This window comes from Cuculus canorus, chromosome 1 (genome assembly GCF_017976375.1).
Source record: "Cuculus canorus isolate bCucCan1 chromosome 1, bCucCan1.pri, whole genome shotgun sequence".
NCBI lineage: Eukaryota > Metazoa > Chordata > Aves > Cuculiformes > Cuculidae > Cuculus > Cuculus canorus.
Window position 1 is genome coordinate 175,519,767 of NC_071401.1, and position 72,089 is coordinate 175,591,855.

General features: G+C 39.8%; 1 long non-coding RNA gene across 2 annotated transcripts; it reads right to left on the reverse strand.

Moving 5' to 3' along the window:
- Nucleotides 1-27,967: 27,967 nt before the first annotated feature.
- Nucleotides 27,968-60,067, reverse strand: LOC128854067 (uncharacterized). 2 transcript variants are annotated; one of them, XR_008452962.1, is made up of 3 exons: nucleotides 49,915-60,067; nucleotides 36,439-36,585; nucleotides 27,968-30,953 (listed from the first exon to the last, which is right to left on the reverse strand). It is a non-coding gene; the product is annotated as an uncharacterized LOC128854067 (long non-coding RNA). The 2 variants fall into 2 exon arrangements; XR_008452961.1 differs by having other exon boundaries at nucleotides 36,439-36,588.
- Nucleotides 60,068-72,089: the final 12,022 nt, after the last annotated feature.

Sequence of the window (72,089 nt, forward strand, 5' to 3'; positions counted from 1 at the left end):
GGTATGAACATCCTTCAAGACCCAGAATATGCTCATGAAAGAAATACAGAAGGAATTACAATACTATAAAGCATTTTATAATTCCATTTATGCCCTTTTAAAAAAAAAAATAGAGTTCTGAATTACTGCTAATTCAAACCACTCCTTAACAGGGAAGCGTTATTATTTTGAGAAAGGAACATTCAGTCATAAAACAAATAAAACATCTGCAGTAGGACTAACTAAGAAAGTTGAGAGTGTATTAAGCCACTCCTTGAAGAATGATAGTGTGTTTTAAATTATTTATCAGAGCCCTCTTTCCCTATCTTTCCACTCCCCTCCTGTGTCATCCTCCTTGCTCACCCTCTCAAGCAGCTGTGCAGAACACACTCATCACTCCTGGAGGGATGCTGGCAGATGGGATTGAGAATGGTCCCAAGAGGCAGCTCACAAAGATTCTCAGGACATGGAATTGCATTACTTTTGACCCAAAACCCTCAAGACTGGCTTTCCACAGGCAGCAGCTTGTCTACGCCTGCCTACACAGTTCCTCCCATAAGGAGCTGCAGAAGGTAATGTACTTCTTCAATCCCAAATTGTCCCAAGCTGGGAAAGAGACCTCCTTTGGAATGATTGAACTGTACCAAATCCTTCCTGGGAGCTACAGTTTCTCTCAAGTCCCTGTTTGCGTTGGCAGCTGCCTGCTGTGTATGCTTTTCTCTCCAAAGTGCTGCATATACTGCATACACAGCACTGAGACTGTACCTGGAAATTTAGTTCAAATGAATGTAAAATTTGCATGGCCATACTGACAAGGCAGGTGGGAAACTTCTGTCAAAAGATAAATATATATATAATATACAACCTGTATAGTCGGCTAGACTTCCTTTATAATTAAAGGAGGGGAATATATACTTCTCAGGTATGAGCTAACACAATGTGTTTCAGTCATCTACATTAAAATGAAGCATGTAATTTCTTATAAGTCCCTTTTTTCACTTTACTTACCATAGAAGGAGCCCAGGTGACTAAGCCAGATGTTAAAAAGTTATCTGAGATTAATCCCATTCATTTTGTCTTGCTGAAAAGTTAACAAGTCTTCGTATGCAATGAGCATGATGGTTACTCATGTATAATTCTAACAAGAAAAGATTTGCTTAAAAAGAACAGAAGGAGACATTTCCTTAGCACTCATTCATCCATTATTACTAATAACAATGACTAGCCTGGCAGCCATACATTTGTCTGAAGCATTATTTCTTAGGCAAATGTGTAATTCATTTCTGGAAAGGCAAAATTAACCCTGAGGGAAAATACATAGCTCATATACTCATTTGTATCCAGTGACAGGCCTCCAAAAGACAGGGCTGCATAAGCGCAGCGTGTTAAATGAACAACAGAGGTCACTTTGAACTTGTTACTCTGGGTTGAAAGGACCACTGGTATTACATAGGTCACTTCAAGCAAATGCCAGTGGAGCCAGTCTATGCTGCAGTGTTTCCTTATACGTCACAGGCAAAGTATTTTAGGAAGGTTTCTGGCAATTTTAGCATTTTATTACTGGAAACCATTTTGCCCTCTTTGGATCGTGGAGTCAGCTGCTTCAGGCATCATCCATCAAACTATATTGGTTTTCAGCAAAAGCTATAAAACTCACAGTGACATTTTTTGTGCTTTAGTGTCCAACACTCCAGACTCTTTCAGGCTAGCGAGTGAATGGTGAGTCCCAATGACATACTCTGTCTTCATATGATCCAGCTTTCCTTTGCAGCCCTGAAAGGGCAGATAAAAATTTAATGTCATATTAGACCTCCCTACCTTAAAATCTCAGAGACCACAGCCTGTGGGATAGCAAACCTATGTAATAAAGGGGTTGTGAAAAAGCAAATGGGGAAAGGAACAAAAAGGAAAACTTTCTGGTGCTATTTTTAAACTTTGCATGTTTCTGTACATGGTCAAAGGTCTGAGTGTTACTCTGGACTGCAAGGAGACAGAGCGCAAAAATTTGCTGTTCTGGCAGAATGACCTAAGACATAGAAGTTCTTTGCTCACACACATCCATTTTTCTTTCCACAAATATAGAGCAGAACAGTGTGCCCACCTGCTACATTCTACTCCACAAGGAGAAAGAAACATTCTCTAAAAGTCCCTTTTCTTGTTTCTTAAAGTATTCACCCGGCCCATAGCTCACACTCAACAGCAAGGGCAAACGAGCTGCGTCACTTCTCCACACCAAAAGACAAGCTATGGTGCTAAGGCTTAACACAAGGAAAATGTCTTCATAGGGAGTGGTATGAAATTACAAGACTCCTGCACATGCACAGGCAGTTGACCGCTTTTAGGTCTGACTGGTGAAATAGAAAGGACATGGGTGAAATCCAGGTGCTACTGAGGAGATACTGCCCTCACCAAGCTCCAAAAAGCTATGCTTTTCCCTAAGGGTTGGAATTCATTTGGTGACACTGCCCTTAAGGTATCTTCTTCCCCACATCCTTATGTTATTGTGATTGTATCCACCCTATGCATTGCATTGGCAAGAGCAAAACCCAAAAGTGCAGAGATTCTGGAAAGCACATTCACTTTTGTTTGTAGCTTTTCCAAAAACACCAGTTTGCCAAACCAACGTGTTAAGGTGGACTTCGGAGCCCTCTAGTGGCTTGGGAGGGGGAAATTGTAACAGAGGAATGGCATGCCTTTCAAAAAGGCAGGAACATTTCTTCCACTTTCAAACCAAAAGCAAAGCATAAGCAGAGTTCCTCCATCACTCCCAGTAGTATGAAGAGTAGCAGCCTGTGTCCCTGCTTTGCTCTTCCATTCAACTTTTCTTCTTTAAGGTAGGTCTAAACTGAACATTGCGCATTGCCATCATTTTTCTAGAGCCAAAGGCTAGTTGTGGTCCCAACATAAATCCTTACCTCCTCTTGCCAAGGTGAAAGGCATTCTCAGGCTGCCACAGATATGGCAAATTTGTGAACTGTGAAACCAGTGAACCAAAAATAGGACACAAAAATCGTTTCCATCTTATTCTTCTCAAGTGCAGTGACTTTTTTTACAGGACACTTATTTACAGCACAGCTTTTCTAGTTCCTATCATATTGTATAACCCCGGTGCCTGGGAAATAGGTCATTGGGCACTTTGAACCTCTTACTGCCATTCATGAAGTTGTCTCAACATGTGAATGGAGCCATAGGGCTGTATTACATCCAGGGAAGCAGAACTCCTGATCACTTCCTTGGAGGGAATGATCACAGCCTTGGAGGGATGATGCAGCAGGCCAGAATAGTGTCCCCTCAGAAGTCACATGGCCTGAAGGCTGTCTCAGGCTTTGCAAAAGAGGCTGCAGCTGAATCCCAAAGCCATATTCAGCAGCACATTAGGAGGTCACATAAATGTTTTCTATTAAAAGTGTTGTGCTGTTTTGCAAGAAATTTGCATAGCTGATGGTTCATCCAAGTAACCTGGAAGCCAGAACAAGTATTTCTGAAAACTCTTTAAATACCTCAACTGCTGTAAAACAGTAGGAAGAAGACTTAAAATACTTAGTGACTCTGAGGTAGTTCCCATAGAGGCATTTTCAGTATTGCTAACCCAGAACATTTGAAATTCCAGTTGAATGTCTTCCGCTGCATAATCATAAGATATTTGTTAAAAAACTGACAGTATAGGAAAGGCAATATGGGTTTCCTTTTGCCTAACTTCTGGTCTTCAGCCTTCTGTATAGCACTTTCTGTATATCTTCTTTAGATCCCAGCTAGAAACCTGTTTTTTATATAAAATCAGAGATTTCCACAGAACTCTTAGATCCACAGAGAAATGCAGATTCTAGGCAGGACTCACATTAAAATCACAATTGACAGCAGAGCAATTTACTGCTGCTGTCTTGTTTATAAACATCTAGTGTGGCTAATCTCAGGTCTTTTTTTAATCAGTGAAAATTTCATGCCATATTACTGTTCAGTTTCAGAAGAGATTTCAGAGCATTTGCAGGCTGAGATATAAAAGAGAGGTCATGTCAATGCTGCAGCTTATTTTACGGGCTACACCTGGGCTGCTTTCAGCCAGTGTGCCAGGACCTGAAGGACAAGTACTTAAGGAGACATCAAAATCCCAGTTGTAATCACTGCAAAGGGGAAAGGTTGGGTATGAACACAGAAAAGTCTTCAGCTGACCAATGCTATTCCTGTTCAGTGATCATTACAGACTCTTGAGACTCCAAGATTTGGTAGACATGACCCTATTTAAAGTCAGTGCCCTCTTTCTTCTCTAGTGAAAGCCTTATTTCATGACTTGGTGATGCTGCAGAGGATGCTGACTTGAGCAATCTGCAAATGACAACAGGCAGTACATCTATATAATACAACAGCATGTCAAGCAAAGATACACCACCCCTTGAAGAAGTCTAGCTGTAAGGGATCAGTGGTTTTTTGTGTTAAATAGCCTAGAGGAGGACAATGCTCTCATCAGTCGGCAATACTGCCTCTGGTAACTCTTACATATGCCGATCTCCCGCTGGAATAAAACTGCATTATGCTGATCTCCCACTGGAATAAAACAACTGTTTCTTTAAGTCTATCTCCTGTTCAAAGGTTCTTTTTTTTTACTTCTCTTTGTTGATTTCACTGCAATTACCACCTTTACATAGATAGTAAACCTAAGAGCTTGTCTAGACTTGAAAGTTAAGGCAGATTTACGCCAAGTGTGACTCCACCACCACAACAGCTTTTTTCTGAATAATTTCCTTGTATAGACAAGTCCACTACTATTGTAGAGTACAGGGAGCAACCTCCAAGTCTCTCTTGAACATCAGCTCAGACCACAACTAAACCAACTCAGCTCACCCCTTGTGGGCACCTGGGGAAAGCATCTCTGAGTGCCCCAGCCTCCTTTCTTGGATGAGACATGGCTGAGAAAAAGGAGAAGTGGCCAGACCACTGAAAATGCCTGAAATTTTGGGTGAAGGTCTTAGGGCTGCAGTTCTCCAGTGCCTTCAGCCCCAGCACTGGCAGCTCCACCTCAGCACTGTACCTCCCACCACAACCCACTCCTCACCTAAGCAAAACCTGAACCAAACAGAAGATGTAGTCTCACATATCATGTATTTGAATTGCAATTTGAATGCAATTTTCCTCCCATGTACTGACATACTGAATTAACAATTCATCTGTAAGTCCATTTTTCCCTGTCCTCTGATAGAACATTGTTTCTAAATGACCAAGATGGAATAAAATGTACCATGAATAGCCCAAAAGGATGAAATTAACGGAGAGTGGCTTAAATGTGCAACATTTTCTCTTCCTCTAACACTCACAGGGGAAAGAAATGAATCTGTGGGATATCTGTGGGATATTAGGAAATGTTACACTAATTAACATTTCAACCTGCCTGTGACATTTTCTTTTGAAGTCATCCATTAAATCACAATGTGTCTGGTCAGTACATGTAGCAATGCATAGTTATTGTCACAGTGCTCCAAGTATCTCATCCTGAGTATGCTCCAAGTAAAATTACTCCATCTGCTTGCATCATACTCTGTTTCAGATTTTTTCTAAGACCCTAGTTGCCTTAGTTTTGCAAAAACATGCTCTGATAATCATTCTAATTGGAGACCTACAAATGCTATGGCTTCATTTTGCTCTTCTCAAAGCTGATCACGACATTTAAAACTAGAACTATATAAGTGCTAAAAATGAAAGGAAAACTTAGCAAGTAGGAGAAATTATTATTAAATAATTATTATATTTTTAATAATGTCCAATCTGGTAATCCTGGTAATGTCCAAAGGTAATCCTGAGCATGTATCTTCACATTGCCTCTATAAAGTAAAAAGATGGAAACCTGAAGCACAAAGACTGAGCGACTTGTCCAAAACCACCAAAATACATCTTGTACAGTGTTGAAAGGCTGTCTTACATCTCAGGTCCTCGGGGCCCAGCCTCCTGGTTCATGTATGCCCACTGCACTGAAGAGGGGCAGTAGCTGCAGTCAGGCTGAACAGCAGTGTGCTCCACAGCAGCCATCATGCTCCCCTCGTCACCCAGACCAGGGACCTCTGTATCACTTCTCTATCCATGCATCCGTATTTCTTTTGAGCCATCAGGCAACTCCAGCAAGCACACCTGCACCCAGGAACTGGGAAGACCAGCCTGAGTATTGCCCGAGAAACAGATCAGTATCTCTCACAACACAGAGCTATTTGCACATGCGTAACACATGGATTTACATTGTGAATTTAGAATATAGGGAACCTGGACCTTCCAACTTTCTTAAAGCAGTCCTGGAGCAAGAGTCTGGTCTGGGCTTCTCAACTGCTACGTTAATATCTCTAGTGTTGGAATATCTGTTTTTTCCAATGTTTCTTGAATAAGTGGTTGTTCTCAGTATGGAAATACTTTCACTACATTGAACGTGGGTCAATGCAAACGCAAGAACTCTGAATGTAAGTTGTGTTTCTCTTGTGGTTACCTTTTCTTTACTCAGTGAAATGTCTGTTTTCTTTCACTTCTCTTCTAGCTAACTAATTTGGCTTATTGTTCCCTTATTCTGCATCATTTCCACAAAAAGGCAACTAATAGCTTCACCTCTCGGTGAGGGGGGCATTTTTTCTCCATTTGGTCATCTGTCAATCAGTCTAAGACTTAGGCTTGTTCTCCAAACGATCATAAATAAATCATGAGTATGATATGTGAAAAGAAAAATAATTTGGTCTGTGTTTAAAAAGTGCTTATCAGTATACCTCACACAGCTCAGGTGTTTCAGTTCAGGTTTCTCTTTCTTCTCATTTTTTCCTGACAGCTGTCTAGGAACTATGTGACTCACAACTCAGGAACAGAATCTTTTGAAGGCTTAAGAGAAATAGGAAATGCCTTATTGTGGGCATATGGTTTTTAAACCATTTCCCCAGAGTTAAGAAAATAACTCAAAATACAGACAGATGCACACACAAGCATAATTCAAATTTTTTGAACAAACAAGTTTTTATGGTTTTTGCCAGGAACGTAGACTGCAGCAGAGAGAATATAAACTTGAATGCATGACTAAAAATATACATACAGATGGAAGTGTATTAGAATTCATGTTGCTTATTTCAGAACAGATGGAGACTATGTTGTATTACAACTAATATTTTGGGAAAATACTAAGCTGTGCAACTCTCAAATTAAACTGTAAGTAAAACAAAGCAGGCAGTATTTTTTGTGTCAGCAAGCAGATGCTTTTAGAGGTGATATATTGAAATTAAAAAAACATAAATGGGGGGGGAAGCAGCTGAAACACGTAAGTAGTTCTGTCACTTTCTCACAGCTGCTTAAGCTTTGGCAAAACAAGCACCTTAACTACCAGTTCTGTCCTTGTAATTAATAAGACAGTCTAATCTTTTTTCTTTCAAAACCACTGTTCCCCGGCCCAGAGATTTCCTATTAACATTACAGGGTGATTTTTTTAGGGCACTCAGACTGATATGGATACATTAAGATGGAAAAAAAGTCACAAATAATTATTTGGCTGAATGTCAGGAAAAGCTTCCTGATAATGAACTCTTTGTTGATTATAAAATAATTCATCATAGGAAGAAGTGAGAAGTGAGCATCTCTTGTGACTGATTTATCATGAGGCTAAGAAACAAATTATGTGATAAGTTACTGCTTCCTCTAATTTCTGTGACTGTTGCAATTTCAAACTGAGCTTCAGTGTGGAGTGCCCTAGAAGTATTTGAACTCTCTAAAGATTTTGTAGCAATTTCTGAAAGAAACAAAGCTATAGCAGAATGAAGAACACCAATTTGTTTTGGCTTAAATCAATATGCCAGGGCCAACAATTTAAGCTGGATAAGTTCTGGTATTTGCCAATCAGGGATAAAAGGGTCTCATGGAGGAATTGGGAGTAAGTAGTTCAAGTTGCTTGTCCATTTGGCTTCTTGGGAAGAGTAACAGATTTTTCAAACTACCTAAGGCAACTCTACACAATGGGAAAATCAGACAAAATTAGTGGAATATTTTCCAAGGCTTCTCTCACTTCTCTCAAGTAAAGGAACTGATATAGTTTGTGGTTTTTTTCCACCATCTCTCCCTTCAGCCAGGTGACTATCTGCATTATTACATCTTTTTTCTCCTGCCACTAACAGTGCTTAGCTCTGAGTTACTACAAGGTTGGGAGACACAATCAAATATCTACCAGCTCAGATGACTTTTGCTTTCTCTCCTCCTGCTTTTCTCCCTCTTTAAGAGAGACAGATATGTAGTCAAAATTTTTGTGGTGATTCCAGAGGTTTGGTGTCAGAACGTAAGTAGCTGGTAGGGGATGTGCTGTGTCAAAACTTACAGTATACAGTATTGATAGCTCTCTGACTTTTTTCAGTGAGATAAGATAGTTAATGATGGCTAAGTTATATCATAAAAAGTATACTTTTCACTTAAAATCTTTTGGCTGGCATACACTAGCTTCACATTGAATATGTTTCCAGTCTTTTAAGATCAGTGCTATACAGACTTCAAAGATTATGCAATTTTCTGCTTTTATTCTCCATTTAAATTTTTACCTTTGCATCCTGATAAACTAAAAATGGTGGTAAGTTTGGCTGCTGTTGTACTTAGTGGCAACTTTCTATTCTCCCTCTGGGTAATGCAGGACAGCCCAGTCCATGCAGGTTCACTCAGCTACCAAACCAACCAACAGGCATTTGGTACCACGAAGGTGATCCCTGGCTCTAGTTGTGGTTGCATATCTGTTCCCTGCAGTTAATGGGTACAGCAGCTCTGTTTGACGGTTCTGTCTTCACTAAATCATGGCTGTTACCACAATAACTTCTGGGGATGCTGAGCTTTCACCCACCAAAATGAGTGCTGATTCCTTAGAACTACAAAGTGTCTTATTCCTCCATCTTTTGCAGTTTCAGTGGCATGGACAGCTGTCCTGAGATATCTTCACCATCCACGGTTCGACGAAGGTTCACTGATTAATCAAATACTCTGTAAAATATTTTTTTAAATATAACTGTGCAACACAACAGATAATTCAGAAGCAAATGGAGAATGCTAGTGGCAAAATAGAGGAACATAACGCAAAGGTACAGCAGTAAAAGAAGCCTTTCAATGTTAACTAATCAACATATCAAATAAAAGCTAAGAGATTCTCTTAAACCTTAAACACTGAAAACTTTACTTTACAAATAAGTTTTGTTAAAACAAATGTGCCTTGGTTATTTAAAATGTTGCCATTACTGGTATTGGTAGCTTTTTCTATAGGCCTGATTTGAAGTGTCAGTATTGATAGGCCAGCCTACTTATACACCAGAAATATCTTTAAAATTTAATAAACTTCAACCTAAGCAAGAAGCTCAACAAATAGAAAAATTAATTCTATGTCTCAAATGAAATATTTTCTTTTTATTCTACTTTCTATACAACTTTTTTCTATCAGGTGATATACAGCTGAAACAAAATTTACAAAGGCCAGACTTTCACTCGTTACCTTTCAATTTCCATCCTTTGTGTCTTTGCAAATCTTGGAATCATTTAACAAACAGTATAGTAGGCCACGACTAAAAGTTCAATGCAAAAATTAAACATGATTATTTGAATTTCTAAGAAAACCTCTAAGTCTTCCTCTCCACTGGCTTGAAAATAAAACAAGTCCAAGACAGTAGAGTCAAGTCAGTCCATGAGAGTCCATTCTCTCAGTCTGATAAGGTAGGACCCAGTCCTATTTCATCAATCTGCCTGCTTCTATGTCTAAACTCAGGTAAATGCTTTGCCAAGTGGAACTCTCAGAGCACAGCTAGGACAGATTTCCATATCCGTGTTCCAAAGCTGAGCAATACAAACACAAACATCTCCAGAGGAAACAAAAATGAAAATACCATTGACCCATTCTCATTTTAATAAGGAACTTGATGACTTCCGCAAGTATTACTGCATACACATTTCTACAAATTTACTATATAAAGAAGCTGATATATTTATTCCCGTTTGCTGGCAGAGATATGCGTGCCACATATATATAGCTGAATTTGCAACCACTTCTTGCTGTCATCAGCTCTTCTAGCTGTGCTTTGTCAGGATCTTCCCAAATGGATTTTAGACACAACTTACTTACTGTCTTATTAGCACTGTCTTTCATAAATTAAGATATTTCTGACGGTGCTACATCAGTGCCACAAGCAAAGACTTTGTTTTCCATCCATAACCGTGTTCCTTCTACTCCTTCCAGGAAGAAATCATGCCTGTTTTCAAACCATCCTACTCACCCCTTAAAATATTTTAGGTAGTGTACTTATCCCACTTTTTTTTCCCTGCAGAAACTTTCCAGTTCTCAAAAAATTATTTGGTCTGAAAAATGGCAAAGGGAAGCATACCACAGTTACCCTTCTGCTAATGCAAGATCTGCCAGCCAGTGCTGTCAGCTCAGCAACTAAGTATACTATAGTACACCTGAGTCAAAGTTGTATCCTCTTTGCCTATATTATTATCAAATGAAATTAAATTGTTGGCAATATGACTGAAAGATTATTGTCCTTCGGGATGGCTCAAGGTCCTCAGAAATGATCCTCATTCTACTGGTGACACTGACACTTGCTGTTCCATCCTTTCTTGATATCGTTTAATTGCCCCTTTCAAAAACACCTTAAAACTAGTGAGGAGATCAGTTTTGCATAAAACCTGTGCAGTAAATGAACCGCACATATGAACTGAGTTTGTGCCAGAACTGAAATTTTCCTATAATGTTATAGGGCCTCTTTCCCAAAACAACTTCCAACTTCTCTCTTTCCCATCCTGCTCCTTAGCAAGTGCATTATAGAAGTAGTTTCATACACTAGATAACAGGCATTCAGCATCCCTTTCAATTCAAAGACTGTTTGTGAGGCTGGTCTCCTGTTTCAGCCAGCGATGCAGTCAGGGTGAGAAAATTAAGCTCTGAAGCCAATGGAAATGGCTGTTTGCCCTTTTGGGTACAAAGAAATAAAACGAATGTTTCTCCCTAGTTTACCTTTCCCTGTGGAATTTCACATATGAGATTTTCTAAAAGCCAAGTTTTCCCGAAGTAAGATGATATTCTTCTTTCTTGTCATTTTTTCCTTCTTTATTTAACTCCGAAATGACTGACTGATCAAAGCTTCTTGAAGTCCATAGTGGCCTGTGTGGCTGAGCATGCTGCGAGCATAGTTATTAGAACTCTGGAGACTTTAGATTAACTGATGGCAAAGGCTTCACACAGTGACAGGCTGGCTGCTCTGGGATTCTGGGCTCCATGAAGCAGTAGTTTGTCTCTTTCCAACAACAATTAAATAGCACCCAGATGATCACTATCTCCAGCAATATTCCATATACTTATCATATTTAAAAGAATAAAGGAAATAGGTGTTATTATAGAAGGGGGAATATTCTTAGCTATAGTCTTAAGCTAGTGTGAAACAAAATGCAGACATTATATACAAGTGTCGCCCATGCCCTGAAATGACTTTTGACCATTTTCTCAGCTCCTGCAACTTCCTCTTATGCCCCAACCCAGCCTTCTTCCCAGGACATTTTAATCTTCTTCAAACCAATCTGTTGGAGCCCTTGGCTGGGATGAGGTTCCTGTCCCACAGCAGCTCAGTCGGCAGGTGATGAGCTGTTTCTCAGCAACACTCCCAGGCTTTGCAGAGGAGAGGTATTTCCACTTCATAATGTTGCCTCCAGCAGTCTGTGGATCAGCAAGTTGCAGGGCAACTGCCACTACCCTGGCAGCACATCTGTGCTGCCCAAAGAGGTTTGCAAAATCAGGAGAACCAGAAAGCTTTGTGGAACAGGATGAACAAATATCTGCCAGGAGCTCTTGAGGTTTCATTGATCCTCCCTTGATGTGCCTGTTCACTGCAGGCTTATTGTCATTTACACAATGTTCTTTGAAGTGCCATCCAGGTTCAACTTTTCAAGATTCCTTGATACTTGTATAAAAACAGATAGCTTTGTCCTCACAGCCTCACAAAAGACCAGTGCAATACTAAAAGCAAAAAGGTCTAAGGTGGTGAGCAGCAACTGAATCCACACAGCAGTTCTTCTGTGGAGTCCAATAGCTGCCCACACCTTCACCCAGCCTCTGCTCCTGGAGAACTAATTACAAAGGCTAGGAATTAAAGATGACTGAGCAGAGGCTAATGGACTGTCTTCTGCTAATAGACTACTAAAATCAACAAACAGGAAAAATTAGCTTGGTTTTGTGTTCTGGAGGCACATTTCCACTGAAATTCTGAAATACAATGCAAAATAAGGGGTTTTGTGTACCACTAGGTGGCAAACTAACAGTGTGATACTCATCAGACTTCCTATCGTGGAAATCTCTGATTAGGCATATTGTAAAGAATGCAGGCTGTCTGTATGCAAATAAACAGAGGCTTGGTGTGGTGCATGCTGACAGAGAACAAAGAATGCTTCAGCTTTCATGTTTCAAATTCATTTGTGATGTCTAAGGGCTGGACAATACAGATCTTGTTGGAATCACAAAAGATTTCCAGGGCAAATGTTTCACACGGCCTTTGCTTTCCCTTTTGATTGCCCACAGCCACACACCCACAGCTCCCTCGCCTGGGGCTGAGCAGAGATGAGTTTCAGATAATGCTGAACTGGCTTCATCTGAAAATAAGTCACCGAATCACAGAGTGACTTGAAGTCGGAAGGGACCCACAAGGATCATCGAGTCCAACTTCTGTCCCCGCATAGACAATCCCAAAATTTACACCATGTGTCTGAGGGCATTGTCCAAATGCTTCTTGAATATTGTTAGGCTTGGCGCTGTGACTACTTCCCCAGGGAGCCTGTTCCAGTGCTCCACCACCCTCTGAGTGAAGAACATTTTCATAATACCCAAACCAAACCTCCCCTGGTACATCTTCCTGCCATTCCCTCGGGTTCTACCACTGATCACTAGAGAGAAGAGATCAGCACCTGCTCCCCCTCCTTCCCTTGTGAGGAAGCAGTAAACTGTTATGTCCCCCCTCAGCCTCCTCTTCTCCAGGCTGAACAGACCAAGTGACTTCAGCTGGTCTTCATACAACTTCCCTTCTAGAGGGAAGAAGTGGGGGAGTTTGAACAACTCTGTCACAAGTGGAAGTGCTCAAGGAATGCAATCAGGTTCATTTCAGTGTATATATACATTTTGTAGGAGCCTCGCCATCAATATAAGCGCAAAACTCTTCAGGGGGTTTAGCAGCCAGCACAGAACTCAATTAGAATAAACTTTCATCCTTTAAATAATATTATGAAGGTACAAACATTTATTTTAAATCTAACAGCCCTGGGAGCAGTGAAACCATGAAGAAAATCCGAGGGAAAAGTCATTAATTAATATTTCATTTCCTCTCCACCATCCACCAGTGATGACCTGTAATTGAAGCTGCTGGAGAGTCATTTGAATTGGCTTTTTTATCACTGAAAAGATTTTTTACAATAAATCCAGGAAGATTCAGATCCAGATTATTCTCCAAAATCCAGATTATTCTCTGTCCCCCTGGCCAAAACCATGGTGTGGCAGGGTTGGAGGGGAGGCTGCCTCACATGCCTTTGGGAAGAGGGGCAGCTAAGCAGACAAAGTATGGCAAGTTTCACAGCCATGGCTCTTAAAGCTGCTACTTCTGCCACCTCCTGTGGAGGTCTGCAGGGGCAGAGAGATTAGAAAAAGTCCACTAGAGAGAGAGGAAAGGCACCAAAAAGTCTCTTAAGAGCTCCCAGTCATTTCCCCCATTGCTAAAATGAACAGAGCTAAGAGTGTAATTGCAAACATTTGGTTTTCCAGCTGAGAAAATCTCTAAGTCACAGCATAAGCACTGGAAATACAGAATGCTCCATAACCTTACTAAAATGTATAAAAAATTGGGAAGAGAAGATGTATTCACTCAAGCCAAAATGCAACTCCATGGTGACTCAAGAACGAAACAGAAGTGGATATTGGGAAAAAGGCAAGACATTTGACTTTTTTGTATATATTTAGTTCCTTGCATTTATTTTATACCAGGAGGAGTGGACAGTGATGGAAGCAGGTATTTCCTTGGACACAAATGAGTGTCTGCGAACTATGAACAGAGAAGCTTTGCTCTCTTGTGTACCAGAAAGAGTCAAAACTCAGTGAAAACGCACTCCTCCTGTCACAGCTCCCAGTCTGTTTTTCCTCACCCAGCAGGCCCAAATGCTTCCTGAGCTATCTTAGGGCCATAGCTATGAATAAATCCCTTCTGGGTTCTCTGCCTGATGCCAATTCACAGACACAACAGTTAATACCCAACTCCTATTTTAGTTACACGATCTCACAGGAACCCCAATGCCTACATACCCCAGTATCTGTCTGGGCTTCTATACAGTGCTGGTTTAGGGACTAATTTCCATTATTTCAGCTGTGTCCTAAGACACATTGAATCAATCCTTCTGTAAATCAGGGCTTCAGGAGGCTTCCTGTCCAGCTTGGAGAAATGACACGTACCTGAGCACTTGGAAATTGCCCTATGACTCTCTTCATAACAGCAAAATTATAAAATGTTGTATTAATGTTGGTATTATTACTATAATCATCATCATCATTATCGTTGTTATTATTATTGTTGGTTTTTATTAGTATTAGTATTAGTATTAGTATTAGTATTAGTATTAGTATTGGTATTGGTATTGGTATTAATATTATTGGAAGTGCTTATTTCTCTTTGCTTTTTCTTCACATCTGGAGGATCAAGTCAGAAGCAATAGGCATATACACAAGTTTTTGGGTACGCACTTCTTTTTTGATGTGTTACAGTGTTTGGACTAAGAAAAACTGCTCAGAAGTAAGCCACATTTGTTTGTGATGCTTTTTTTGTTTTCTCTTTAGTCTGTGTATTTAAGTCTTAATTCGTTGTGACTAGGTCTTACACTGAAGAATAAATGCTTTTTTATTAACTAGGCCCTCTATTTTTTTAATAAGTACCTAAAGAGTTGAACTAGACGTGCATAGAAGGCTGTTGGGGGCAGATTCAGCTGCCTATTTTACCAAAATCTGAGCTCAAGAATGCTGAGAGGGCTGAAGGTACACGGGGTGATGGGTGCATGGGGTTAGAGACACAATACTGTGGTCCACCTCCACTTCCAGGCAGCAGAAGTAGTGGTTGCAGCAAACTTTGCTCCATCCATTTTGCACCAATTCTCAGCCTTCCAGTTTGTTCCTGTCCTTTTATTTTCAGTAACAGAAACACTTTAGGTCCTGCCATGCTTCTGTGTCTCACCTTTGAGGCAGAAGAATCATTGTTTTATGTATTTTCCAGAAAGAACTTGAGCTCACTTAAATTGTCATAAACACTCAAATAGCAGACTACATTAACTGAGCTTCAGCTGCATTTCTGAAAACAATGTGTTATATAACAGCTTTAAAAGACAGGTCTGTAATTAGCAGAGGGTTTTTCCTGGTAACTATGTTAACCTTTAGTTGAATGTTACTCAACCCATCATGATGGCTTTTTACGGTTCCCTACTAAAGAATGCCTCCATAGGATTGTGAACCTGTCTTAGTCTGCAGAAAATACCTTACCCTTGCATAAACCCTACAAGTGCCTTCCTTTGGTTTAGTGCCACCCTGCGCTGTGCCTGGTAAGGTTTTGCTAACAATGACCTAGCTGGCTGGAGGGAATCCAGCCCTGTTAGTGCCATTTCCAGTTGTTCTTTCCCTTTGTAATGAATGAAGAATGAAAAATGCAGCTATTCACTGGAAGAGTTTTGTCAGATAGTAATGACCTAAGTACTGATGTAACACAGTTTGTCACACGGTATGTTCTGTACTCCATTATTTTCTCTAGGGTTGGTTTATTTTTGTGTTTTCCAAGTACAGAACTATATATAAGGTTCAACAGATCTCTAGAAATGTACAGAGAAAACGAGGGCCATGACTATAATTGAAAACAATTCAGCTGGATAAGTATACAACCACTCTTCATAAAAATGCAATGAAGAGACTACCTGCACAAATATGAAGGAGTTTGCAAGAGGTGGCCTGGCACCACAGATTCTTCCTTTGCTCAATTTTTCTGATTAAACCATTCCATATAACTGTAGTCTATGAAGCAGTAAAAGTAGTGTTATAAACTTAGTTCAAGTACTAGCAAAATTGTATGAATGCAGTCATGACAACAGCATAAGACCTCGGAACAAACTGAGTGGATAAAATGTAAGAAAAAATATTTTTATTAAAAATAAAATTATGAGAAATAAAACTTTTTCCAGTTTTGCCTATTTTTATTTCAGAACTCTTAAAATTATGATCCTGATGCAGATCTGTGAAAAACAGCTGGAATAGTCCTGTAAATTGCTGAGAGTGGAAGTGATAGTAAGGGACACATGTCACAAAGATTTAGAGTCTTTTTCTGATCTTGGCCGCAGTTCCAGGTAAAAGGGCAAACGTCTTTCTTGTCCCCAGCCTACTTTTTGTTCAAACCAAAATGTTCTTGGGGCAGCAGGTTAGTCTGCTGTAGACCTCTGAGTTAAGGTCGTGGCAGGACTTCCATGTGCCACCATACCTCTATGACAGCTGTGTCAAGGTAAAGAGTTTCTGTACAATGTTCATACCAGTATCATTATGCTGTTGTTTTCTCTGTTCTTTACAATTGCACACATTTGTGAAGTCTCCCACTCTGAGTGTGTAACATGGTCAAGCTTTAAGCACAGGTGGCCCAGTCCAGGCACCCAGAGCTGAGTATACAGCTTTAAATGCTGCCACGAAGGGAGGATGGGCAGCTGGCCACCAAACTGAGGCTTCCTCAGAAAACTAGGACACACAGGCTATGCAAAGTGATGCACCTGATCACTTACCGGCTTCATTTCTCAGCACAATCAAAAGACGTTTGTCACACAGTCACTTAATTGGTCCATGAATACAAACACCACTTTCAATGAATGGATTTCAGTAGCAATAGTTTTTTTTTCTCTGCTAATTTTTGTTCTTCTGGATTCATTCTTTGGTGGACCTTCAACTTTTTCTACAGCTAATCAGATACATTCATTATATTTCCCTCTTTCAGGAATATTCTTCATCTATTTTCTACCCTGCAGTGTGAAGGCCTCCTGGATGAGTTTGCATTATAAATCATTCCTATTTTCCTAATTCAATGCTTAGCATCATTCAAAGTGGCAGAAATATGGTAATGAAGAGAGTAATATCTCCATTCCCCGTAGAAAGGTATGCTGAAGTTAAAAAAGAATGTGATAACTTTTGAGTAGAAATTACATCACCTACTATCAGACCTTGAAGTTAGGCGTCTAAATTCACGTTATACTTACTAGGGAGAACTGGGCAGTCTTGGAAGGTGACTTGACTCTTCTATATTGACCCTCTATGCTAAAATCAGATTAACTGCATCCTGTAAGTATTCATTCATGATTTAATGATTGTGAAAGAGTCTGAATGAGTAGCTCCCCTTACAGCCATCTTCATCATGGGCATTCAAAGATAATGAACAAGGATTTCATGCTGAATGTCCTAATTTTCAGAAATTTCAGGAACCAACCTGTAGAATGTAGGAAGATGTACAATCCAATGCAAAAATCTCAGATTATTCAGCAGCTTTTCAAAATAATTTTGTTATTAGCAAATTGCAAACTCATAGTCTTCTGCTTCAAACTTGTGGCCAGCTCAACAACTGAAGGTTTTGGTATAGCAGCTCTCATTCCTCCTGTGTCACACTCCTTGAGATGGAAAGGACCTCATGCTGCCTTACATTCTGAGACAAAAAAAGTCTATTCAGTGTTGGTGGATAGGGGAAGAGTAATTGATATTATCTACCTGGAGTCGTGCAAAGCATTCAACATGTTCCCATATGACATTCTGGTCTCTAAATTGGGGAGACATGGATTTGACGGGGGGACCATTCAAAGGATGAGATTAACCAGGTGGTCGCAGTCACAGTTGTGGTCAACAGCCCAGTGTCCCAGTGGCGATCAGTGACTAATGTTGCTCCTCAGGGGCCAGTATTAGAAGCAGTGTTGTTTAACATATTTATTGGAGACATGGACAATGGGATTGAGGACACCCTCAGAAAGATTGCCAATGACACCAAGCTCTGTAGCGTAGCCAACATGCTGGAGGGAAGGGGTGCCATCCAGAGGAACCTTGACAGGCCTGAGAGGTGATCCTGTCTGAGCTAATCTCATGATGTTCAACAAGGTCAAGTGCAAGGTCCTGCATTTGAGTTGAGGCAACCTCAAGCACAAGTACAGGCTGGACAGAAAATCAACTGAGAGCAACTCTGAGGAGGACTTGTAGGTGCTGCTGGATGAGCAACTCGACATGAGCCAACAATATGTGCTTGTAGCCCAGAAAGCCAACCATATCCTGAGCTGCATCAAAAGAATTGTGGCTAGCAGGTCAAAGGCAGTTATTCTCCCCCACTACTCCCCCTCTAGCGAGACCTCACTTGGAGTACTGCATTCATTTCTCATCACAGGGAAGACCTGGGTCTGTTGAAGAGGGGGCACAAAGATGATCAGAGGGCTGGAGCACCTCCCATATCAGGACAGACTGAGTTGGGCTTGTTCAGCCTACAAAAGAGAAGGTTCTATGGAGACCTCATGGAAGTCTAGTACACAAAGGGGGCTACAGGAAAGATAGGAAGGGACTTTCTATCAGGGAGCGTAGTGACAGGCTGAGGGGTAATGGTTTTAAGCTGAAAGAGTATAAATAGATTAGACATTAGAAATATTTTTTTTTTTTTAATGTGAGGGTGGTGAGGCACTAGAATAGATTGCCCAAAGAAGTCATGGATGTGTGCTGGAGGTGTTCAGAGCCAGGCTGGATGAGGTTTTGAGCAACCTGATCTAGTGGAAGGTGTACCATCCCATGGTAGGGGGATCGGAACTAGATGATCTTTAAGGTCCCTTCAAACCCAAAACATTCTGTGATTCTATGGGTTTGTGCCATGATGACTATCAGGTATCGGAGTGAAATCTGAGGGGTGTTTCCCATGCTGTGGTATGCCTGGGGCATGGGATGGCATGTTCCATCTGAAGCATTTCTTATGCCCTACCTTTCTGCAAACTGACTGTTTTGTCCACCAGACTGGATATGAACAAAGGCATTCTCTGTGGTTAATTTTGGCTCCAAAGGAAACTCCTTCCAAAGCCAACAGAAGGAGATAGACTTCTAGAGAGGAGTCAAGTTCTACTAAGTCAAAATGTCTAAAATACAGTCCCTTCTGGTCTTTAAATTGGGCTTTCCCAGAACATGGATGAAGGGTAAGGATATTGGCTTCATGAGGCTGAAGGTGGTTTCTCAGCTCTGTGGGAATAAGTCTTTGAAACAGGAGTTGTCTTTGCTTAATTTATCAACATTGTTTCTACCAAATGAGAGCCCCAGACCTTTACATTCCTAAACTCAGATGCTGCCTAAGGCAAAAGAACAGTGGAGTGAGCCATCACTCACAGCTGTGAGCAGAACCAGTATGAATAGTAACTTCTTCCCTACATCTTCCACCACTAAAGAAATGGTGTCCACTATGGTGAAGCACAGGGGGCCTCTTCTTGCATTTCCAGAAGGCCAAACCATTTTGGAAGTGTTCTGGTGAACATTGTGTATTTCTCACCACTGTAGTTAAAAAGACAATAAACCAGCTGGAGATTAAATAAATTAGCTAAAGTACCTTCATTTCTCATGAATGCTTTCTCAGAAGAACAAACTTGCATCAACAGCACTTGGATTAAAAGCTGGAAACTTTGAAAGAAATACAAATCAGTCTGTGGTGCAGTTGAGCTTCCACAGTGCATCTGGCTGCCCAATTTATCTATTTAATGTTCTTACAGAATTTGATATAGCAGTGCAACTTTAGCTTCTGTCTTTCTGTGAAAATGATAAATCTTCACCCAAAGCTGTATTATAGAAAGCCTTAAAAGACAGTGGTGTTTGTAGAATTTCTACACAATACTTTAGGATACACATTTTTATGTCAACAAGGCTGGGAACATGGCGTTGAGGTATCTTTTGTTTTCCATATCTACAAAAGCTTTACTGTGACAGTAAACGGCATTGAACTTCAGATTTTATATGTAACACGATGCATAAACAACATCACGGCTAGAAAATGGTGACCATGGGATAAATTTGGCCTTGACAGTACAACAAGAAAGTTCATTCCAGTTAATCCTGGCTGATAACAGTAAATCTTCACATAAGGTTCATATGAGGCCTTTTCTTGTCTTTCACTTCATCTTTTCTATAGGCAAGATAATATCATGTTCTAACTTTCCTAACACTTCCTGGAGTAAATGGGGTTCTAACATAAATTCCTAGGTCCCTTTCATGATTAATTTTTGTTTTTCTTTATACTTCAAAACAGTGTGGAAGGAGAGAGTTCCACAGCACCACAGCTTCACCTCAAGCTGTTTACATAAAAAAAACCTTTCAGTCGGTTTATCACTTAGGAAATTTGCATCAAGATCATAAAATAAATGTCATTATCACATGTAATAACCTTAAGGACACAAACTTCATCTTCTCCAATGATGTGTTGTACTTCTGGCCAAAAAGATTAAAAACCCTTTCCTATAGGTCCTGGTTGTGTAAGCCATACCAGGGAGCACTGAAAGTTTATAGCCTTGTTTAAAATGCAGCATCACCATTCTCTCTGGCTTTCCTTCAAAATCTAATAACCATTTGATATGACTACAACAGAAACAGTAAAATTATTCTTTAAAATTCTTCCAAACCTTCTAACAGATCAGCATTAGGTTGTAAATTTGCTTGTGTTGCCAAAATACTGAACTTCACAGCTAAAATATATGCTTTGAAATAGAGCATGGGAACTCTTACTACCTGAGGAAAGAAACACTTATTTGATTGTGAGTGGATTTTTAAACACAGATACTGACATCTACTTTAATACATCACATGACCCTTATATATCTGTGGTGGCTCTCCATCTTTTTGATTGTTGCTACACTGTCCATGTGCAAACACACCGGACTCTGGATTTGAGCAGATGCCAATTCGGATGGGCTCTGTGTCGTCTCCTTGTCTGGCTTCAAGGTCAGAGCCCTCAACTTGTTCTAGCAGCTCCTTGTTTCAGTGCCAAAGCTGCCTCTCTGCCTTGGAGCAAGGAGAAGCCAAAACCACAACTATCTCTGTCTGCTCACATGAAAGCAGTAGCTTCATCTATACCAGGGCTTCCAAAGAGAGATTTATATGGAAAATGTGTTCATCAAAAACTATCTGTAAAAAAGCAAAGTGACTCCTCTCCACCAGGCTATTTCTTATTCACCGTTATTATTTTCAATGCTCACTAATAATAATTAAAATTTGGTGTGCCTAGTTAGATATTTAGTGTTAGTATCTTTGTCAACAGCACAGTTTTTCAACAAAGTCAAAACTTACCACTGAAAATATCAATGAAAAAAGTTTACAGTCTTTTATATATTTTTTAAGATTTTTTCACTATCAAGAAAGAAAAAGAATTTTTTTTTTCAAAAGAGTAAAAATGTAATTGTGATGATCTTCAATAATGGAACAATGAAAATCCAGAAAGTACAGCAAAAAATGAGTAGGTATCAACTTTGAATGTCGTTAGATACCACTGACTAAGAAATTAGTTAAAGCAGTTATTTTCCTGTTTTATACTGAGCCTTATTTACAACCCAAGCCTCGCTAGAAAATACAAAATTTCTCCCAGTTTTGTTCACTTTTGCTACTAGTCGTATGTTTATGTGTGGTCACCATTGACATACAATATGGCAGGTGTTGCATCAATCCTGATAGGCTAAAGAAGTGTGAAAGAGTCATTAGGACCTCAAAGACAGCAGAACAAGAACTGAGGCCATGGGAAGAAGGGCTACAGTGCTTCTGCGTAGACTCCCCGTGCTGTAAACATCACCAGTGCAGCTGCCAAATTGTAGCTGCCCACACAAGCACCTAAATAGATCCTTATCTTTCCATTCTAGCATGAACAATTACTTGTTTTCTCTCTATCTGTATTTTTATCTCCACCATAGGATTCATTCAGCTCTTTTACAAAGACAATCCTTGGACAGGATTCAGATTTAAGCTTCTCTTGTTTTTTCTCCAGACAAAGCATTTTCATAATTATGCAGCCACTACACAAGATTCCTTTTTTTTGTAAATCTTTGCTCAAGTTAAATCTGTTTGTATTGTAGAATTACACAGCACCTTCACTTCAGACAAACTCTGAGATTATAACGCCCTAGCACCCAAAAGTGAGAGCAGGGCGCTGCCATCATTTATGGAGAATCAGACCATAATCACACTTCAGGTCTTGAATGAGTATGCCAGTGGAATTAGATAAAAAGCTTTAGATAAATAATCAACATCAGCCTGGATCTGCTGAGTAAGATGTGCAGTCCCAGGTAAAAGAAAGTAAGTGGAGATTAACCATTTCTAGTTAGGATCATCTGAAGTTTGCACATTTTCACTGCCCACCTCCATATAGTGGAAATTGAGTTCAGTCCATCACCCATTCCTGTTTGAATTTACATACAGAACGGACTAGTAAGTATCTGCATTGAATTTACTTGACCTTGTTGCATTTTTTGTTTGGGGATGGAAACTCTCAGAAACCTGAGGGTAATAAGGTGTACCAAAAGGCCTAAAATGCACCGTTGTAACGATGATGTGTCCCAGCAATAAGCCCTTTCCCTGATCGCGTACTCCATTGTGTGCACAATAATGACAGCGGCAGGAAAGGAAAACATCAGAAGGGCCCTAAAACCACCTCTATGCCCCTATGCGATCCCCTCGCATGAGGCTGCTGTTCTGGTGCTCAGCATGTAACACTAGCATAACAACCAATGCATCAGTGAAGTGTAGCACTCAACAAATGAAGTTTTTTAAACACCTCTTTCTTTTTATTTATTTATTTTTTTTTTTGGGTAGGAAACCAGATCTGTCTTATAAATACACGAAAAGAAAAAAGTTGGCACTTTGCTGCTTTTTTTGGGGGGGGGTGGTTTTTTTAAAGCAACAGGTTTTCTAATGGTTCTCCATTAGCATAAACTACTTTTTTGTGTCATTTGTTTGTTAAGTGGCATAAGAATGTCTCAGAAGGTATTGAAGTTCAAAAGACATGGAAAGATTAGAAAAAGTAACAGTTGCTTAACCCACATTTTCAGTCCATATAAACTCCATTACTATAATTTTAGTCATTTAAATAGAAAAAAAACCCCAAAAATAACAGCTTCCTTATTTGCTTATATTGTTTTACTGTTAAAGATGACCTGATATCAAAGCTAACTTAGACATAGAATTAAGACTAAGGGACTCTTCAAGACATGATAGACCACTGTGCTACTACATGATGTGCTTTCCTATTATAATATAAAAGAAATGGTGAGTAAATTTTGAAACTGGGAGAGTAAAGTTGTTTTCCATGTGGAATAAAATAATATGTATTTCAAGTCCTTTTGTTGAGAATTACAATAGAATTCAAAATGAAGGATCTTTTGTCAGTTAGGAAGCTAGAAAAGTCAGAGTAGGAAAAGGGAAACAAAGACAGAAGTTAATATGTTCTTTTTTATGTGTAACAGACATTCTTTACTGTTTTGGGGCAGCAATTAGCCAAATTAAATTGAGTGTTTAATAAGATTTTTAAGAAGTCAGGAAGGCTGGAAAGAGATAAGTCTGGAAAAAATATTCCTGTTTAATGTGGTTATTCATGCCATCTATAAAGGATGTGACTTGTGGTGATCAAGTTCCGTAATCACTTTGGCGTGATATTTTTGGTGTCATTCGAATGAAAGATGTCTGTTGTTTTGACTTCAAGGTCCCTCTCACAGTGGAAGAGTGCTTAATGCATTAAAATTAGTTTGAAGAGGGAAATTGACCCAGTTCTCATTTTTTCTACAGATTCCTTTGGGGCTTGGGCATTCTCCCAAGATATTGAGGAAGCTCCACTTCAGGAAAGGGGAGAAAAATCTGATTACACTTGAAATAAATACTGTGATTGATGATTTTCCTTAGTACTGTGTTAACTCCTGTAGGTCCTGCTGACAGTTTGGTAGACCATTCCATGCTGCCATTACAAGGCATGGATTTTAAACATAAAGTTTTACATTTCAATCATGGAGAAGTAAGAAGTTGCTGTATATCATCCAGGATGAGATCAGAGGTACTACAGAAGCAGCTGATATATGTTTGCCAGAAGATGTGGATAAAAATCTGATTGGGAAAAATGCTGAGTTAAGTAAATACAAATGAGAATTTATTCATCTATTTCTCACCACATTAATGGTTTGATCCACCATTTCAGAAGAAGTACCACCATTATTCTGGAAATTTTCTGACACCTCTTCCCCCAGTGGGATTTTAGAGCTAAGGTCATAGTCCTAGAAAAAAAACATGGTGCTTACCTTATTGGATCTTTCAAAAAGCAGTAAGTGTCTCCTAGGCCAGAACAACAATTCTTCTTCCTGTTTTTTGCTTGTGGGTTCACCAGGTGCGTTTCACAATATGTCATGAAAATGATTTGAGGAAGAAGATTTGGCTATTTTATGGGGACAAGGTTCTGCTCTGCTTTTAATCATCTCTCCAAATGCTTTGTAGGATACAGCAGGCAAAATGGATTTCATATAGAAAATGCTGATTCACTTCAAATCAGACAGAAAATACACACCTTTTTGCTTTCAGCCAGTGAGTTACCATGGGTATCCCTGAAGAGCTTTGTGCTTCATACGGTACTACAATATTACACCACTGACCAAAATGCAAACAGTAAATAATAACAGAAGAAAGAGTAGGTGTTGTAGCATGCCATCCAGCAAGAAAGCGCTATTGATCACACCAGCTCCCCGCCCCTCAATAAAACCCAGACAGACCCAAAATCCATATTTTGCTCCTAAATGATAAGTTTAGTACATCACTACTGAAAACAGGAAAATAATTTTCACTGTGTAGTGAATCAAATCTTATTTTGGCCATGTGCTAATTCCTAATGGGTTGGACTTCTACATGAAATATAAAACACAAAAGCTCACGGAAGCAGGAACAAGAATGCTATGTCCCATCTCTCCTCCATTCATGTTTCTGATTGGCAACTTAAGCATTTTCTCATTTTCTAGAACTGAAGGCTACTGTGTCTTGAAATTTCTTGCTGACTTTCTCCTCACGCATGAATGCTTTCTCGTTGCTTGACTTGCTTATCAAAGAGTTTTCACTGTGGTAGTTTAAAATCTTACTTCTTCAGTCTGTCATCAGCATTGTCAGGACAGGAGAGATTAATTTGGCAGCAATCTTAATAAACAAGATAGAAGAGGCATCAAAAAAAAGCACAGAGTTTGTGAAGCAAGAAAGAATATTGCAAAAATCAGTTGTAAGAACTGGTATTCAAGGAGCTTGTTGACACTGATAATAAGACATTAAGGCTATGAGGGAATCAAGTCAGCAGAGACCATTGTTTCTATAATTTAAACCAATGACCCAGCAGGCTAGAACCACCAATGAACAAGCTTTGTTAGCATGTGGTTCTACTCTTCCTAGTGACTCCAAGTGCTCTGGCATCGTGGTGATCAGTGCAAAGGCTGTATGGCTACTATGCTCTTGTGTGGTCCTCAGCTTTACCTTTCTCCAAACAGGGAACCAGGCAGAGGACAAGGTAGGGCCAAGATGATCTCTTTTCATTGGTTCAGCAGTGCCTGAATGAAGACAACTAGGCAGTGCCTCTCAGTAAGCATCTGCAGCCATTTCTTCCTCCAAATGTTACGTGATGATGCTTCCAGTAAAATTAAGGGTATAGCAACTCAACCAATTCAAGATGCAGGACGTAGCTATCTGATTTCATACTTCCCATCTGTATTACCACCAGCGCAGGCACACCTTTCTTGCCCAACTGTGTGTACTAAGTTCTACCGCCTTGCAATTAACTCATATGAATTCTCTGAAACCAGAGTTGCTTCTGAGTCATCTTACACTCCAATTAGGCTCAAATGAGAGAATAGACAAGCAGAGATGGACTGACTCATTACTTAGATTTAAGGAATGTTCACATTAGAGTGACAAACGAAATGTTTAACCCTAGTAAAGGTTCCTTACATTCCTCACTCACCAACCATGTGAACAGGAAAATAATTCAAATGCTAATTCTCAGTCCATGTGAGTCATGATTTCTTACAATATTTTGCCTTTGCTCATACTTGTCCCTTTGGCACACCAGAGCAGAAATAGCTGTTTGGAAAGGAAAGGGAAGGGAAGAAGGGCAGTTGAAAATACTTGATGGAAAAGAGGGCTTGTTATTAAAATTTAAATGGAAAAGCTCAGCTTCATGGTTAAATTATCTAAATCTAACACATAAGCCTTACTGTCAAAAATAAAAGGTAAGGGGACTCCAGCTATCTTTTCTTTAGTAATTGTGCTCTTGAAAACCCTAACTTCAGTTAACAAAAAAAACAACTTCCTACTTTAACCACCCTGACTGAACCAAATACAGTTATTGCCAACTCTGATACTTTTATTTACACTAAATGGCCTTAAGTAGTCACACCTATCTCAGTGAGCCTTCAAGAAGAAAACTTTGTGTTAGCTAAGGTTTCTAAAACTGTCCATTCATAGAATATTCTTGTGTGAAACTAAGTCATTAGGCTGGATCATGCATCAACAAGACATCAATTCATCTCTGTTTTCACAGGTGTTTTCAACTTGTGTCATACCTGCTGTTTAAACATTGCTTCAGAGCTCCAGCTCAAAATGAAGTCCACCAATGCAAATCAAGATCTTCATCTGGATGGCATTCATTTTCAGAATGCCATCTGTGCTAAAAAGCACAGATTTAAAACTAAAATCTCCACTGAACTCCCAAGAAGAAAGTGTATTTTTGCCATTTACCTCTTACTCAGCATTTTTTTGCAGGACATCTTGAATTTACTGATAAAGTGCCCAACCTTAGCAAAGAAATTCATCCAGAGGCAAATCTATACTTCTCTGTTTTTGTGTTTCAGAATGTCTACTTTCATTTTACCACCCAACTATTAGAAAGAAAATCCATCATGCTACCATTTTTGCTGGTAAAAGAATATTCCAAATTTGGCCAAATTTGTGTCAAATTTCACTCCTTCTGCTAAAACATTTTTGGAAGAGTTTAAGGTTTTCTGTTCTAAAGCATCTTCACTCCTGCTAGACTTAATTGATACCTAAATGTGTTTAAAATACTTGTTCAGATAGGGAAGTTTTGGAAGTGTTCTGTAAGCATCTATGGTTTCAAAAGTGCCCTACAATTTTAGTTCTGTATTACCTTTTTTCTGAACTGATCAGGAGAAAATCAAAGTCAAGACAGGTTTCACAGCTGGTGCCAAATATACTGTTAATACTAATAGCCATTTGCTCTCAGAATTTTGCACTTTTGCCCTAAAAAACTGTGGCAGTTTTGGATAATAACCAAGGATGATGAGCAACTTTGCTGTCTCATTTCACAAAAGCAAGGAATAAGAGAGTCGTGGTATCATAACCATAATATTCAAAAGTCTTTACAGAATCTCTGAAGCAAAATTTTCAGCAACATGACTCGAGGTAAATAATTGTTTGGCAAAGTATTCTGGTTAAATTTGTTTGGTGTTAATCCATGACACCCAACAACAAAACACTTCAACCTGTGGTTCAAATGTTAGCCTAGAACAAGTATGGACATGCTCTGAAAAACTGCACATAAAATCTCTTACACAACAGCTAAATCTTTAAGGTTTTACTGGGTGTGTAAGACTAAGATGTCAGCCAACTGACTGAATATGGTTCAACAGCTGCTTCATTTGACCTGTCAAAACTTTTCCTGTTGTTTACGCAAAAAGAAACCTATTACTTTGTATTTGTGATTTTAATTAGTGAGGAAACTAAATACATTGGATTATGAGACCTAAAACACAAAATACTGAGCACTTTTTAGAGATATTTACATATATTATACACAGTCTCTAGTTCTGAAGAGGGCAAAGTCTAATGACACTTCCAAGGGAAATGGAGCCTCCTTGTCTTGTTATTGCTGCAAAGATTAAAGCTGGAAATCAACGCTGGTGTTTCACAGGCCATGTCCACCAAAGAGGATGATGAAATTCCAGAGCACCAACACGATGAGAAAGAGAGACAAAAATCATAGATTGCGTCAGAAATCACAATGGAAATTGTCTTAACTTTGTCTTGTATAACTTCTGCTTTACATTCTTCATATGTCATCTTTATTAATAAATTTTTCTAATCATTAATTAGTGATTAGTCATGTTTGCATAAGATCTTTTGAACAAATTTCTTGCTAATTTCTCCTTCTTTGCAATTGCCACGACTTGTAAAATGTTTGATTACTTGGTTTTTATACATATTTTGTTCCCAATTAGAGATTTGTGTCAATGCAAAATTTAAGTCTAAAATGGAATATGACAACACACACCACCTTACCTTAAGTAATCATAAGAGACAATTAATTTGATTTCTTTATTTAAAATTATTTATGAATTTGTATATCTTTCATCTGGAATCTCTTTTAACTTTGCAGATTAGACTGGCAATGATGCGTATCAATCTTTTGTTTTAGTTGAAAGCCAAAAGTAAACTGCAGACTTAGCCTTAATTAAGAACTAGCTAAAAATTTGCTTATACTTTTGAAACATTTGAAATGTGGCAAATTAAAAACTCAGTACTTTTTCAAATATTTCTATTCCATTAAATATTTATTTATGAACACCAAAAAGCTTTATTAAAGTTTTATAGAATGTCTTGTTTCTGAAATTCAACTTATGCCTGTTTTCAGATTTCAGGGATCTTTTGAACTACTCAAAAAGAAGTAATACTTAGTTTTCAAGGTACATCGGTTAAAAGAACAAAGGAAAATAAAAACAAATTCAGATTATTTTTCTGCTTTCAAAACATTTCATAATATTTAGATATTCTCTAACTCCAGAAGATAAATTATGTTCAACGAAAACCCGTATTTTAAAAGAATAGTGTGAACAGAATAATAAAACAAAGGCAAAAATCATTTTTCAGTCCTATATCAGTCTCACAGAGAACAAAGTAGTGAACTTCTTGCTCATATTGGCTTGTTAGGATGCAAAGTCAGTAGATCTTCTAACAGTAAATTGTCATTTACAGACAAAAGCTTGATGGTTAAAATGTATGTTATCTAACAACCCAGACACCCAGACTCCCATTATGTTACGGTTGCCCAAAGAAAACAATGACGTTTTTCAGCATTCCAGTGGGAATCTTTAAACAGACAAGTTCATGAACTCATGGGACAGAGTAGGAAGAAAAAAAAATTATATAAAAAAGATCTACAATGAAGTAAACATAAACTAGTCTGTATCCAGTTTAGGACAGCAGATAAAGCAAATTCTGGGAAAAAAAACACCATGATTGCTGTTATTTTGTCATGGAAAATTTTGTAGAACAACATCGGATCATCATATTTCATTTGGATAAAACCAGAGACTTCTGACCTCTCCAGTCAGTCTGAAGTAGTCTTTAAGTTTACCTTCTCTCCATTTGTCAGGTTACTTGTTCCAGAAGGGCAATAGAGAAGAAAACACACAAAGCTTAGTAACAAGTTTCATTCTGATGCCACTGGCAATAAGAAGTTAACTTTCCTAATCTAAGACCTACTGCCAAATCCTTAAACCGAAGCATAAAAAAATCACAGAGACAGTAGGACAATTTCTCTCCTAAGGTAAACGGCACACGTTAACCTCAGTGAGGTTTTGCACAGCTAGGTCCACAGAGAGAGGAGTGCAGGTTGCTCTACTAAATTTTTAATAACTCCATGCTATGGGTGATGCACACACTCTTCAGAGGCCTGTGGCCCCAGGGATTTTCTAATTTTATCGTCTAAGGTTCAGATTACACCCAACCCCAAATCTGGTAAGCAGTCACGAGAATTAATGTGGGGGGCATGAGTACAGCCTTCAGGATTGTTAGGTCCTTGATTCCAGCAACATTTTTACACTGCTTAAGGAGACTTCTGGCTTCTTGGCTTTAGTATTTCATCTCTTTTACAGAAGATGATTCAAACTTTTCCTCCATTCTGCTTTATTTTATTGTGTCTTTCATTGTGGTATGTTTTTTAGTTAAGCAAACCAATTGCCAGAGCATTTGATGAGTCTTCTTGGGGCTTTGAAATTACTGAAATTACTGTAATGTGTTGATTTTTATGAATGCATGTCCTCAAACCATCTCCCTCCAGATTCTTAACTACTCAGATAGTTAGAAAGACTGGACAAGGTGATTTCTTGGAAGTATTTAAGATCCATTGCGCTGTATAACAATCTTGTAGACGCAGTCCAGTGATACAGCTCTGTAAATATTTCTTGTGATTAAATTTACTTTTTCCCCTATCCACCATGTTTTGTCTTTATTATAGTGATTATAAAAATATAAGCACTATTGCTTACAACTTTTACACTATTTCCATATGCCTTAAGTCATGCTAGAGGCATTCTCAATGCCCTTCTGAGCAATCATAAAGATAGTTGTACAGTGGCGGTTTATGATGTTACCAATGGGGCACAGCTGTTTCAGGTGATAAAGTAAAACAAAAGTATTTGAAGAAAATTTGTAAAAAAACCCAACAACACTCTAACCCTTTTCAAGGGGGAGCCTTGTTTTAATGCTCTAGGAGGTAATGAAACTCCTCAGATATCAGGTCTCTAAAAGCTTCTTGACGTATTCTACATTTTTTTTCTCAGTGATTAATCTCTTAAAGTAAGAGAACAACACAGTGAAATTGTTAGCAGTGTTCAAAATTATTAGTGCCATAATTTGCATTGGCCCAGATAACATTTATACAGATAACATTTATAGACAGAAGAGAAGTGAAAACACAGAAAACCAGGAGAGGCCGTTCAACATCTGCTTCAGCAGCAGCAGCCCTGGCAGCTGGGGAGGAGGAACTGTACAGGGGTGGTGAGGAAAAACGCCCATGGTGGAGTTGCACAGTGCCAGGAGTCTGAGGGCAGCAGTGAAGATGTGGCCCCACTGTCCTGTGTGGGAATGTGGTGGCAGAAGGCAGCAAGAGAAGCTGTGTCTCCTACAAGAGAGCAAAGCATTTATTTATGTAAAGCTCTAACACAAAAATAAAAAAGAAGAAATCACACTTTTGGACTGCATCAAGATGAAAGAGCCAACTTCGTCATTTGGATGGAGACTAAGTTCCAGTGATAAAATCCTTAGGCTCTAAAAAACTAACATGTGGACATACAAAAGATTTCTTATTTGCCATCCAAGAAAAGTAGGCCCAAGGAAAAAGAAATAAAAAAAAAAGAGAGAGAGAGAGAACCTCAATCTCAAAATCGCAGTCCACAATAGCAGATGTTCCATGATAAACACTGCAGGTCAAGACAAAGAGATGTTGGAAGATGGTGCAAGAATTGGAATGAATTATCAGCTTTTCAAGAGATGGTAGATGTAATTTCAAAATGCAGAACATGGAAAAGAAGATGGCAAAAATAAGACTTCTGAAGTCTCACTAAGATACGAGGCTAATGAATAAGAGTTGAAAGCAGAAAGAGCAGAGAAATGTTTCAATGCACTGAAAGCAAATGAACCATCAATTCATTTTACATGTTCAAGGCAGCATAGCACAAGGACCAGTCATTTTAACATTGAAAGATCAGTGAAACATTCTGATCTTAGGAAGTGTGAATCATTGGAATGCCATAGAATAAGAAAGCACCTCATAATTGGCTTAGAATGGATCAGAAGGTCTCATTTCTGCCAAAGGCAAGAGCTGGAAAAGAGGAAGGGACTAACCAGGCCAAGAAGGAGTTTGCAATGTCTTGTAGAGGGCAGCAAAGCTCTTGCTAGAATAGATATGGAAAAGATTTTTTATGTCTCCAAGATGTTGCCCCTGAACCTGGAGCTACAAGGCAAGCTGTAGAGATTCTTGCTTTGGGATATCATGGTGTGGAGGAAAAGAGAAGGCAGATTTAAACTCTTAAGTGAATTGCCATCCAAAGGCAACTCCTTTCCTGATCAGATAATAAGGCCCACGAGTACTCTCCTTTATAGCTAAGATAAATTCCTCAGGTAGCCCAGAAAGCCTGCAGTATCTTCCACCTACTTTCTGTGGACATCTAGGCTAATTAGAGCGTGTAGCAGAAGTGGCTTGATCATCATTTTTAAAGAAGTCATCTACAACTTCATGGAGCATTGATTCAGTTCTTAGCAATTTCTTTTGATGCATTTTGATAACTGAGCATGTTAAAACAGAGGCAGAGGAGTGTTTTCTGGATCCCACTTGAGCTTAGATTTGACTTCGATGTCAAATTATTCAGAACATTCAGGAAGATGATTCAGAAATGTGCAAAGGTATTATTCAAGTCTCTTCAGACAAAACATGAGATCCTGTTGGAAATTACTCAACCCAATAAGTCAGGCAGCAGCTGAGAAGAGTCATCACACGTTTGGACACAAGCACTTACATTCTGCCTAATCAATTACTGGAACTAGGCCTGATCAAACACTCAAAAAAAGAACATTTTCAGCATTCAACAAAGGCAGCAATGCTGTGGAAAATGATAAATGTCCATATTTTTTCCATGCATGAATCATAAGCATGGGTTCAACAGGTAGGTTAAGAAAATAATAAATCATACTTGTTTTCAGTCAACACCTCCTTTGCAGACACTGTCTGCATCTCAAATAGAAAAAGCAGTCTGTGGAAATTCCTGGGCCCTCTATTTCCCTGCCATTAAGACTGGAGACCTGTGCGAAACCAGGCTATGGAAGACAGATAGGAAGATATTGACTTTCCTGTCCTCAATTTGATAGGACAAAGCTGGAAAGTAAACCCATACAAAAGGTCTTCAAAGACCTCCCACATCCAACTGTTTCAGTATAGTCACTGTCTGTGTCTTAGACCATGGTATGAGTTGGTGCAGCTCCAGGTATTTCACCCAAAACCACAAGATTTCTCTGTATTTATATTTTAAACAGCTCAATGTACAGTGTTTACACAGATGACATTTTGATCTGACTACATATTTATATAGTAAAAAGCATGACAGATGGCTCTGAACTTGGGGAAAAAGCCCAGCCTGATGGGTTAATGCTAAATAAACAGAACAACAAGTTAAATTTAGAGAGATGAAAGAGGTGAGGAAAAGTTGATACAGGAAGATATGCAAAGAAGGGCTATCATTCCCAGGAGCACCGCAAGGAAAAAAGTTTTCTTGGGATGACGAAGTATCCCAGGAAAATATATCTGATTGATCTGCCTCAGCCAACAACATGCAAGCATTACAAGATAGAAATATCTGAAGAGCAGTGGGTAGAAGAGATGGCCAAACGCCTGAGACATGTTACAGACACTAACAACAGCTCAGTATCAGTGCATTCCTGAAGACAAGGAGGCCCTGCCTCAGTGAGGCATATAGAGACCTTGTGTATTTATTGTGGGAGGTGTAAGCACAAGACCGACTCAGGATGACAGTATCAAGTCATAGAGCTTTTATGCTGGACTGGCTCACATCCTGCTAGTCCAGAACCTGAGCACACTGCTTTGGAAGCATCCTGCAATACAGCACTTAGAAATCACAGACAATGCCAGCATTTCTTTTTAAGCAGAACTGACCTGAAGTGCACAGCAGTATGACGTTAGTAAAATATTATCTTCATTTTAAACATGGACTGTAGATGTCACTGTGCTATAGGAAGACATGCATTAGCAGTAATTATCTAATGCAGTAGTATTAGGACAGCAGTTTATACAACCCATCCATCTGAATTTCCAGACTGAATTTTCCAGCTAGACTGCAGAGGGGCTCTCTCAGTTCCTACCATGGAAATCGGGCTACTACCCAGCTGAGACTGCAAAAGCAGCAGATCCAGCAGGAGGGTGAACCAGATGGAAGCTGACATCAGACACAATGTGGGGGCTGGGATACCAGCCTCCCCTTCAGCAGCTGTTTAGGGACGATGCTGTTTAATATCTACAGTTCTCAACTAAACCAGATTGCTGCTGGGTACTTAATGAGCATATATACTATAAACACTGTACTCTTCTGGATCCTTCAAAGAATTTAGTGTCCAAGTAGCTTGATTTCTCCTGACTCTGACACCAGAAAACCAGGAAAGAAAAGATGCATTTGTGATCTGGAGCACAGTCAGATTTAGGGTAAGTTTTTGTTGCAGTCAGATTGACACATGACTATAGCACAAACAGACCTTTCTCATCTATTCTAGTGCTAGTAACAATGCCACTACTATCCAGGCTTGGGGTGTGGTCTATTCATACAGAATCCTACAAGATTTCCAGTCTGTCCTGAAGCTTATCATCCAGCACTTCAATTGCTTGCAGCAGTAAAAAAAAGAAAATTGTCTCAGGTCTGCCTACAGGCCCTGCAATCATAGCTGCTCAGAGGAGAGAGTCCTTCTGACTGATTTGAATTTGCCTACAGAGCCTTATTTCAGATATGGGCAGACCTGACCAATGGAAAGGCAGCATGTTAAGGGACACATTTGCTACCAGCAGTGATTGTCTATCTGTACCAAAAACTATTAATTTTATTCCTACATTGTCTTCCCAAAGGCCCTCATAACAGTTAGTTGTCTTGGCTGAAGTCAGTTTCCCTGGGAATATTAGCATGTGGACACAGAACTGCTGTTGGGCAGCTTATCCAGCTAACCGATGGAATTTTTCCCAGTAGAAACTCCATGAAACAAGGTAGCCAACAAAAGATGCAACAAAAATATGATGCACTGTGGCTTGGAGTAGCAAGCTAGCATCCAGATTTGAGTTATAAGGGAGAGGGCATGCAGGAACTCCTCGGGCCAGCAACACTGTGGACCCTATGTGATGTAGCTCTGGTGCCGCTAGCAGGTGTGGGACAGTTTGTGGTGTCTTGAAACCTGTACTCATCACTGACACATGCTGTTGCTGTATTGCTGTCCTGAATGGGATATTCTGGCAACATAGGGTGACTAGCCCATGCCCAAGTAATTTGGCACATATTTTTTTCCTCCGTGTTGGCATATGAGCAGCACTCTCATTCTCCTCTGGAGTCATGCTCGTTGGAAAAGCACAATGCAGTGGAACTTCTCTCACCATGGATTTTTTTATGTCATATGTTTCTCCCTCATCTATGTGGACTACAAATTTATTCCCTGGTGTCCTTAGTGTCCTGAAGTAGGTACCTCCAGGGCAACATCTATGACATCTGCACCACTACTGGTTTTTTCCAGTCCCCAGTAACAGCTGAGTTCAGCTGAGCCTGTCTGTATTTACTTCATGGCAGGAGAGCACACACATCAGAAAGGAGAGTGAACCTTAACTGGACATGGTGGGTGGTGGAGCTGCAACACAGTCCTTGGACAGAGAATCCCAGGGCTGGGCTATGAAGAACAGCAGTTGATGCTACACTTCATTTCCACTGGAAACTGGTTCGGCTGCTTGCTTAGGTCTTGTTCAAATGTGGGGAGACTTGGACACTGTGACTCCAGTTCCTCTCCTGTGCATGCTGATTTTGAAAAATATATCTTAATTTCCATTTGTACCAGTTTGACAAGACAATGAGACTTAGGGGTCGGAATCTCACTTGCCCTAAATCAGCATTGCTTCTATGTCAATCTTGACCCACACTGGCATTTGCCTACCCAGCTCCTGATTATGGTGCCAAGCCCAACCATAGCAGCCTAAAACTCAGAAGAAAACACCACAACATAACCTGACTAAACAAGCCCTGCCAGCCTGCTGCTGCTACTCAACCTGGTTCGAATTAGCACTACACCTATGACAGGGCACTGCAGTCACTGCTGTGGCTGCTGTCTAGATGTAGTGGTAGTGCAATCTACAGGAAATATTATGTTATGTTTTGTGTCAGGCTCCTTTTACCATCATCGTGTTTGGTATTGGAATTAACTATGGAGACGTGTAGACATTTGTAGCACAGTTTTGTCTGGGATACAGGGAAAAAGGGGTGGAAAATGGACATTTCTATGGAAATAGAGACTTCCGGACAATATTTTTGAGAAAATTCTACACATAGTTTTGCATCCCTTTTTTAATGGCACTACATTGACTGGTGTTAATCTTGGATCATTCATTAACCATGATCTTCTATCCTGCTGTACTGCAATTGCAGCTGTGTATGTGTGGTCTCCAGAGGGTTCCTCTGTGGGGGGAAAAAAATCACAGTCTGGATTTGTTTCCACTGACTCATGGCTGCCTCTGGGAACTCTGAGCAAATGCAGCTGCTGAGCAGTCTTTTTGCAGGTTGATCATAATTGCCATCAGAGAGCCAAGGGATACAGAGCTTTTATGCAGAGTTCATATACAATACGTTTAGTAGCCCAAGGGGGAGATTTCTGCCCAGTAATTTTCTCTGTACATCTGCTCATTTACCTCCTTTTTTGCATGCCTATTTCTCCTGAAAACAAGAAATGAGGGAATCTCAGCAATGTCACAGAACCAGATCACCCTCTGACACTGTGTCATTCAAGGAGGGAGGAAAAAGAAAAGTCAAAGATGTAATTCCCCTTTTTGTTTGTTTGTTCATTTGCTCACTTAGTTGTACCTGTAAGAATCAAAGGCAGGGCAGCTGCTGATCCTGGATTCAGTAGTGCTATCAAACGAGATAGCTCCATGCTGACAAGACTGTTAGGTAGGTAAGTACTATTATCTTTCTTCTGAAGCCTCCTGTGGTGTCAGGCACTCCTCCTGCCTTCTGAAACAGAACACAGAAGTAAGAGGTCATTCCTCTGACACAATATCTGCATCTTTGTCACTACTAAGGTATTTGCTGTGAAATACCAGTGTAAACCAAAACACGAAGGTGTGTCAGGAGGGAGAACAGTAGGCAGTGTCATTTTTGCTTCTTGTATTTCGAAGTCCATTCAAATTCTTTAATTTTTTCTAATTTTGTATTAAACACTATGAATATAAAATATGAATATGTTACCTGTGCTATTTTAGTGTGGGCTTCATTTTGAAAAGAAAACCTGGCTCAGTGACCCTACAATCACTGCAAAATTTAATTGACATATAACTAAAGTGCTACCTCTTGGTCATATGTTGTCATTATAAAACAGCCCTTAACTGGGATGCTTTAACTACATTGACTAATCCAGTAGCGATTGCAAGCTAAAATTCAAATAGCAAAATTTGATGACATTTCATGCAAGAGCTATGGAGTAGAAAGGGCATAAAACAAGATGCCTTCAGGCCCGTAAGTATTGCAATTCCTTTTGCATTTTCAGAAGGACAAGAAAATTCTGCCCCAGAAAACCCCACCATAAAGCAGTAGATCTGCATTCTCAAGAATATAGGATATGGTTTTAGCAGTCTTTGCTGCCCATGCAAAAAAGTACCAAAGCAGATTTTTGACCCAGGATACATTAACTGGCATGCGAGCATTAACCTTTTTGCACCAAGTCAGTGTGGAGCACCTCAGTTCACAACTGAGGAAAACGAGATGGGATTTTCAATAGGTTTTCTAGTTTTAGCCATTGATGGGAAGGGGATCCAATGAGTTTTGAGCTCCCCGCTGCATTTGCATTACTGGTAAAATTAACTCAAGACATGAGGACAGCTTGAATCATCCCCAAAAATATCATCCTTGGCTTGCCCAAAGAGCAGAGCAGGGCTTGGTTGAACCGCTGAGGAAAGGGGCCGACCATTTGCTTGCAAGTCAGACCCAAACCTCCTCTAGCTCTTTGATATTGCAGCCTGTCAGGTAAAATGAGGAAGAAAACTATGACTATGATGTGTTTCCTAAAGCATAATGAAAAACTGGAAGAAATTAACTTAAAAAGAATGCATCATTCAGACGTTAGTCCTTTTGGACACAGAGTGAATTACTGTGTCTGTTCTACATTTCTGTGAGCTGATGGACACCAGCTTGTGAGCTAATCACAAGTGTTTGGGTACGGAGATGGGGCTCCTTTAAACCAGCATCTCAATGACCTTTGTTGAACTGCAGTACAATAGAAGGTTACATTATAAATGGTTGAACAATTTTAATGTTGCCTTTTCCTCTAGTAAAAGAGTCAGTTTTAGAGCCACAAGAATAAACTTGACCTCTTCTTTCACACACCAGTAACTAAAGAGATGATCTCCAGAGGGATCCTTTGTAGCACTTGTCTTTTTAAGCCTGTCATGTTGTTGAAGGCTTAAAGAAATCAAAGTGCAATGTGTACTGTCTTCCACCAATCCCTTGAAGTATTGCCAAGAAACTTAGCAATTCTTTTCTCAACCTGAAACCTGAAAAATAAAAAGCTAAATTTCCATACCGGCCTGCACTGTAAGTGCTTAATATTAGAAAAAGAGCATTTATAAAATGGCATCCAGCCGTCAGTCCCTCACATTTTCCTTCAGAAACCCTAACTCTCCAAAGTCATATTTGGTGGCAGTTTTGTTCCTTAAATACTGATTTGGAAAGAAAGTCTTTCGGCTGCATCATCTCACAATCTGATAAATGCTGCTTGGAATATGAGCCACATGAGATTAAAGTGATGTATGTAATGCACAAAACTTCATGAAAGGATGCAACAGTATCATATTATTGCAAGATTATTCAGCTTCAATAAAGACTTTATGAAAGTACATTATATGATGAAACTAATGGCTATTATTTCTGGCTTGACAGCACAGGAGTATTAATTGGCAAACCACAGCCTTTGAATAAGTGTAGAATATGGAGTCCTAATAACCAAAAGTGCCGAGTTCTTTAAGAATTCAGTAAGGTTCATTAATGATTAGACACAGATGAATTATTCCAACTGTAGTAATTTTTGTAGTTGATTCGTCTGTTACAAACTTTAGGGTCTGTACCCATAAAATACTGAAAGCATTTATTTTCCAGGATTAGAATAGTTTTGCTCTATCACCAGAAGAGGACATGAGTTCCAATGCTTGGTGATCATGGTGCTTTCCTGGAGACACTCAGGCCTCACATAGAAGGTCTGGATGCAGCCACCATGAAAAGCTGGGTACCTTTCCATGCAGCAGTTTGAAAGAGCTGTCTCCTGGGGCAGCGAGAGGTCCAGTCAGCAAACTTGCCTTGCAATCACCTAGCAAGCGCCCTGAAGATAGAGGAGGTATCAGGTGCAGCCTCTTCAGACTGCTGGACACGGACTATCTTGTCCTTTGTGTGTCACCTCTTTATAGACGGAAAAGTGGTAGCAGAGTGTCACCTGGCTTAGGGTCCTTCCCTTGGAGGTCAGGGCTCCCAGCACAGCACCGTTAGGATGCTGGGCACCCCGAAGGACACCATCACCTCAAAGGGCACAATGGAAATATGTTATATCAGGCTGTAGTCAGGGACAGGCTGTGACTTTAACAGGTCGTCTACTTAAGTAGGTCAATCTCATTTTGACTGAAAGCAGGAACTGTGAAATTTCTTTCCAAAACTGAGAAGATGTTGATCATTGAAGTGTTCAGGGCGCCACTGCTTCCCCTGTTTACAAAAGAATTCAGTAATTAGACTGTACAGCTAGGATATACAAAACCATCCAGTTGTCTTCGCCCCTTTGGAGGATTTCAGCCTCCTCTGTGCCACATTCATGGAACCTGCAAAGCTTGAAGGCTTAGCTATTTGGGTTACCATTGCAGAATGCGGCATGGACAGGTTAAGGGCTGATTTTGCTTGAAGTCAGCAGGAGCTGGCAGTCCTAGTCACAAGACATCTCAGTCTGCCAGTCTTTCCTGGCTTCTGGAAGGAAAACAGCTCAGAGGGAAGCTATGTTGCTTCACAAAAGCAGTCTTCTGTTAAAAGTCTAGTTTTTCTTTTAATCAAAAATAAAATTGTTGTGGCCTTAACAACTCATTATCAAATAGATAACCAGCAGATAACCTGCAACTCAGATAAGCAGAAGTAGCTTCTGTTGTCTCTAGGCCAAACAGGCGTGACAACAGACAGAGTAGGTAGAGGGACTTGCAATGCTGGCTAAAATAATAAAACTGTATAACGTGAACGTGGGCTGAGGTGAGAACATCAGGATGGTCATCCTTTCCTCATGGTGCAAGGGCTCCAGCCCCTAATCAGCTTGCAGTCCCTCCACTGAACTCATTCCAGCTTATTTAGGTCCTTCCTGTGCTGGGCCAGAGTTGGGGAGAACTGGATCCGGTATTCTGAGTGTGGTCTGATAACTCCCATCCCTTGATCAGCTGGCTGTGTCGCTGTTTGTGCAGCCCAGGAGGCTCCTGTCCATCCTTGCTGCCAGGAAACACAGCTGCCCCATGCTTAGCTGCCAGTCAAGGCCTCTGAGAGCTTCTCCCCAGCCCGTTCCAGCTTCCAACCCGGGCTGCTGCAGGGTGCTTCCTTCCTAGGGACAGTGCTGGGCGTTTCTCCTTAAGTGCAGTGTCTATTGTAATCGTCCATTAGATGAATGGTTGAAATGTACAACCATGAATGACAGGGCCAGATTGAAAGTTTTGTTTGAATGACTTTACAGTCTCATGCTTTATGAACAACAATATAAACTTTCTGAACAATTCCAAGTTTACTTGAACTACCAGCAGAAATCTATTTCTGTGTCTATAAACACTGATTATTTTCTCCATACCTACAGATACTTTCATAACAGCACTCAATTTCATTCAGCACACATGCAATGCAGTTGGCATATCAGAGCGTGTCACTTTCTCTTTTGTCATATCTAACAATTGTATCAGTGGCAGAAGAGCCCCTCAGCCTCCCAAATGTGGTGCAGGAAAAGCCCTTCTTCAAGACCTTTCTCTTTGTCACTGCAGTGTTATTTTCCACATAAGAGCATAATACACCTTTAGAGAAACTGAAGTCCTTTTCATAGAATCATAGAATCACCAGGCTGGAATGGAGCCACTGGATCATTGAGTCCAACCATTTTAACACTCCCTTAAACCATGTCCCTAAGCACTTCATCAACCCGTTCCTTAAACATCTCCAGGGAAGGTGACTCAAGCCCCTCCCTGGGCAGCCTATTCCAGCGGCCGATGACTCTTTCCACGAAAAATTTTTTTCTGATATCCAGCCTGAACCTCCCCCGATGGAGCTTGAGGCCATTCCCCCTTGTCCTGTCCTCTGTCACTTGGGAGAAGAGGCCAGCTCCCTCCTCTCCACAACCTCCTTTCAGGTAGTTGTAGAGAGTAATAAGGTCTCCCCTCAGCCTCCTCTTCTCCAGGCTAAACAACCCCAGCTCTCTCAGCCGCTCCTCGTAAGACTTGTTCTCCAAGACTTGTTCTTTTTCCGCTCTCTTCTAGTAGACCCTTGTAAGATCTTCTCAAGTGCAAGCTATGCTTTTCCAGAATTAGGTGATCTGGACTCTGTATCTCTTCACAGGACAGCAAGTTCTCAGATACCACTTTCTGAAGGGTATTGATCTCTGCTGACACGAGTTCAGCCTTTTTCCTGGACAAACAACAAAAAAAGCCAGTGACCAAACTTTCAAATTGATCTAACTAAACTCAGTCCCCACAGACAACCCACTAAAATCCCTTTGAAAGCATGGGCAAAGGTGTCTCTTCTGCTAATCCTGCTTGGCATCACCTGGAAGCACATATTGAACATCACCAGCAAGTATGTCTTATATGATATTTGTAATGAGATAAATTATTATATGAGAGGAAGTTTAAATATTTAAAATTCTGCTTAGTCAGAGCGAGTCTCCATCTAGCCTGATATAGGGTACGAGAAATGTCAGCGTAAGGAAAACTAATAAAAACCAAAGCACTTACATATAATTTCTTTCACAAGAACACCTCCCTTTCCAGTGGTTTTGAATTTAGGAATGTGCTTAGCTGGATTTTACATTTGGATCCAGATGGTCAGCAGGCATTGATGACCCTCTTAGTCATGAATTTGTCATTATACTTGTGGTTTCTGTAACTTCCTATTGGAATGACCTCAACAGTTTAACTATGCTTTAGATACATGAAAAAATATTTACCTACGGCATTAATACAGAAATTCATTGTCAACAAGAAAATGAAAATAAACCTTTTCCTTAAAAGAGAAGCATAAACTCATGCTGCAATAATGCTGATAATATTTTCCTCCTTTTTATGATGTGGATAACTACCTGGGCTTCACAGCACTAAAACCAGAAAAGGTAGCACTAGGTGAACCATTTCTATCAAGTATCTTTCTTTTGTGTTTGATACAGCACACTAACATGTTTGTAGCTTTCTAGCTAGATCCAGGTGGAAGTGAAGATCATGAGAGCTCATAGTCGGCTCATCAGAGGCTGTGGGCAGCTGATGGCCAAGCAGTGAAGTAGCCTGCTGCAAAAGCAGCGAAGACCCTGGCAGAGCATCACCTACTGCAGACAGCCCCAGGCTGAAGCTGCTGAATCGGTCCTATAAATGCAGCACAGCATAAAAGCACCTGACTCGTTTCCATATTTGGCTTAGATCTGGAAGCAATTTTTATGTGCCACAGGCTCTGATAAACATCCTGTAGAAGCTCAGCCAGATCCCACTTCTCCACCCCATGGGCTTATCAGTGAACTCTCACCAGTTCCTTATCTTTTCTGCTACAAGCCACTGCCATGACTCAGCTCAGGACTGAGACATCCCAGTGCCAGGTGACTCAGCAAAGGGTAGACATATCCACATGATCCCACCTGGGCGACTTCCAGCACCCAGGGCTGCCCACAGCCGTGACCCCACACAGCCCGTGGCATGGGACACCACTGTGCAAGGAAACCCCACAGCTCCGGCTGAGCTGCTGCTGCCTGCTACAGTGCAGTGCCTGCCATGTCCCATCTGGGCTGGCTTCTTGGAAAGCGCTTGAGCATCTCCCAACACACACACACACAGGCTGGATTGAAGTGTTACCATTAAAGAGGAGATCCCCATTCACCATGCAGCAAGTAGCTGGCTGTATATGCTCTCACCAGACAGGTCACCACTGACTTCTGATGTGGGCTTTGGCCTGTTCTGCTCTCAACTAGACCCAAGGAATCACGGCAAATCTGAAGAAAATACGTTTTGGAAGTTGTAAGACTGTAAAATGGCCATTTCTGGCAGGTTTTGCATTGTGCACACAACATTGTATCATTTAACATATTTCTAAGTTGTGACAGTGAAAACCTTGTCTTTGGAAGACCCATAATTTGTTGGAATAAGCAGAATATCAATTTATAAGACAAACTGATGGAACAGAACAGCCAATTTTTTCTTCAGGCACTAACTCGAGCACAGCCTGTGAAGATTTCTCAATGTCACTCAATGCAGACAGAACATCTCCTAGTTTGCTGAGCTCTGCTCTTTACTGGTTTTGCAGCATGTGTGGTTTATTGTTATTTCAAATGTTTTTTGTTAAATATTGAGAATACTGAGACAGAATTTTCTTCCCACTGGCACATTACACACAGCGGTTAAATCTGCTAAATGGAATGTGTACATACTGTGATCAATCAAAATGAGGTAAGTGACAGAAGTAGGGGTGAGTGTAAAAAGTACATACACAAAAAATTAAAGAACAGTTATAATTATATTATTCCACTAATTAGAATGAAAAGTGAGCCAAGAAGAACTGATCAGTAGAACCAGTAACAATGTAATTTCTTAAACATTCACATGAAAACAAAGTGATCATAACTTCAATTTGTCTATGAGACAACAAACTCCAGCATTAAAGAAAGAAAGGGATGGACCAAAAAGGCCAAATGCACCAAGGGTCTGGGCATGTTCCTGTGTTCATCAGTCTACGCGCACCACTTTGTACTGTGACAGGTCGTCTCCACTGGTAGCACAGGGCTGTTCCATGCATGCAGAAGTGTTAACTTGCCTGGCATAGGTCTGGAAGATGGCTCAACACTTCATCAGAGGACGCAACAGAACTACATACAGATGTTTGATACTCAAACCAGTTCTCTGTCAGCGTTACACAGCCTGGGCGCATTCTGGTGTCTCGTGGTCTTTAATTGATAAAATCTTCAGAGCTTGTCCTTGACATAGATGAATACTACTACTGCTTCAGAAGTAAGGCATAGAGGCAAGGGATGGGCTTTGGTCAAGGGGAACCTGATGGCCGAGAGAAAATCAGAATGAGGATTTTCTGTGGGCGTGGTGCCCCTTTTCAGCATTTCAGAAACATTTTCATCTCTGAGAGCAGCTCTGGGCTTAACCTGCCAGGCTGTCTTTCCTCACTGCTTGTATCTATTATTAAAATTGCAATGACAGAAGACAAATTTTTAAAATAATCTTCTGGATTTTCATACTCTTTGTTCCTTTGGATGGGAGAAAATATAATGAAAGTACCAGACACAGATGCATTATTCAGCAAAGTGAATGCTACATCATAGAGGCCCATGCCAGCGCTTGTTAACCACAATGGAAATAAGTGGATGTAGATCCATTTAGGCTGTTTCCTTAGCATGCTTGGTCATCGTCCCAGACCACTACCCTTCCACAGGACATAGCAATGATAGTTATCATATAAGTATACCTATCTGTAAGTAATAAAAGTTTTTATTTTAAGGATTGCAGAACTGATCCAATAGAAACCTCAAGCCTATTTGGTTTCTCTCACAAGTAGTGCCAGAGAGCAGGAAGGAACTGAGGATATCAGAAGTCTAACTTATCTCTGCTTATCAAGCATAGCTTATCTCTAGACAAGACAGGATTTCCTCATGAGATCATGAGGATCTTGTGAAAAGTCTAGTAATAAATGTGGGTACTTTTCAATAAGCATTTTATAGAACAGCAAGTAAGGAAGAAGCACCACTAGCTGCCTGGTGAAATAATAGCATTATTTTTTTGTGGTAAAAAGCATCAAATCTCAAGATCTTCTGCATTCAATACAGTGATTTATTCTGTCCTTCTACAACATGAGTCCCTTAGTCCTGGCTCATATGCAGCATGTTTTAGTTTTAATGAATGTTTATGTAAATTTGGAATTCTCCATTTAGCTGCTATTAGAAACATCTTTTCACCTTTGCAAATAAGATTTTTGAGAATGTTTTCTGTGCTCAGGTAATAGCTCTACTTGTAGTAACCATGTCCAAATCTGAAGATCTAAGTCTACTGAGAGTTTTCAAATAACTGATAATAATGGCCACATCCTAGATTTTGAAAAGTCCACAGAAATTCTATTACCATCACACGAGGAACCAGAGTATTCACATGCCTATGTATAGTAACAGTATTTTCGGTGTAAACAGCTTCCTGGACAATAGAAAAGTACAAATTGTGCTTATGTCTTTACTCCGAACTCAGGTCATTAGGACTTCACTAGCACAACAGTTTACAAATGTTATGCTTCCCAGTGTGGTCAAAGCAGTTATATTAGAAGCCGTGCTGAGAATAGAAGTGATTTGGCCAGTCACAAAGTTATTTTTAGTTTGGTGCTAAATATGGAAGTAATAACCCATTTGGTGTTCCAGGCTGAGCAGGCAAAGTGGTTAAATGTTTTATTATCTAAATCATTACCAAGAGATTTCCATTTAGCACCATTTACTTTTGGTATTTCAAAGTGAAAATGAAACAATCTTCATTTCCAGTAGATTTGGATGAGTTTGATTGTTACATTTTCTATGTGCTGGGTAGATTTGAATCTATTACAGCATAAATATAAGTGTCTATTATACCTTTCTCATATGTACAAGCCTCCTTACCTCTTAAGCCCATAGGTAGCCAGCCACATAGTCTGTGGTCTTTTTGCTTATTTTAATTCCTTATACATGATTAAACCTTGTAAAGAAATAATTTATAATAGAATTGACGTAACAGAAACTGAGTGTAAGAAAAATACTGGCAAAGTGCCCATTTCAGTATATTAATTCTGCCAAGTGAGTTGATAATAAGATTGAACTAGATTTGAAGGATTAGAAAGACTTCACTTAGAAGGACATGAAGGTTAGTTCCACAAAGAGTTTCAGCTGTTTAAAGAGAGGCAGTATTTGAATTTTTGTTTGTACTTTCGTGATGAAATCTTGATGTAATTTTTGGGGTGGGGGGAAAGAGTGCCAAAATTAAAAATGAAATAAAAATAGCTGATTGTTTATTTCCATCAGCTTTGGATGCTGAAGTTGATCCACACGGTTCCAATGTTTATTACCTCCTAAGCTTAAGTGTCAGGGTCTGACGGATAACTGATTGGGTGACCTACATGCTGCAAGAGAGTATTCAGACCGCTCAGCTTTAAATGGCTTTAAAGTATGCTGCAGACTACAGACAAAGAAACATGGCAAAATTAAATCAAAAGAGTCAGCAAGAGCTGCCTTGTTGCTTCTTTCATGGATTTTGCAGAAAGTTTGTGTCTGTTGTTACTGCAAGACAGATGGCAAAAGTTGTTGAAAATTTAAGCAACTGCACACAGAAAGAAGGAAGAAAAGCAGACAAAAAAATCCCATGATGCAATCAGTAGCCTTCTCGGGCCATGAAGTTTTTCTGTTTGATGTATGATCAAGCCCTGTTTGCAGCTTCTAATGCTTGTTTCATATTTATCATTCGTAAATCAAAAAGTCTTGGGAAATTCATATATATCTGCAATGTTGTTAAGTCAGAAGAAAACTACATTTTGCATTTGTTTGTTTGGAGCCACACTTTCATAAGGCCACACTTTAATACACCCTATTAAAAATGTCTTGCTGTTATTCCATGACTGCACCTTTATATGCTTGCAGGTTTTCTCTGCATCTGTTGCATACAGGTTAAACATTTCTATAATAAGCCCACAGCAATGCATGAACACAAAGAACCAGAGCTATTATCTATCAGTACATCCAGACATATAGCTGAGATGGATCAGACCTTCTTAGTCAAAGGTTTGGGGACAGGAATTGTGCCAAGCCATTTCATCATGGAATTTGCTGTACAGAGACTTCCTAAGGTGAAGATTTTGTTTGACTCTTTGGACAATCTGAGCCAGTTAAATAAGCCTGGAAATCCACATTTGTTTTAAGACCATCTGAGGGCAGATGGCTGGAAGGAGAGCTCCAACAGAGGCTGGATGCTACTCCATGAAAAATCTTCATGCTCTGCACAGTATGAAAGAAAACTGATACTTCCTTTTAGCAATTAAAATGTTGTAAGAATGGCTAAAATCAACTCTGTGTCTTGAAATTAGGAGTAAGTTACTTTAATTGCTTTTAAGGCACTGTTATTTTGCAGGAAAAGGACTAGGTTCCCTGCCTTTCACTTTTTCCTGCCCTTCCTTGACTCTAATTAGAGCTATGCTTTAAGGACATATCACCCAGCAGAACTATCTGCTAAGGTGGTTGGCAATTCACTAAGTCTGGATGTCAAGGACAGAGAAGAAAAAAGTCAGGAGTTCTGAGAACTGCCAGATAATCAGTCTCTTCCCTCTTTCAGATTCTGCATAATAATCCTGCCCCTTCCTCCATCAAATATATCAGCCAGGTGGGTAATGGAAAGAGGAGAGACCTGAACTACAGCACTACAGCCTCAGGTGAAGAGTTGTGGAAAGGAACCCATGCAGCAGATGTGTTTTCCCTCCAGGAGCCTCGGAGAGCCCTGACCCTTTCTGCCAGCACTACGTCCTGGCATGACCCAGCCCAGGGCTCACTGCCATCACACAGCCTAGTTCCCACCAAGCAAAACACGGTAAGCTTAGCACATTAGCTGCTTTTTCTTTGCTCAGCTGACTGGACCTAAAGCCAAACAGACAGGAGGGAACATGTATCTATAGACCCTGGTGTCATCTGTACTAGGGGGCATGAATCAGGCATTCCAAGCTCTCAGCTGTAGCAAAGAGGGTGTAAACTCCAACATGAGAGAGAAAACATAGCCAACAGGAGAGTAATGTCATAAAGGTCCTTTGCCAGACCTGCCAGAGCCATCAATATTGTTTCATAGCAAGTTTTCTTCTCACCAGAAAACATAGTCCATGACCAAGGATTGTGGGTATATCCCAGTTGTAGCCTTGATCTCATGTGTCACCTCTGCACACACCTACTTGAAATTTCCTTAGGTGAGACACAGCTAAACTTCTGGGTGGGACAAATTACCTAGCTACCACCTGACAAAGAAAAGGACGGAGCAAAAGGTCTTCTAGCATAGAGAAAGTGTAAGATCAATGTATTTCTCCACCTTCCTCTAATACGTATTTAATTTACGAAAGAAAGGCCACAAAATATTGACTTACAAATAGAGTTTAATGATCCTCATTTTGATCATAGACAGATTTTACAATCACAAGAAATCTGAAACAGATTAATATATCTGCTCTTCAAGATGGAGCACAGTTATAGAAAAAATACTTTATTCACAAGTCCAGCAAGGCTGGGAACTCAATCCGATTGACTGCACTGACCTACTTTTCATGAATACCTGATCTCACACAGACGTGCTGGTTGCCTCAATATGGGTGAAACTAATAATACAACAGGTGAACATGCCTTCCTGGCCACTTAAGAGTAGTGAACTAAAGCATGATTTTTAGCTCTAGAGTCTTTGTGCTTTATTTGAATTTATTGCAATTATAGAATGATTTTTTCTTTATTTTTAGTATCTGGGTTTGGACAGACTTGCTGACTTACTGCTTTCTGAATGTAAAAAAAATCTTTAGAATGAATTTAATAATGCTGTTTTTTCTTGCAGCTTGGAATTGTAGCTAAATTAGCGTCACTACAAATGTTTTACAAAATACACTGGCTGTTCACTGTATTATAAAACCATGCCCTGTCCAGGATACATTCTTTTTGTTGCAGATTTCTTATATTGCAATTCAATATCCTGAAGTGGAAATGTCCAATCAATTAAGTCTTTTTAAGATTTATTTATAGACACTCAATTTTCTGCCACTGATTTGAAACCTCTTGCAAAAAGGACTTTGATATTCTACAGATCTTTGTGCAAAAGGAGAAACTGAATTTGGCATTCTCCTCCATTTTTCTTTTCCTTCTCCTAAGTAACAGATTTTTTCTGTACGTTTATTCCTCACTGAAACACAGCACTCTCCCTCTTTTTTTTTTTTTTTTAGAGCAGCATGCTATGTGTTACATGCGCTAATGAATTGGCATTTATAAAGCAGAATGTATACCGTATCTAAGACGACTGCTGTGAAAATGCCTGAGTTGCTGCACTCTCTAAATAGAGCACAATTATGGCATACGGTTGGAGTGCTTTTATCTGTACTGCCACTGCTGGAAATTTAACTGTGTATGTGACCTGAATATTTAGAGCTCAATGGAAAATTCCACAAATGTAGTGTAGCTTCAGAGCACCTAACAGCTGTTACAAATATTATAACCATTATACACCATTGCCAAATGATACATATGAAGTCCATCTCCCATTCTGGCTGCATTCTGTCACTTGTATAGATGCAGTATTTTAAAAGTCCCTCTGAAAAATGGAATGACTCTAAGCTTTAAGTAGCTTGCATAATAATTAAGCAATAAGTATTTTTTCCTGTCTGTATATTCATACTCCTTCCTGGCTGTAGGCAGTTAATGTTCAAACCTGAAAATGCAGGAAGAAACTATATCATATGGAGAACACTGTATGCTTTTGTTTACTTAGTTTGATATATATGCTAAAAGCCACCACCTAGTCGAGCAAATACAAAAAAAGGTGCAGCTCTTCACATTCTTAAAAGGCTTCTTATTACAGTGGGACAAAGCAAAATTGTAGTATACCCATGGATGCTCCCTTTCACTGTAACCTACTACAGAAGTCCACCAAAACCCCACAGCATTGTTGTAGTAGGAAATAGAAACAACAAAAGAGTTTATCAGAGCAAAAGAGAGAGTTTGCAAATCATTATGTTTGAAAGAACACAGTAGTTTAACAAAGATTACAGAAGTCTCAGACTGGCTTCCTAACTAATGATTCTTCCTGCCTACTACTTATACTTCAGTTCCTCCTGTTTTAGTGCTGTTGGGACCTGTTAAAAGACTGCTGTAGAGAGAAGAAAGGTGCTAACTATGATATGCCCAGCTGCTATTCACAACCTGCAGCTGCAGCACTGCACCAGCTCTGTAAAGGATAGGGAAAGAAAGGAAGTGTTGATTGACACTCACCTGGGTGAGTTCATGATTGCCTGGCCCAATCTCCTAACAGTAAATTTAAAAAGTTTGAGTAGAAATAATGGCAGTTTACCTACCTACAGCAAAGGTCTGTGAGGCAAAGTAATTTCTTTGTGGAGGAGTCCCAGAAAGATTACAACTTCCATCCCTTTGCTGACAACCGAGTAGGACCAACACTGTCCATGTCAGTCCTGACAGTGCTTCTATAACTTGATTTCATAGTCTTCCATAGCTGCCACCAACTCTTGAGGCAATCTGCTCCAGCACTTCCCTGCCCTTGCCCTTACAAAGTGTTTTTTTACTCCTAATGTCTAACTTGAATCTTCCTTGCTGCAATACACATCCATCACTACTTGTCCTAAAAACAGAGAACAGATTGTTCCCTTCCTCACTGCAATACTGCCTCTGAACCTTGCTCCTCACCCTAACCCCGGTCAGCTTTAGTAAGAACTACTTTGCCAGTCTTTGCAATCGCAAGAAGAGGAGATGGCATGTGAGGCTTTGTCAGTAAAAATGGTAGATGGAGAAAGAGAGAAGAACTAACCAGCTGTCTAAATCAGGGTAATGACAACCTGCCCCTGACATATTACACAGCAGTCAGCATACTGGGACATGAGGATATTGTAAGTGATGAAAAGTCCCGCAAGGAAACAATCCTTGAGTATTCCTCAGCATCAGGAACATGATTATAGGAGAACCTTCTGAGGATCAGCCTAAGGGAAGGCATTTTTTCAGGCCAGATTTATTGTGAGCACTTACAAGTGAATACTTTCAGGAAGGTCTTTTTCATACAAATCCTGTTAAATTAATAGGAATTTAAGACAAACAAAGTAGGTGATGAAAATTATTTTATTTATTGTTTCACAATTTAGTCCTATGGCCACCTCAGACGACAATACAATTGCATCAGATAATCACACTATTGAAGACTCCACTCTTTTTTCCCTATCCCTGGCTTCTTTCGAATAATGAAGAGATATCAGAGCACATTAATGTCATTGACTATCCCTGTTCATATAATACTTTGCATCTTCTCTAGGTCTCAACCAAATTGACCATAAATATCAAGTCCCATTTCAAGGACCAAAGTGATGGCAGAGGTAGCACTTAGAGAGCACCATGCCCCAGAGACAAGTCAAAATAACGTAGTTACATCCAAGCACCTTGTGAAGAACTGGTAATTCACCCAAAGGTGAATTTGTCCTCAAAAACGTTAATTGGCAGAAGACATGAATTTTCTAAATGCTAAATAAAAAAAATAGTTGGGGATATGGCATGAGGGTTTAACCAAAAGGATTTGGGGGGGAGGGGGGGAAAATAGCTGATTTTTAACATAGCAAGAACTCTCTTGCACAAAAGACACAAGATACCTCTTGCCCTCATGCTCTCAGTAGCCTTTTCAGTTCTATGAAGTGAATTATATGATGTCATGGAAACTGAAGCAACTCATGCAACTTGTTGACACCACATGTAATTACAATGCAAAGAAAATGGCTTCATACAGGAACTTACTTATTGTCACCCCTCCCTTCAGGAGAGAACAGTATGTTCATGCACTGACAGAGAGTAGCAATCACCTCCTGCACACAGGAAGCACTGCTTGATGGCAAGGCGAGGATCTGCTTCTTCCCATTATTCACACCACCCGTGGGATGCTCGGAGCCCAAGTGCACCACGGTTGTGTGCGTCCAGAGAAGCCTTCAGTTGCGTAATCAAAGCTGGTAACCCCACGCCCCACAGCTCACTGAGTGCACACAAACCTCTCAAGGAAGGCTCATGAGCAGCTGGAAACCTGTCCAACCAGCCCGCAGTCTCAGGGACGTAGAAAGCCTGAGCCAGGTCCCAGTGTGGGCCTGAGAAGGAGGCACCACACCAGCCTCAGCTTTGGGTTAGTGAAAACCTCAGTGACTTCTGAGAGTCTATTTGTGCTTACTGGGATTGAAATTTAAAGGCCTCAATCTCCTCCAGTCTAAAACAATTAGTGTCACCTGTCAACTACTTATTTCTAATTTACAGTGGTAAAGTCACTCCTTATAAGGACTTAAATGAGTTTTCTAAATTTTGCTATTACTATTTTTCTATAATAATAACAATTTTGAGACTGACTGTATTTGCTAACATAATTCATCTGCATAAAAAGTTAAATATGTTCTGTATCAGTCATATTCTTTGTTTATCACACTAATTTAATCGTTAGACTCTCTTATGAATCATTACAATTACATTACAATCATCACAACAGAGCATGTTGAAATTCACAGGTTTTCTTGGATTCATATTTTGGCTTTACCTTGCATTTATGACAAAATATTTTTCATTGTTGGTATCTTTTGTCCTGAGGGAACCTTTCTGACTTCAGACAGAGACACTGGAAGTTGTCGAAGAATGACAGAATTGCAGAATAGTTTAGGTCAGAAGGGACCATTAAAGATCATCTAGGTCAATCCCTCTGCCATGAGCAGGGAGATCTTTCACTAGATCAGGTTGCTTAAAGCCCCATCCAACATGACCTTGAACTTTGACAGATGGGACATTCACAACTTCTCTGGGCAATCTGATGAAATGTTTCAGCACCTTCATAATAAAGAATTCCCTCCTTATATCTGATAAATCTACTCTCTTTTAGTTTAAAACCATTAAGAGAATAAAAGCCAGAGATCCCAGAAACCTGACCTTCAACAATGTTAGTTAACATTGTCTGTCATGAAAGCTGGAGTACTGTTTTACCAAAACTCCCAGTTTGAATGTAAATCTCTTGAAAGCCCTGATCCTGGATTCATGGGACAGGAAATGAAGTATTTTACAAGGAAAAAAATACAGGATCAATGGTTGTGAAGTTTGGAAAAGTGACATTATAGTGGACTGAAATGCCACAGAATAGATAAAAATTATCCAACTCTCATTTTAAAGCCTTTCTAATTTTAAAATCGACCTGAAAATTCTACATCTCTCTGACTCATGATACTTATCACAGCAAACACATCCTAAAAATGGGAATATTTGTGTGCTTAATTCCAATGCCCTGTAAAAGGAATGCTATTGACAGCTGTCACGGTTGTATTTGGATCAGTGCATGTGATCAGTTCATTTAAGTGAAGGATTTGCTTTCATTTGAGAGAGGAAACATAAGTGTTGTCATGTGCTGCACTAATCTGGGATTTCCACAGAACGTCCTGTGCTTATCTTCTCCCTGATGCCTGTTGTAATGGTGACCTCATCACAAAGAAAATCTCGTTATCTAAAACTCTGTTATCCCACGCAATTGTTTGGGGTGAGGTTAGGAGGGAGGATGACTGGCAAGAGATGGAAGAGTCAGGCACCTGAGCAAAAACAAAGCACATGATATACTGTTGATCCTGTATGACCCAGCAATGACTACATGACCACAAAAGCTGCTTAATAAACTATATGAAAGGAGCTGTTGTCTCCCAGAAGTTCTTCCTTGCAGTCACCGCACTGAGTGGTAACACCTGGCCAGGTTACTCAGAGTGATACCCGTAGTTGTGACCAGACTGGCAGCTGACACCGTTTGTACTGGTGCTGCTGGGTCCAAATGGGAACAGGCAACAAAGATGAGGAGAAAATGTTCTCGTGCTGTTGCCATAACCCCTTCACCATGCAGTAGCAACCAGCTTTGCCAGCTGTGGATTAGGATCCCAGTATTTTACAGGTTTCTGTAGAAACAGATAACATAAAAGTGGTCCCTGCAGCAAAGAACTTTCAGGCTAAATATCCACCCTATACATAGACAGCTTCATTCCTTAGGTCTCCTGTCTCAAGCCCTTTCCCCACTTAGAGGCATTGACAGTTATTTAGAAAGATAAAAAGGATTCAGTTTCATCTTTGTTGTCAGCTCCTCGCTCCATGTCTTAAAACCCAATAAGAATAGTCATTGACCCGTGGAGGTTTTACTGCATCTTGTGATTTCTATTAATTTTAGCTTGTGTTAAATAAAACATGGAATTGAGGCAGCAGAAAGCACGCAGGCAACGATTCCTTGTGCTGCGTTTCATGTATATGGTAAGAACAAACAGCAGATGTCAGCACTAATCCAGAACTTGAAACTTTCTCATGGATTTTAAGCAGACTCCACTTTACTATCCCTAAAATGCATATGTTCGGGCTGTGAAGAAGCTCCTCAAAATCTCTGCTTGGAAACAGAAATGTATTTCTAATCAAAATACTTTAGAAAACTTTAAGTATCACTTCTACATGAATATTCCCAGCTGGCAAGGGAGCACATCTGTATGGATAGGTTTTTGCCTACCCTTACACTAAAAGACCACCAGATCCATGCACTCCCTAAAAATGAAATGTATTTTTTTAAAGTGGTTTCAGGAGAGACAGTAGTTTGGAAAAGGGCAAGTACAAAGGTTCAAGAGAGAACTAATGAGCAACAAGTAGGCCCGAACTGAAGGACAGAGGATTACTGGAGGGCACTCAGTGTAGTTGCCAGGTAGGGGCTGCAGTTCAGCCTTTCTTGAGGGTAGAAAAGGATGGAGCAAGTGAGTAGAATGGGTTTAAGAACGTGGCTTCTGCTGCCAGGGATAGAAGGAGCCTCTGTATCTGTTGAACAAGATCTATAAGCCACTGAATATTTTCCTGGAAATAAAGCATAGCAGTCACAAATACACAGAAACCATAGGAAAACAGCATCTTCTCTGCTTGATCACCACCTTTTTGAGGTCAATGGATGCTGGATTTCTTCTGGAGTACATGCAGCATACATTAATACATTGCCCGCAAAGCCCTGGACAGTTTTTCAGCTCTCAAAAAAGAAGGTAAAAAGTAAAATCTTAAAATGTGCTACAGATTGCATACACATTTCCTGCCAACACAAAGCACAGTGAGTCCTCAGGGTTTTGACCACTGTCACAGCTATCAGAGGTACAAGAACATAATACCTGTGATAAAGCCCAAGATTGCACTTTCCAACATCTGTGGTGGGAACTCTCAAATTCTGCTTCAATTTGATGTCTGCAGCAAATCATTCCTGATAAGACTGCTCCAAACAGGGGTCTTTGATTCAGGAAGTCCCAAATAGGGACAATTTTTATACTAATATGTAGGAATACATGGGTTTGTTATGTTGGGGTTTTTTTTCTAGTTTTCTGAAACATTTTCCATCAAAACCAAAAAATGGCAGGCTTAATGGCTTCATTATTTACGCTACAGCTTGGTCTCCAAGGATCACATGTTCCTTAACTGATGCTGAATGGAAGAGAATGAGAAGAATATTCAGGGCCAATTATAAAAGTAAAAATAGTTTGGCTATTTCAAATCATATTAGTTCTGGTTACAAAACTAAACCAACATCCATTTCCATTATGAAACAGACTCACATAGCTCCTTCTGAGCTGAGACCGAAGTCTCAGTCTGAACAAACTAGCAATATACCTCGAGCTTTTAGCAAACACCACCACCAGATTACATCCAACTACCTCCCTGTCATTCCACTGTCTTTGCTCCCTGAACTCGTTTGCCCTACTTCTGAAAAAAAAAAAAATAAAATAAGGCTGCTTTGATTAACTAGTAAAACAATTTACTTTGATTCATCTTCTCTGACCAGAAGTACATCAGAGGTCATCAATCTTAACTTCTTTGTCAGCATAGAGTTGTCAAACCAGAACTAAGTGGTGAAAGAATTGTTGAAGGAGAAAGTGGGAAAAAAAACCAAGACAAACAGAATGAAAGATAGTGAATCCTATTTCTCAAAAGAGAAGAAAATAAATACTGCTGAGCTGCTTTGCTTCTACTAGTTGATGCTCTGTCAGGTTGGGAACTTTGCTTTCCACACAGATTCAAAGACATTATGACACCCAAAAAGAACTTCAGGCTTTTCATTAATTCAGAGAAAAATTAGAAAAATTAAGCCCCCTTCATATTAACAGTGCTTTGGTCTCCACTTTTTATAACAACAAATAAAATTGCCTTTTACACCATATGCCTGAAATTAGTTGCACCATCTTTTCTTTGTAGCACACACTAGTGCAGGATTACAAGTCCTCTCCTGCCTACACCCATGAACTGCTCTCCCCAAGGTGTCTTCTCTCATCCTGAGTGTTGACTGGCTCTTTTCCAAAAAGAAGCATATAAGACTGAAATTTCTACCTATTTCAACACTTTCTTCATGCATACCAGATGTTTTTATGCATGAACCCAGGGGACAGGATGAGCTCTATATGATACCGAAGATGAGGAAATTCCAATGGCTCCACGAGTAAGTGAAATCACACAATCTGCCTACCATAAATATCCTACATCTAGACTTTAGATATGAAAAGTATTAATAAAAACACTTCAGCTGTTCTGTATTACTGGTCCAGCAATGACAGAGTGAGAGCTGAATTGAAGTATATTTGCTCTATAACCAGCGTGATTCTCTACTATTTGAAATACCCACTGGGCAGAAGAAACTTTAATAGTTGATGGATGACCATGCACTTTGACAGACAAGGTTAACTCCAAACTGACACAACACAACAATCTGACAACACATAAAGTTGAACTTCATGTCAGATTGAAACTTTTGCAAATACTAACAGGTGAGTAAATAAGAGGATTTTAGCCACTGGAGAGGTCTAGGAATCCGAGAGCCATTGAGGACAATGAAACAAATGCATAGTATATAGAAGGTACTGTCTCTTGACAGTACCTTGCATATCTTGATAACCAAAGCCATTTCTTTTCCCCATCCACAAGTATCTTTTTTACCCTGTCTGGAGAAGACTTCAGAACTTTCTCATCAGAGACGTACCCCATTCAAACACTGGGGGAACAAATAAACTACATCATCTGTCATTTGGGGAGAGAAGGGATATTTAAAAAGGGGCAGAGCTTCTCATTATCAAAGTAGTGATGGCTTTGTGTCCCAAGTAAGTTTGGCCCTCCAGCCATTTCATGCGAGGCCAAGGAGCAGCCAGAAGCTAGACCCTGCAGATCAAATACTCCTGATGCTTCTTCCTCTGAGATCTCCCAGAGAGGAGAAGACTGATGCTCCTGGGCAACCAGTGCCCCCAGGAATCTTCAAATGAAGGGACCTCAGAGTCTATCTGACAGCAGATATCTGCTGCCTCAAATTATGAAGATAAATTAATATAACTCTTCCATTATCCCAGTGAAATATAAAAAGAGAATCACCTAATTTATTGGATGCAAAATTTTATTAGATCTCACTTTACTGCTTGCTTACTGAAATTGTTTCGGGCTACTAAAAAGCACTTGCTGGAATACAGTAAATATGGTTATACAGAAGTGCTCCGGGCATCGTCTAAAGACAACTTTCAAAAAAAACAGTTCATGAATGTAGAGCTCTAATTTGTGTGCAAACAAGTGAGACTGGTCAAAAAATTTCGAGCATTTCTATAAACAAGGTCATTCATGAGATGCTGAGTAGATTGGAAGTGGTGGTTCTCTCAGCAATGTAGTCTTACCCTTTCTTAAAAGGAGCTTCTAACCATTCAGTAGCTTCTTTGTGTGCCTTTTATTCTTATCTGTGACCCCATCTGTCACAAGACCCTCCACATCCTTAAATATTACCTCTTATCTGACCACTCCAGTTTAAAAGCAGATAAAATATTTATGTGCCAAATAAATATATGCCACACAGGAGAATGAAAGTAAATATGAGAATGAAGACGTGTAGTCACATAAAGACATGACTTCATACTGAAAAAGATGCAACCTCCATCCATTTCCAGGGATACTCTAATTTCTTTCTTGTCACTTTACATAAGTATTTTGTCAGAAAAACACATTTGCAGGATTGTGCCAAACAGTCTTTTTTGGATATGAACACAGACATAGATTTGGATTTTCAGCACATTTGTCTGATTTTAGATATCAATAGTGGAATGTATACTGACAGAGGCGTCCTTAAACAACCCTCTCAGAAAAGCAGAATTTAGCTCACTCATCAGTTCACAGACATGAAGTGCTTAAGAGAATAGTGTTTTCTATGTAGTAAAGGCTTTTATACTTGTCATAGTATTATCACTTATACTTCTTTTTAATAACAGATTGCTGCAAAGCCATGAGCAATTCTCTAATGTTTTGTCTTTTCCTTAATAGCTGCCCACTTATTCAATGCCTTATCTAAAGGCAAGCTGATTAATTTCCACCCAACTACTGCTATGGAAAAATTGAGGATAGTACCCAAGAATTTCATATGCATTCAAAAATTTATTTTCACATCTTCTCTGTGAGAAGGTAGCTATTATTGTCCCTATCTTTGTACTTTGAGAATTAATTGAAGGACTAAAATCAGATTTACTGTAAATACCTATTCAGGTGCCTGTTTTAAGGAAACGAGGGTGTGAACATTACAGCTCCACCTTTAAGCACTGCTTTTGCAATAATCCCAAGTCAAACACTTGGGATACAGATTCCAGGTCCCTCTTGTGTCCCCTCTATTTATTCCTCTCGGGCCATTGAAAAGCCATCCTTTGCTGCAGCATGTCACTACTTCAACAAATGGTGTAGAATCATAGAATCATTTACATTGGAAAAGACCTTAATTCTTAATCTTAAAGATATTGTTCAGATTCTCTCTGTCCTTCCACTTCTTTTGCAATGAGTTATACCGGGTCATCAGGATGGCCTTTGGGCAGCAAAGATTGGGGCAGACAAACAGCAAAGTAGGGACCCGAACTTAAACTTCGCACTCTTTGTAAAGTCGTTATACCAAAAATATCTGTCAACACTTGCACTTACTTAATTTTGAAAGAAACTTGCCTTTGTCAGGCAGGGTAAATTTAATCTTTAATCCAAGCTGTTTAATGGAGGTTCACTTAATTTCTGGACCCCAAAATGCTCTCAGAAAAGGGGTAGGTGGTAAATTACTCAGCAGAGAAAATTGTGGACAAACCAGGAAGAGGACTATGGACATCCAGAGATCCAAACCACACAGGAGGCTCCTAATGCAGTTGAGTGCCCTTAACATAGAGTGAAGAATCTGAACTATGTTCTGTGTGTAGACAGAGTTCCACTTTCCTCTCTTGCATCCCTGATTGGTCTTAATCAAACAGCATGAACCGTATTCACAGCGTTTATAAAACTGTTTCCCCTAAATATGGAGGCTTATTTATTTATTTATTTAAGATATTAAAACTAAATTAAGGACATCTTCCTTGTCATTGCTTTACTAAGCAATATTTTGAACTTTATCTTCAATGCAAGTGTCACATGAATGAAAACTACAGACTCTGTCTCGTGGGAAAATCCAGAATTATTTTTTATTCCAAATGAAAATGACCTGTTAAATGAGCATTGGTCCATCTTAGAAACAGAAAAGTTTCATTGAATTGACTGAGAAACTAATCATTATTAAAAAAATCTTGGAAATTACTGTTCGAAAACCTGATGTTCCCCCTTTTCTGGCCAGTTCACAAGTTTTGTGATTCTCCTACAGCCATGTGACTCCTGCAATGTTCTGTACAGCTTGATCAAAGCAGAGCAGCTCCTGCATCTTTTGAAAAGGAGCTGAGCTTCAGGTCGGGAGTTTGAGCTGCAGCTGCCACAATCCATTACAAACTGTCAAAGAAAACTCGCAGCAGTAGTATAACAAGTAGAAATATTCTGTCTCAGGTTTTTCAGTGGCAAAACTTTAGATTAGTTTTCTCTTAAGTGAGAAAGAAAATCAGTGGGAGAACACAGATTTTGCTAAAGAATCACTTTGACAAAAAAATTGCAAACACAGTTTGTGAGCTTGGTGAACTACAAACAATCCAAAAGTTTTGTAGTCAGAAGAGACCATTGTGCTCATCGTCTTGACCTCTGACACATGAACAAATCACACAGTGATTCCTACCCTGAGAGGAGTGAGTGGTTTAGGAAGCCTACAGCGCTGTTCTGAACATGTGATATCCTTGGCCCAACCCATCTTGCGTTAGCCACCTACCTTGTGAGCATTTTAATGTATTCATTAGTTACCTCATTTCCTGCTGACCTCTCTGTTCTTTAGTCCCCCACCTTCAGACTTGCTTTGATCCTCTCAGGTGTATTTCTGCCCTGCTGCCCCATACTCTGTGACATATCTTTGTCAAGACAGGGAGCCAGTGCTACCGATTCTCCAACAAGTGTGAAACAAACCATGAAGACCTGTGAGAAGAGCATCACCTCCAGGACTCTTCTATCTACTGAGCAAGCTGAGGAATAGTATGTGACTGAGAGCACTCCCCTGATCCCGTCCTGCAGCCAGCTGAGCCCATGGAGTTGATGCACTGTCCCTTTGTCCCTAGGTGTGTGCTGGTGCTGTCCTTCACAAGGGTGGAGATGGGCTCACAGCTCTCAACTCACTGCTGTTTCACTGCCTTGGGATGTGGAGTGCAGCTACAACTAATCTTTTATAATTAATAACATACTGACTTGCTGTTTTCCTACTCTTTTGCATGATGGCCACATAAACAAGTGCCACGGAACTGGTCCAAAAGCCTCAGAAATGCTGTAAAATGTTAAAACTTGGCTATTGTGTTACTTCTAATATTACTTCTAATTCTTCTATCACATTCTGCTGAAATAGGTAAAATTACCCCCTCCCATTACTAATGCAGCTGAAATCTATCCCACGCCAATAATGTAGCTAGTACTTTAGTGCTTAGTAGTAGAGGAAATTAAAAATTATTTTAAAAAAATTGTAAGTATTCAGACAAAGAAAACAAGAATGCTTAGCATATCTACTTCCCCAGAAATAACAGCAACATATGTATTTTAAATGTAGTCATGGTACAAGCAAAATCTCAAGGGAGCACTTTTTCCAGCTGTGCTCATGTTTTGCATGAGTGATGATTTAATATTTTGATGCTTCTAATTTTTACATCCCTTTCTGTTTGTTTTGGGGCATTCAGGAGGGGGGATTAGCACCCATTTAAAAACTCTTTGAACAGCAAGAACACTGGCCTAGGAATTCTTGGAAAGAACTCAGCTGTGCCATGTAGAAAGGAACAGTTTTGATGTATTCGAGGAAGTGTTCCTGCTGAGCTGGCATTTTACAATTTGTTTCTGTCCAAACCAAAGTGCTCATGTTGATTCATTAGCAAAGGAAACAACTATTCTTTGCCAGATCACACTTGCCTATGCCAAACTAGTTTAGCCAGGCACCACCATGTCCTGTACATGACATGTGTAAAACCTCTTCAACAGTGTCATGCATGTATTAAAGCCTGTGGTGAATAAATATTGGGAGGGGTTTTGACTTTTAAAAAGATTGCTTAAATGAATGGAAATATTTCCTAGAGTTGTACCAAATTCCAAAAATATTCAACAATGAAAACTGCACTTTGCATGAGAAACATGTGCCAAAACCTATGTTTGATTAAGCAGTGTAAAAATATCTAATTTCTACATCAAACATGCAATGTGTGTTTTGGTCAGATGCAAAGCTGTCTTTGTGCTAATTGAAGACTATTGTTAAATCTGAAACTCCTGACACCTTTTCCATTGTTTTACACCACCTCTGACTGCCATCATCCAGCTTCACCAACAGCACCTGCCCACTGATTACAAGAACTATTATTCCATTTAGGAGGTTCCACCTCTTCCCTCAACTTTGGATGAAGGAGGTGATGCTTCTGGGGCCATCTTAACACATGTGAGATTTTCCTATTTTGTAAAAGGTTATCCTTCTACTGTAGCCTGACCCAAAAAGACATAAGCAGCCCCTCCATCTAGCAACTCTGTTTCTTAACCTTAATATTTACCATCAGGGCCCAAATCTCCTGCCATCTGCCCTACTGGCTGCTCATGAGATTTCCTTCATCTAAGACAATAGTTTATTTTCTAATATTCTTCCTAATTCAATAACTTTAGTATTTAAAAAAAAAAATGAGATGTAAGTATGTCTATAAAAGGAAGGGAACGTATTCTCTCTGAGAAGATCACTGGTGTTATAAAACTACAAAATACCTTGGTCTTTCAAAGATGTATCTTGCAGGAATTAAAACTGAGAACAGGATCACCATTTGGAATGTTGAGGAAATACAGAGAGATACAGTGTCCCTTCCAAGCAAGCTGGAGCCCCAGAACCATGCTGGGCAGCATTTCTGGGGAGCTGACTTCTGCAGCAAAGGTCCGCCTTCCTACCACAGTAACTGTTCCTGAATATGAAACTGTCCTCTTCCTCACCGCCTTTGAGCTGTTTAAACTAATACCTTTTACCTCACCAAAGGAGCAGGATAAGACCATTTTGGAGCAAAATATTGAGTGCTGAATATTATCAGATAGTTTAAACTAGGAAGTGTTAAAACTTCTTTGGTATAAAAACATGGTAGCAACAGTGCACATCCATGTTGACCTAAACAATTTACACCAAACTGAATTTCACTTTTTATATGGTTTACCCAGAAGATGATCATGAAATCATCTGAGTTCACTCCATATTCTTTTTTCACCTCTGGAATTATAACTGTTTCTGCATAAGCAAGCTGGATGAGGCTGCATATGAAATGGCAAAGAAATCCATGTTCAGTTTCTTCCTAGATCAAGGAAACAAGCTATTGAAATAAAAAAGACACATCTGAAATTAATTTTCTGTCTAATCTCCCAAGACAAAAGAGCTTTTCTTGGTCTAGTGTTTGTTTGCAGAAGTACATTAAATTATTCTCTTAAATGTGTGCATAAGATAGATGCATGCTTCTGTATCTTGGTGATACACGACTGCTTGACGCAGAGGCCAGGTGATATTTAGTCAAGCATTAGAGACATATGAGGACCTGCTGCCTGCCTCTAAACCTGTGATTTGCCATGGCAAACAAGGTGCAAAAAGGATGCATGACTGTGTAGTTCAGCACTCAGCATGCCAGAAACAGACTTTTAATTTCTGTTCTGACTCCCAGCACCATTTCTGTATTCTGCATTAAGCCATCATCAGCTAAAATAAAGAAACGAGTCATAGGAAGGGAAGATTGAGTCAAGGCAGGTCCTCTGTTCCCCAGGACACAGAAGATCTCGTCTGCATCCTTGCTCTCCTCTCTGCTTTCTGGAAAGACTACAAACCTAAACAGCACTATGGCTCCACTCAAGGAGACAAGTGAGAGACGAGGAAAAGAAGTAGCTGGCAACAATCAGACCATGGCACTTAAATGCCAAATATAATTACACAGACAGTCTCTACAGTTGATTTCTTTTGCAAAGTTACGGATAGCTAAGGATTTCCAAAATCTATCATATGCTTTAAATATTTCTAATCATTGAATTGTAGAATGATTTGCGTTGGAAGGACCTTAAAGATCACCTGGTTTCAATCCCCCTGCCACGACCAAGGACATCGTCCACTAAATCAGGTTGCAAATCATGATGCATCCATGACTTCTCTGGGCATCGTGTTCCAGTGCCTCACTACCCTCAGAGAAAAAAAAATTTCTTCCTAATATCTAATCTGAATCTCCCCTCTTTCATCTTAAAACCATCACCCCTCATCCTATCACTACACACCCTGATAGAGACCCCCTCCCTATATTTCCTTTAGGCCCCCTTTAAGTACTCAAATGCTCCTATAAGGTCTCCCCAGAGACTTCTGTTTTCTAGGCTGAACAACCTCAACTCTCTCAGCTTGACCTCGTATAGGAGGTATTCCAGCCCTCTGATCATCTTCATGGCCCTCCTCTGGACTCACTTTAACAGATCCATGTCCTTCATGCAGTGAGTACTCCAGAACTGAACACAGAACTCCAGGTGAGGTCTCACGAGAGCAGAGAAGCACGGTCACCTGCTGGCCACACACTGATTCAGCCCGTGAAACGATTGGCTTTCTGCACTGCAAGTTCGCATTACAGGCTCATGTTGAGCTTCTCATACACCAGCACATCCGAGTCCTTCTACTCAGGGCTACTCTTAATCCATTCTTCACCCAGCCTGCATTTGTGCTTGGGATTGCTCAGACCCATGCGCAGGACATTGCACTTGGCCTCGTTGAACTTCATGAAGTTAGCACAGGCCTGCCTCTCAAACCTGTCAAGGTCTCTCTAGTGGCATCCTTTCCCTCCAGTGTATTGACCATGTCACAGAGCTTGGTGTCATCAGCAAACTTGGCTGAGGGTGCCCTCATATCCCACTACCCATGTCTCCAACATCTGTTAAAGATGTTAAATGACACTGGTCTTAATACTGACCTCTGAGGAACACCACTGGTCACTGATCACCACTGGGACATTGAGCCATTGGTTGCAAACCTCCAGTCAATTCCTTAACAACTAAGTGGCCCATCTCTTAAATCCATATCTCTCCAATCCAGAGACAAGGATGTTACGTGAGACAGTGTTGAATGCTTTGCACAAGTCCAAGTAGATGACATCAGTTCCCTTATTCACCAGTGCTGCAGCACCATGGTAGAAGGCCACCAAATTCATCAGGCATGATTAGCTCTTAGTGAAGCTGTAATGTCACCAATCACCTCCTTGTTTTTCTTGTGACTCTGCAGAGTATCCAGCAGGATGTGCTCCATGATCTTGGTGGGCACAGAGCTGAGGCTGACCAGCCTGTAGTTTTCTGTTTTTAAAAATAAGAGGAAATTGAATGAGTAGATAGCAGTCAAATTTATAGTGGGCATTTTCACTTTCTGTCTCCTTTTATACATATATACATATAGACATACACATAGAGAGAGAAAGAAAGAAATATGATTCATGAGAATGGAATTTGAATGAAAGATTCACCAGGCATTCATTTCTCTGTTTTACTCTCTAAGGTCCTCAGTTCTTATAAAAAGCAAGTTAGACATGTTTTGTTCCTTGACATATCAAGAAATTTTGATTAACCTTGAATTGAATAGAAATTAAGGATAAATAAAAGGATTTAACTGGTGATTAAAATATTCTCTTAAACATTAACTGGTTACAAAGCAAGACCTAGATAAGGCATTAAGTAATTTTAAGTACTTGAAATGCAAACAACATGCATAACCCCTCAATGGCAATATGTATCCCCATTTGATAAAGCTCCTTCTTCCTCTTCCCTGGGGAACCTCAATACCCACACTCCTTACATCAAGACATACGAGTCTGAAAGATAAAAAACCAGAAAACTAATGCATTTCCATTGATAGCTTACATTTTCTCTTTCAGTTTTCTTTCCATTTACAACAAGATCAGCTGGCTAAGGTTTAAGATCATTAAAGGTCCCTCCCAACCCAAACCATCCTACTAGTCTGTGATTCTATGATACATTTATAGCAATAGCCACATGCAGAAAATTTTGGACATGTTTTATGGTAATTAATAAAGAAAAAGTTTTGTTTCTAACGGAATAAAAAAATTGCTTTATGTGGAAACACTTCAGAAGTTTCAACTCTATAATCAGTATTAGCAATCTAATTATACCTAGTTGAAAGCTCTTTGAAGTGATTGTAATTAATATTTTTCTCTGCAAGTTCAAATGTCAACAAAATGCAGTTTTTCAAATAATCACTAACAAAATGAGATCTTAAAAGCAGTGGTGACAAAATAATTTTTAAACAATAAACATAGTAAATGATAGTAAACTCATAAACTGCAAGTAAATTGATTTCACCAAACACATTGCAAACGATAAAAGAGTTTGAATAGCTTTATGAAGTAATAAATAGAATCATCATAGGATCACCAGGTGGGAAAGGACCCACTGGATCATTGAGTCCAACCATTCCTAACACTCCCTTAAACCATGTCCCTAAGCACTTCATCAACCCGTTCCTTAAACACCTCCAGGGAAGGTGACTCGACCACCCCCTTGGGCAGCCTGTTCCAGTGCCCAATGACTCTTTCTCTGAAGAATTTTTTTCTGATATCCAGCCTGAACCTCCCCTGGCAGAGCTTCAGGCCATTCCCCCTTGTCCTGTCCTCTGTCACTTGGGAGAAGAGGCCAGCTCCCTCCTCTCCACAACCTCCTTTCAGGTAGTTGTAGAGAGCAATAAGGTCTCCCCTCAGCCTCCTCTTCTCCAGACTAAACAACCTCAACTTTCTCAGCCGCTCCTTGCTCCTTGTAAGACTTGTCCTCCAGCCCCCTCACCAGCTTCTTTGCTCCTCTCTGGACATGCTCCAGAGCCTCAACATCCTTCCTGTGGTGAGAGAACCAGAACTGAACATAGTACTCACCAGTGCCGAGTACAGAGGGAGAATAACCTCCCTGGACCTGCTGGTCATACCGTTTCTGATACAAGCCAAGATGCCATTGGCCTTCTTGGCCACCTGGGCACACTGCTGGCTCAAGTTCAGTTGGCTGACAACCAACACCCCCAGGTCCTTCTCCTCCGTGCAGCTCTCCAGCCAGACTTCTCCCAGTCTGTAGCACTGCATAGGATTGTTGTGCCCCAAGTGCAGGACCCGGCATTTGGTCTTGTTAAACCTCATGCCATTGGTCTTAGCCCAGTGGTCCAGCCTGTTCAGATCCCTTTTCAGAGCCTCCCTATCCTCCAGCAGATCCACACTTCCACCCAGCTTAATGTCATCCTCAAACTTGCTGAGGGTGCACTCAGTGCCTTCATCCAGGTCATTGATAAAGACATTGAACAGGGCTGGACCCAGTACCAAGCCCTGGGGAACCCCACTTGTAACCGGCCTCCAGCTGGAGTTAACTCCATTGACCACCACTCTCTGGGCCCGGCCATCCAACCGGTTTTCAACCAAGGAGGGTGTGTGCCCATCCAGGCCAGAGGCAGACAGTTTCGAAGCAGAATGCTGTGAGAAACTGTGTCAAAGGCTTTACTGAAGTCCAAGAAGACTACATCCACAGCCTTTCCCCCATCCAGTAGTTGAGTCATTTTGTCATAGAAGGCGATCAGGTTAGTTTGGCAAGATCTGCCTTTTGTAAACCCATGTTGACTGGGCCTGATCTCCCGGTTCTCTTGCATGTGCTTTATGATAGCACTCAAGATTACCTGTTCCATGACTTTCTCCAGCACTGAGGTCAGACTGACAGGCCTGTAGTTCCCTTGCATAAAATTTTTCACACATAAAGTCAGGTTTTAGGTAAATTTTCATTTTCTTATGCAACTTATAGTGTAACACCTTAGAATAATGAGAAATTGGAGCTTCCTTGAAATATCCTCGGTTCCTTTGATGCGAGTTTGTAATTTCCTTTACAAATAGGGTATATTCTTCATGTTATTTTAATGTATTTCTAAAGTTGATATGATTTGCACTGTACCATGACCCTAATTCAAGATTAAACTGATCAAGACACAGAGATATTTTTGAACTGCAAACTAAAATCTGAACTCAGCATTTAACTTGAATATTTAATTTTTTTTCAGACACAGTATCTTAATAAGCTTTTCATATCTGAAATCCTGAAGGTTCCTTTAACTGTAACAGTTAAGAATAAGTATAATTTAATGATGTTTTAAGTATCTTAATTTTTTCCCACTCTGAATAACATTATTTTAACATCAACAAGTAAAATAGGTTGTCTCATATTTCACAATAAAATAAACCCTCAATAACTGTAGTCAAGGTAACTTGTTGGTCAGTTTAATAGATGTGTCTCTGGATTTTAAAATTCAGTATCAGTTGTTAATTGCAATGGAAGTTTTATGATTCCTCTGGTCAACAGCTATGAGTTAACGACAACCACAAGGTAGGGCAGATATTCAACTCCACAAGGCCATTACCCTGTTTGTATTTTGTTCATTAGCAAGCCAAGGCAGATTGATTTCAGTGAAGAGTTGTATCAGGCTCAGCTAAGAAAAAAAAGCATAACTATAAAAAGCATTAAATTATCACTAAATAGGTTCTCTTTTTCCCTCCCCCACTGTTAGTTCTTTCCATATATTGGCTTGGTGCAGACTGTGGTAGTTCAGCCACACTAGGTGTTTGATTTATGTTGTTTCATTTCATTCCAAGGTTATTTAACTCTTCCTTGACACTGCTGTAACACTTTGGCCAATTTTGAAGTAATTGATTCAAATTAAAAAGTTGCAATATTGTGGTTTTGAAATTTTCTAAATAATCCTTAGGATATTTTACAAATTCCCGGGGTATTTTTACGCTCAAAAATATTTGCCAAACTGCACCTTGGTTTATGGTTAGTTTCAACCCATCTCATAAGGCATATTCTAATCATGCTTATTTGTCTGTGAGCTCAGAGGAGGACTATAAACTACTTATGAGCTATAGGCTGCTTTCCAGATGTGAAAAGAGCTAAAACGCCACTCCAGGGGTTACATCTAACCTTTCCTTCTCCTGTGCTTTATCTTCTGCATCATATTTCCAGGGCTGTCCATGACAGGGAAGAACATGGACATGACATGCTCTTGAAAACTGAGTTTTGAAAAGAAAAAAAACGAAAAGCTACCCAACTAATTTGGGATCTCTATTTTCTTACATTCCTTATGGATTGCAGTTCAGACGGAGCTGGTCATTCCCAGCCCCTACTAACTTCAGTCTCTCCAACCCTTCCCATTGTTGACCTGTGAGGTAAGTGCTTTACAGCCTAGTCCAATTTTATTTGGGATGGATTTTCCCATGAGGGATAACAAGATAAGGCAAACAGTTTATATGCCTCTATAAAATTTTCATGCTTCAACTTCTAACGAATGATCAATATTAAGTAAAAATATGACTTCTGCTAAATTGCTTCAGGTTTTGAAATAAAATGCTCAGCTTTCGCAGTGGGTTTCTCGAAGTGGAGGAACTACCTTCCAAAGCTGGCTAGACAAATCCTCTGAAAAAATCTCAGGGGGCACAGCAGCAGAGAAAAGGGGAAGATCACTAAAGATTATACAGAATTGTAAAAGGGACATGACCTGAGAATTCACTGGCAGTTGAGGCTCTTGGTTATCTATGTCCTTTCAGTGCTTGAATCCACAGCTTTAAACTTCTGTTAAGGAAGGCATGTGTGTGTGTGTAGGTTGATACGTGTATTTCAGTTTTCATTATAAAATCATCTTTAAAGAGAGTTCAACAATATACGGCTATAACATGAACTCAGGAAATAGCAACAGTATTTGGATTATATAAAAACAATATGAGAAAACAAGTGAATTTTTTGCACTCATTTTTTCAGCTTAGCTTCGGAGAGGTTTAACTGTGAAATAGGTTGTGCAAAAAAAGATTGTCACTTTATCTTGCAACTTTTTCATGAGAAATTAATATTAAATATATAGAAAGTAATACAGCTTAGGTAAAACATGGTACATCCAGTCTTTTCCGGGAAAAAAATTAGTCTGCCCATTAATTAAGCTAAATTATATGTACACCATGACAAATAGTTTTGTCACTAATTCTAACATCCTCCTGACACTCTATTTAACTTTGGGAAGAAATGCTTTTAAATTTAAGTGTTTAGTACTGTATTTACTCCAAATACAACTCAACTCAAACTTAGGTTTTGGTTAGACTTTATAATACTTTTTTAAAATTAGAGCTGGCTTCTTAATAGTTAAAAATTTAACTAGAGCAACATTACTATTGGCATTTGAAATTTTAGAATAACATTGTTTTTTACATAAATATGAAGAAGGATAATGCTAGAGATATTCTGCTGTTCACTCTGATTCTTCTGTAATCATCCTCAGTTCCTGCCAGTGCTAGTGCACTGGAGATACGATGATTCTTTGTTTAACCTGAAATAGGAATGTTACAGTCTTGATTTTACATGAAGATTTCTTTCTGAACTTCTACCTGTTTTCCAAGTCTAATTGAAAAAAAAATATATAAGTAATAAGGCATTTTCAGATGGTGTGATAAACAGCTGAGGCAGATGAAAAAAGCAGACATCCTATTTATGCCATTATTACTCAATTTTTGTCAGAGCATTTGCAATTTATTTAATTATTCTGCATAATTTCTATGCAGGTGGGGGCCAGGTGGTTGAATTGGGGGGGGTATGTCTTTATAAAATATTGTCCACTAGAATCTGTGCATGTTTTAGATAACATTGCCTAATTTTCCTCTGATTTATTTCCCATAATCAAAGAGTCAGAAGTACTTCCTTCTCTTTAGACTGACATTTTCTACTAGTAGCTACAGTCACTATACCTTGATTTGTAACATCAATAACCTCATAACTTGTCTTACAGTTTTCAACCTTCTAGTTCAAGCAAGTATTAATAATCATGACAAAGATTTTAACAGAGATGTAATAAACATACCCTCCACACCAGTATTTCCCCAGCACCAGATTGCTCCCTGGTCAGCATATCTCCTGTGCATCGTAAAGGCCTCAAAATCTGCCTCAAAATGCTAAAAAACCCTCTTGGGTCTCCAGCTCAGATCATTTTAGGTGCTTGACTCCGTCATCTAGTAATACATGAAGGGGGGTTCAGTGTCTGTGGACCTTTGGCAAGGGCTGCCTGGGACATTCAGGAGTCTGTTGATACAGGGTGGCATTTTTGTTATCCTGTTAGCTCATCTGTCCTTTAACAATGTTTCATACTACTTCTCAAATGAGTTTCAAGTTCAGGACAGGTCACATCTTGTTTAATATGCAATGAAACTAGAATAAATTAACACAGATACTTCTTACTCTATTCTAGACTGAGATTAAGATCTCCTGCTTTTAAAATACAGTCATCAGCCTTTTGATACAATATTGTTCCAGACCATTTAATCTGTATAGTTCCTTCAGAAAACAATATTTCTGAATTCTTAACAAAACATTCCTGAAGCAAGAAGTCATTCCGCATTTCAACCTTCCACATTCAGAAACCAACAGTGCCTGTTGTATGCATGTTATATTTTGTTTGGCTCATTGTTTCCCTTAGTTTAGAGATCAAAAAGTGAATCTGTACTGTAAAAATAAGCCTTGTGTGGGTCAAAAGGGAAAAACGGGGAGAGAATGGGGAACATTTCATTTTATACGGTTTGTACCTAACAGCTTTATTAACAGTGTGTTTCAGATGCTTTGCATTAAAACTTAATATAAAGAATGTTGAATGAGTTCCAAAATCAACTACATTGTTGGATAAATGGTATCACTGCAACCAATTCGTGATTTATTCGGACATAAAATTACTTGCCTACAATAAAAGGTTCATTATTCTGCCCTAAGACATAAGTAAACACTGACCATAAGGATTTAAATTATCATAATGGTTTCTATAAATTCTATAATCAATTTTTATTATCCTGGTTTTATGCTTCTAACAGCCATTACATAGTCATATTAGTATTGATAATTGCCACAGGCATACATTAAATACTCTATTTTCTTCTCATGCCAATATCAACCTGCCTTCCAAAAAATGCTCCACAGTTTTCTTATTGCATGCGTTTTCTTGTTGTGTCTACCCATCTCTCTTCCTTTACACTCTAAGATATGCAACTTTGTCACTTGTCCTGTAGCTAACATATATTTTTACGAGAAAAACACAAGTGGGATGAAAGGAAGGAAAGAAGAGGAAGCCATGAGACTCCTGAAGAAAAAGACACACTGATTTTCCAAGTGCAGGGGTGATGGCAAGGAGCTGGAACACATTGACTCAGACACTGCAACCACTTTTTATATGCTTTTGCTGTGTTACCACACATCAGTAACCTCAAAAATTTTTCCACTTTCTAAAAAATTCTGTTTAGGCTCTGATTGAAGCTGAAACATCCTGGAAGGTTTGAGCAAAAGAAAGCATTACATTTTTGTGTGGACTCAGTGTAAAGAATCATAGAATCATTGAATAGTTAGGGTTGGAAGGGATCTTAAGATTATCTTGTTTCAAGCCCCCTGCCATAGCCCACTAGCTCAGGCTGCACAAGGCCCCATCTAACCTGGCCTTGAACATCTCCAGGGATGGGGCAGCCACAACTTCCCTGGGCAACCTGTGCCAGTGCCTCACCACTCTCATGGTGAAGAAATTCTTCCTAATGTCTAATCTAAATCTGCCCCTTTCCAGCTTGTACCCATTCCCCCTTGTCTTATCACCACAAGCCTTTATGAATAGCCCCTCTCCAGCTCCCTCCAGGTACAGGAAGGTCGTTATGAGATCTCCTAGGAGACTTCTCCAGGCTGAATAAGCCCGACTGTCTCAGCCTGTCCTCGTAGGGAAGGTGCTCCAGCTCTCCGATCATCTTTGCAGCCTTCCTCTGGACACGTTCCAACAGCTCCATATCCTTCTTACGTTGAGGATTCCAGAACTGGATACAGTAGTCCAGATGAGGTCTCACAAGAGAAGAACAGAGGGGCAGAATCACTTCCCTCGAGCCGTTGGCCACGCTTCTTTTGAAGCAGCCCAGGATACGATTGGCCATCTGGGCTACGAGCGCACATCGTCGGCTCATGTCAAGCTTCTCATCGACCAGCACCCCCAAGTCCTTCTCTGCAAGGCTGCTCTCAAGCATGTCATCCCCTATTG